The following is a 55,787-nucleotide window of genomic DNA, read 5'->3' as shown; positions in this document are numbered from 1 at the left end:
TAAAGGATCCAATGCAATAATTGATTATCGTATAATACGTACGCGAGTTAATACATTCACTTTTATGAATTGTTAACTAAAATCAGATATCGACTTTAAAATTCCGACCAAGTTCAGAAATAGATTCAATTGATATGTTCATATGATGAAATCGATGATCGATTGATGATTATTTGATGATTGCGAGATTATATTAAGTGATTTCGGTGTCCAATTTCATGTTTTACATAAAGCTTAATTTCAGGTCGGATCTTGTGAACATTTAAAGTTTTCATTCTGAAATTCTGAAACTTTTGTTCAGAACTTCTTAGATTTTTGTACTGAATTTCTTAGTTTTTTATTCGGAAATTTTAAAATTTTGTTATGAACTTATTAGATTTCTATTATGAAATTCCAAGACTTTTGTTCTGAACTTCTTAGAGTTTTGTACTGCATTTTTTAGCTTTTTGTTCTGAACTTTTTAATTCTTGTTTAGAACTTCTTAGATTTTTGTTATGAATTTCTTAGACTTTTGTTCTCAAATTCTTATATTTTCGTACTGATTTTTTAACCTTTTGTTTTGAACTTTTTATGTTTTGTTCAGAACTTCTTAGATTTAATTGTTCTATTCTTCTTAGATTTTTGTTTAGAGCGTTTTAAGTTTTATTCTGAACATTTCAGTGTTGTTCAAAATGTTTAAACATAATATTTTAAACCCCATCAAAGCTCAATTATTGTATTATTATGCAATTTCATAATCAATTGATGACTCTAAAGCTTCCTACACATTAATTCGATTGATTAAATTATCAATTTGAAGATCAAGCGTCTAACTTCTTTTGTTGGTATCTACTCAACAACTGATTGAAACGAATAAAAATTAATGATGGATCAAATTAGTATGATTAGGTTGAAAATTGAAAAACAAATTGCAATTGTTAAAAATTGTATGATTTTGTTTTGAGGTCTTATTTTCATGTAATGAACATTTTTAGGGCTAGATTAGGTAGACATGCAAATTAGGTAGACATGGGTCGACGGTTGAATTAGGTAGACATGGGTCGACGGTTGAATTATATTGATATAGATGGTTGCTCGATGAATTAGTTGATTAATTAGATCGTAGAATTAGATTTTGATTATTTACGATTAAGTCACCGCTTGAAATTGAAATTCTAAAAGCTCGCATACCTAATGTACGATAACTGATTATTGTATAATAGCCCACCCATATATATATATATATATATATACACATACACATATATACACACACATGATGATTTAAGGATTACGTACAATGGACCAAGTGAAGTGAATATTGTTTTGTTAAAATAAAGTTATAGACCTGACAATAAATTTAATATATAACTAAGGGTCTGTTTGGTATAAGATAATAGAATAAAGTAGGGAATGAAACGAAGGAGGTAACGAAATGAACAAGGAATGTAATTGATCAATACCATCCCATTGTCTTGTTTGGTTACCATGTGAGAATAAAATGGAACATTACTTTGTGTTGTTTGGTATGTAGGAAAAGACGAAGGAATAAAATAAAATTGGTGGCGAGTAGTAGCGATGGTGGGGGCGATAACGGTGGGTGTGGCGGATGATGTTTGGCGATGGTCGGTGGCGGTAATAGTGGTCGCAGTGGTGGGTGACGGTGGTGTGCGTCTGGGAGATGGCGGTTGGCGGCTAGTGGCGTGTGGGTGGCGGTGGTGGTGGTTGGCGGTAGTGACGGGGAGCGTGGGCTGTGGTGGTTGGTGGTGGTCGGTGGCGGTGGTCGGTGACGGGCGATGGTGGTGGTTGTAGCAGGGGTAATGGTGGTGTGGATGGTTTTAGAAGCTGTGGAGGTTGGTGACTGAGTGGTAGTGTTGGCGGTGGCTCATGGAGGTGGTGGTGGAAGGGTGGTGAAGGTGATGTAGGGTGGTGGTGGGAGGATGATAAAGGTGATGTAGGGTGAAAGAAGGAATAGAATGAAAAAGAAAAAACAAACAAACATGAGGTGGATGGAATGAACTTAAGGTACTTTAGTGGGAATGAAATGGAGTTGGTAATGGATGATTCCATTTCATTAACCAACCAATCACTCTTTTTTTTATTCCACCGCAATTATCAATTCCATTTCGCTTCTCATTCCAGCAAACCAAATGCTGCCTAAGAGATTATATTCTTTAGAGTGCAAGGACATATATAATGAGACAAAGTTCTTGGGATATTTATTTATATATCTACAATTACGGGTGAAGTTATGCAATATTGTTTGTAAATTCTGCAGTTGAAGGTTGTACCATATCTCCTTCCATTTAGTGAATACATGTGTACACATGCAGCAACGATAGAATATATGGTTACGTCTGATGATGCTTCTTCTTTTCTCATCTTCCTTTCTTTCTTGACCTGCTTTGTCATCCATTTCATCTGTCGGACATGCTTTCTCTCCCTCCATGTGCGATGTGATGTGTACGTCGTTTGTTGTCCCTCTTCGTTCTTCATAGTAGTCATTGCAATTTTGGAACCCTAGGTCGCAGTGGTGTGGCACGGGGGACGGACTTCAATTTCTAACCATTTGGTTTCCCCATGTTGTGAAGGCGTTTTCAGGCTTCTAATATAAAACCCCAAATCGTCTGTGATGGTGGTGGGAATGTTACAGTTGTCTCATGATGGTTAGCGATCATGTATTCATGTTCAACTGTTGCCTTTGCCATCAGGGTCGCCTTTGCCTTCCATGGTGGCTAGCGATCATGTTTGACTGTTGCCAGGTTCCATTTTGGAATGCTAGGTGATGGTGGTTGTTGAAGGTATGATTTTTTCCATTCCTTTCTATCTGTGCCACTTTAAGGGGAACAAGATTTCCCGATGACGGTGGTGGCAATCTTGTGCGTCGGTGGTGCTGGTAGTCTGGTAAAATTGATCGCCAACTGTTACCCGGGTTTGATTTTGAAAACCTAGGTGACGGTTGTGGTGGTCTGATAGGATGTTGTGGATGTTTCAGAATCAACGGTTTTAAGAACTAGAGGCATGAATTATAGAACCCTAATTTGATTGGTTGAATGAATCGAATAGGGTTACTTATATTTAAGTCGTTTGACAGACAATTAAGGCTGCCTTAAAAATTGATCTCGTTGTATTAGGCTACTGAATTGTTGGTTGTGTGTGAGGCTACTGAATCTATCATGTATTGTGTACATGTTACTGATGCCTTTCGAGTGATTAATTGTTTTCTAAATACGATAGGGCTATGATGATGAGTTTTACTTGTTGATATTTCTACATGTCCTGGCGAGGCAACCAAGATGGTCATGTGATTGACATTTCTTTCACATGACAACCGTTAAACGTGAAGCCATGGCGAATGATTTCTCTATCTTTGATTGTTTACATATCCGAGCCTAATTATTCTTTCCACATGATTTTTCGGTTATGTTTGGTCAGTCCGTTCATTTGTTTTACTTGAGGTTACCTTTATCATATTTTACATTTCAAGACAAGGAACCCTTAGCTAATACTGTAGCTGTGGGTGAGAGTTTACATTTATTTTTAGTATTTGCTAATATTTGTTACCATTGGTTAGAATATTCAAATCGTTTAAAGGTAAAAAATGATAAACTTAGCCTGTACATTTAATCATGGTATTGGTTGTGATCAAAATTCACCAAAGGTTAATGGGTTTCAGGATCCATCTTCTTCTTCACTCGAAGATATGGCTTGTTACATTTCTGATTTACATATTTTGTTTATATTGAATCTGATGCGGCACACGGCGACTTAAAGCCTGTTTGAATTTCTGTTTTTGATTTTCACTTAGTTTGTCAAATATTGAGAATGAAGGCCTGGGTACCAATTGCCAAGTGATGGTTTTGGACATGAGACATTTTGATCAAAGATACTACCGCCGCCACTTTCTACAACGATTGGGCGTGACAATGAACTTTACCTTGACAATGAAGGCAGGCAACTCAATCGCCATCACCAACATCACAAAGATGTCTGCCAACGCACATCAATCAAGTTCAGCTTCCGCACCAACATGTATGCCAACAACAACATCAGACCCTACATCCAAGAGGCCAATGCAATAAACATAGGTACCAACTAAACTTTCTAATTTTCTTTAAAACAATGCACACAACCACACAAGACACCTGGTGAAGAAGTTAAAGTAGGAAAATCCAAAAATGGGGTACGGGTCGTCTTGGAAGTGTGGGGTCTGGTGTCAGATGTAGCAGGGGATGTGGGATGTTGAGATGGATTAGTTTAGAGTTGTACAGTTCCTTAATTACAAGGCTATACCGTATGTTATTATATCATAGAATATATTATACACGATGAGTCGGAAAAAGAAATGAAATAGTTTGTGTCGGGCATAGCTTTCAAAATTGGTGTAACCGTGCAGCACTTGGTAAACATGCCTCTACGTGTTGGCCAAATCTGATACGAAGGGCATTTTGTTCAAAATTGGTATGAAAGGCATTTTGGTAAAATTACAGCTTCAAAAGGTTGCTCTAAACTGATAATAGAAGCATACATAATGTATAGCCCTTGATAACAGCTGCAAATTACCTTCTAAAAGTAGTTCAAAGACATGTTCTTTATACTATAACTTTCCAGAATCTGAGTTTCCTAAAACTGGAGTTTAACCAATATGCCCTTATTGTCATATTCAACCCCAATTCGTTTGCTTTTGTTCCTAAGTACTAAATTATTGTCAACTGTGAATCTTTGAGCATGTTTGGGATTGAGTTTGAAAAATGCTTATTGGCTTATTGGCTTTTTCAAAAAGCTATTTTGAAAAGCTAGGATTTGAGGCTTTTAGAAAACTGCTTTTCAACCCTTTTGAAAATCTAAAATAAAAAGTTTTTTGTGATTACCAAACACATTTTAAATTATTGGCTTTTTGAAAACACCAATAAGCCAATAAACATTTTTCAAACTCAATCCCAAATATGCTCTTAAAGTCAATTGTTTCTTTTTTCTTTAGTCTTTTAAGTCAAAGATTCAAAAATTCATGTATCTCACCTACCTAATAAATGACAGATTCATGAGAAAAGAAGCAAAATATGCAATGAAGAACATCGTTAAATAAGCTTTCTTTTTGGAAACAATAGGACCGAAGAGCTCTAACATAAAAGGCATTACTGTTGGCAGGACAAGGTGTTTTTTTTTTTTTTTTTTTTTTTTGTAAAACCTCCTAGCACAAGGTAAACCCAAATCCCCAACTACATGATATAGGGCAACTTGGGTTTTATGCAGGACATACATGCATGCTTTCGGTATTATGTAGCACACAGTTGCATTATAACTCAAATGTATGTGTAAGAACATTATCTATGCAACATATATTAGCAAAACAATATAGACTACACCAAGCATGTTTGCGTTCATCACCAATATACACACAACATCCGATGGGCAACCCAACTACGCTGCAACGCAGCGGGTGAGGCTACTAGTTTTTTCATAAACTAGGAATGAGTTAAAATAAAAGGACATATTTTTTCAGGAAAAGTAAGAATAGATATAGGCCCCTTAGATAAGATCTAGTGGTTGAGATTAATAATTTCCCATAACACCAAATAGTTTCTTAACTAACAACCGCTACATAGTTTCAAGCTTACATAGTTTCCTAACTTTAAATATTATATTCTTTCCTTATCATTCTTACAAAACTATTTATTTTATTTGAACCCTTGTCATATAAAGTATTCAAAAAAAAAAAAAAGAAAAAACAAGTAAATCTTTGTTAATTATAAAAAGCGTAGAGATTAGATAAATTCTATAGCATATTTCACTTTGGAAACAAAAATCAAATCTGTGGTTTTTTTTTTTTTGGCAAATAGACCGATATTAGTTGGTATAAGAGGTTAGATGTTATAAAAGGTATCAAAGTTACTCCTCAGCCGTTCGATATAGTAATTAATCTTTTATAATTAATCTTTCTATTATTGGATTAGAGTAAACAAATCCATTGTTTCTCCGTCTATTATTGGATTAGAGTTTGATTGATTTTATAATTAATCTTTCTTTATATTAGTTTTGATTGCTTAAATAGTTGTTTATCTGGGACTAGGGTTTATCATCAATCGATAGATTGTATTCATCAGCTGCTAGGATTAAGTTCTTATGGTCATTGAACTATTACCATCGATCACTAATTTACCTAAAATCTTATATTAACAAACTGGTAATTACGTAGACCACGTTCAATTGTGCCAATTAATCGGATTAGTTTATGTGTATTAGCACGATCAAACAACTATCTTGTAATTGCTTATCAATCTTAATTGACGATTCATGTCTAGGTGTTTATTCAATTGATAGGATTCATAGTGTTTAGCGATTTGCATAACCTGAAACCTAAAGTGTGTCACTCTTTTCTTGAATTGTTTACAACTAGTAAAAGTAGCCGTGTTTGCATAAAAACAAATCTTTTAAACTGTTTGACATCGTTTGCCCACCGAAATAATTAATTAATTAATAAGTCATGAGTTTAACTTGTACTTTCCACTAATTCCTTGTGGAGACACCTTATTTAACCGTACTAATTATAAATATTTAAGTGATATAAATACTTGTTTTTTTATTATAGCACGACATCTACATCATGTGTTATAACGAGTTACTTCAAAAGTGAATTGTATTATAACTAGGTTTGTACCCGCTGCACGACACATTAACGTGCATTCGGTTGGTAGAAGTTAGTTATGATACTAACACTAAACTGAAAACATTAATTTATCAACGTCGAAAACAGTAGTGGCACTGACATAACTTCTAATATAAAAAATTAGCATATTAAAGAAAAAAACAAATACAACTTATGATCAAAGCGATATGGGTTTGGTTGGTATCGGTTATCTTCGTTATGAAATTGACACTAAACCTAAATAATAAATTCATAAACGTCCAGAATACTCGCATAACTTATTATCGCAAAAAATAACTCAATTAAAACGATGTTTATTAGGCCGATAAAACCTGGGCGTTACAGCGGCAAGTAGACGAGAATTGGTACGATTCCGGTTACGTTCGTTACGACACAAGAACTTAAAACAAAACCAAACATTGGTTCGTACCCGGGCGTTACGACGGCGAGTAGGCGCGAATTGGGTCGGCTTTGGTTACGTTCGTATGATACTAAACTAAAAACTAAACAAAATATTTTACGATGTGTCATAAGCTGGTGTTAGCACATGGACCAACGTTATTTGTTAAGGTTGTAAGAAAAAAGAAAAACAACGGTTGGTAAAACCTGGACGTTACGACAGAGAGTTTTTTCGAGTTGGGTTGGTTTCGGTTAAGTTTGTTAGGATATTTGAACTGAAACTAAAAAAATTGGATGATATGTTAGAAGCTAGTGCCGCCACATGGACCAATTATGGTCTTGTGGCACCAAGCTTCTCAAATCTTACTAAACTATTAAAGCAATACAAGGTTTTCACATGGTATTCAACTAGCATGTCCACATAGACTTCCAACTCATCATTTTCCATTTATATAATTTAGACATGTTAATTTGAACATTAATTTTAAGATGTAACTGTAACTTGAATAAAGTTTCAAAATAAATTGTTATAATCATCATTTATTGAGTAATAAAGACAATTAATTGTTATTTTTTTTTTAAATTTTGAGAGTTTGTTATTTTATTTTATTTTATTTTATTGGATTTTGGGAAATTATTTATGAACGTTTGGACTGGATGTTTAGATTGAAATAGTGGTTTAAATCAGGAGGTTTGAATTATATTGTTGCCTTATTAAACGTGCGGTTTAATAAAAATTATAATTATATCTCATTGTTATATTCATATTTTTAGCATTTTTTTTGTTGTGTACTTAAATGTTTTATAATTTCAATAAAAATAGTTTTTATAACACACAACTTATGTTACAACATCTACATGTTTACGCTTCATAGTTGACAACATGTGACCTCAGTAGATGATGGGAGTTTTAATTAATATATCTTTTTTGTTTCATGGTACAATTTAGAAACATGTGGCATAACTTAGAATTATGTTTTAAATTGTTATTTTTCTCTATTTGTCTTTGTATATTGTGTTCTTTTAATTAAAAAAACAGTATGATACCTTAAAATAATAATAATGCTAGATTATCTGAAGTTTACAATTCGTTAAAATGTATATAACACACATGCGCGCGTGCGTACACACATATATGAAGTTTTATATATCTTCCGTTCGTGTGTAACACAGGATATAACATAATGTTATATATAATAATTACAGCATAAAAACCATATGTGCTCTAAATTAGGACACCTAGTTCAAGAACAAGATTGTGAAATGAAGTTGGTACCGGGTTCAACCACAACATAAAATATGGCATAATATTTAATAATTTAAGTCCAACGTAAGAATTAGCTACGATCAAAATTTACCGAAGTATAACTTTTTATCTAGATGCAATTTGTGCCGGCATAATTTGTCCACAAAAGTTTCCAATTGCACACTTTAGCTTGCGTTGGAATTGATTATTTTTTAACTTTTTAGATCTATTTATTGGATGGCACACGAATGTCAAAAATTAGGACTTGTAAGAAGAAATCTTACCAGGAGAAGTGCCTTTATTTGGGTCATGTTAAGCGGTGTTCCATCTTTTTCGTCCCTGTAGCTTAACAAGACTTGTAGAAAATCTTTCTTTCCTTCATGCCTCACTTCGTCTGCTGACTTCTTTAAGTTGGATTTGATTCGATCTTCAATGATGCTAGTGAAAAGTTGATCCAACTTGTTACGTTGCTTCTTCATGTCCCGTACGACACCTTGTAAATCAAACGGTGCAAGAGCAGGGAAGAAATCGGATAAATTCATCCGTCCAATTATATGAATGATGTTTGAAGCCACGATATCTATCTCAGCTCCAAGATTGCTTTTGTCACTTTCCCATATTGTTCTTGTTACGACATTTGTCTCAGTAGAAAAAGCAATCTCACGAACGTTAACTTTGGTACCAATTTTACCAAAAACATTCTTGACGGCTTTTCTAACTTCGTCCCTTCTAACAAAGCCACTTGCTTCAAGATTCTTGTGGCTTAGCATCTCATGCACAAATATCTTACGAAGCTTACGCCAATGGGGATTGTTGTCGGAAAATCCGATATCTTGGCCACCGTTGGTTAATGTGAAGGCTGCAGCGCTTCGGTCACGGTTAGAAAAGGTCTCATCTTGGTCCCGAACAACCTCCTTTGCTAACTCTGGGGTGTTTATCACAATATAAAGTTTACTTCCCAACTTTAACTTGAAGATGGGACCGTAGGTGTGAGCCATGTTGGTGAACTGTGTATGCAAATTCGGACTAAGAAATGGAATGTACCCAACGATTGGTAAGGAGCGGGGACCTGGTGGCAATGGTGGTGCACCATTCGAGGAGTTTGAAGGTTTGAACGTGTACCATAAAATGGTCAAGATCAATAATGAAGTTGTGACAACTAACATAGTTAGCTGGTTGTCGTTGCTCACTTCCCACCACCCTAACACATGGTTATTTTGTTCGGCCATTTTGCAAATAATGAAACTTAGCTAGTGATCTCTTTCCTCTCATCTATCTCTTCTCTCGTCCATCTCACTTCACAAACTAATTCATGAAACATTCTTTCACAAGAATTTTACTTCACTCTCTGTCCTCCATGTCATAACTTCTCTCTTCCACATCATCTCTTTCTCTTCAAAAACAGCCCAAAAATCTCTTATTGTGGATGCTCTAACAACCGTTTCATTTTTTTCCATTTCACGTTGTGTAACCCTAATTCTTCCTTCTCCACTCCCCGATCCTCTCAATCGATGTTTGCCAGAATAGCCGCTGCATCCTATCACGAAGAACACTCTACACTTTGTTTCTTGGTCTCATTCGATCTCGCTGCTAGGTTATGTTTCTCTATTATCCCAAAACCCCTAAATATTCCCTCAATTCTTGATAAATCTATTTAGTTTATGCAACTATGGACATATCTTTAGTCTCATAACACACATACAAAAGGTTATCAGTTACTCTTGTATTAATCTGAATGAAAATGATGCTAATTCTTTTGTTTTTGTGAAGTCTATACATCTACGTGTGTTATAGAGATCACAAGTTCTTTTATTTGTTGGATTGTAGTTACAAATTCTTCATGTCGAGGTTGCCCTCAGGGGAAGTTATTTTGGATAATAATGATAATAACAAAGAATTGCAGCAAGGATTCTCGATCTATTATTGATAATTGAATTGCATACATAAATCAAAGAACAAGGTCTCTTTAAATAGAGCCTAAGATAACAAACTAAACTATAAAGCATAAATACTTGGTAAACAAAAACAGATTGCACAACGGTTTTATTCTACTAGAAATCAAAGAAAAGTGGAAGACTTGATCTTGTAAACGTTGTAGAGAATCCCACGTGCTGCTGGAGAGTTTGAATTATTTTTCAACACCCTCCCTTGATTCAAACTCCTTGACACCTAGCAAATGTCTAAAATAGACAAATTTTTCTCTTGTTAGTGCCTTTGTTAGAACATCTGCAAGCTGCTGATTAGTGTTGCAATGAATAAGAGTTACCAACTTCTGGTTCACCAAATCTCTAATGAATGATGCTTCAACTCAACGTGTTTAGACTGGTTATGCATGACAGGATTTTTGCTTAAGTTAATAGCTGATAAATTGTCACAGTAGATGTTCGTAGCACTGCACTGCGGCACACCTAAATCTTCCAGCACCCTTCGAAGCCAAATAACCTGACAAGTAGAGGCAGTAGCTGATATGTATTCAGCTTCGGTACTCGAGAGAGCAACTGTGGTTTGTTTTTTTGAACTCCAACTCACCGCTCCACTACTTAAGGAAAATGCATAGGCCGATATGCTTTTCCTATCATCCACACATGAGGCCCAATCACTATCAGTGTATCCAGCTAATTCAACCTTAGCCCCCTTGGCATACCCAATTCCAAATCCAACTATACCAGCTATGTACCTGAGGATTGTTTTAGTAGCTCCCAGATGGAACTTTGATGGAGCCTGCATAAATCTAGAGACTATACCAACAGCATATACTAAGTCTGGCCTAGTATGTGTTAGATATATCAATCCGAGCTCCCACTAAGCTTTGAAACATAAACTCATTTGTTTTATCAACAGCCTCATTTATCATAAGTTTTTCAGTAGAAATCATAGGAGTGTCATCAACATTACATTCCTGCATTCTAAACCTTTCAAGCAGACCTTTAGCATATTTTTCTTGAGAAATAAAGATACCATACCTGGTTTGTCTTACTTCCAATCCCAAGAAGTACTTGAGCATACCCAAGTCAGTCATCTCAAATACTTTCTTCATTCCATCTTTAAATTCAGCAATCAACTTTGAGCAGTGACTAGTGCAGATGATATCATCCACAGAGAGACATACATACATAATTTCCTTCTCATTGTTCTTCACATATAGGGTAGGCTCGTTGTGGCTTCTATTGTACCCATTATTGATAAAGTAACTATCAATTTTGGAGTACCAAGCCCTTAGTGCCTGCTTCAAACCATATAAAGCCTTTCTTAGCCTATACACTTTTCCTTTCTTACCGGTTACTTCATACCCTTTAGGTTGCTCTACATAAATTTCTTTAGTTAAATCACCATTTAGGAAGGCAGATTTAACCTCTAGCTGGTGAACACACCAGCCAAGTTGAGCAGCAACAGAAACACCACCCTTATTGTTTCAAATCTTGCAACCGGTGCAAATGTTTCTTAATAATCAATCCCATGTTGCTGAGAGTACCCTTTAGCAACAAGCCTTGCCTTGTACTTTACAACTTCAGCATTGGCTCCTACTTTAGTTTTGAACAACCATTTTAAACCAACAAGATTCTTACATGGTGGTAAGTCAACAAGTTCCCAAGTGTTATTTGTCTCTATGGCCCTCAATTCTTCATGCATTGCATTCTGCCATTCCTTTTTGGATGTAGCCTCCTTATAGCAAGTGGGATCACATATGTTCAATGCAAACTGATAGGTAGCATACAAGTCATAATCAGGTTCAACCTCATAAGACTGAGCATAGACCTCATTTAAATCTTTGATTGTAGGAGTTGGAGAGTTATTAGCTGTGGAGACTGGTATAGTAGGGTTTACAAGTGTGGCAGGTGTTTGTTGCGCGGAAGCAGGTGAGGTATGAGGATTGAGGGTAGTTGAAGAATTGTGATTAATTGGTGAGTTGTTTTGTGATGATTGGGAATGTTGAGTGAGAGTTGAGCTATTTTGTTGAGAGAGGGATATGAGATAGTTTCATTATTGGTTGTAGGCTCAATAGGGAATGGATCAATGTAGTTAATGTCGTAGGTTTTGTTGTTTGAGATGTTATTTTTCCAGGCCATTTAGTATCTTCATGAAACACTACATCTCTTCGGGTAAATAATTTTTTGGTTGTTGGATTGTATAACTTGTATCCATTGGTTTGTTGAGAATAACCAATGAATACACATTTTTCGAACTTGTTATTAAGTTTCCTCATGTTTTGTACAGGCACTAAACCATAAGCACAACACCTAATCACTTTTACATGTCTAACCAATGGCTTAGTATTGAACCATGCATGCCAAGGGGTCTTGTTTTGCACTAATTTTTTAGGAGCCAAGTTGATCAGGTATACGGCAGTGGCTACACCTTCAGTCCATAAATAGTTAGGAACTTCTTTGTGTTTCAGCATGCATGCTTCTGGTCAGTCCCATTATGGTTCTATTTTTCTCTCCACCACACCATTATGCTCAGGTGTGTATGGAGGTGTGTGCTCTCTTCTAGTCCCATGAGCATCAAAAAAGCATGAAATTCTTTTGAGCAGAACTCTCCACCACGGTCTGATCTAAGAACTTTAATTGAATGCTCACTTTGGTTTTCAACAAGAACCTTGAACAACTTGAATTTAATGAACGCCTCAAATTTGTTAGTGATAAAATACACCTAGCACATACGTGTGAGGTTATCAATGAATAAAACATAATAATAACAAACATAATAATAACTTCCACCCAAACTGGGTACTTGCATAGGCCCACAAACATCGGTATGAATTAATTCAAGTTTTTTTGTGGCTCTCCATGACTTGAATGGAAATGGATTGCGGGTTTGTTTAGCTACCACACAACCATCACATGTTTCAATAGGTTTGATACTTGGTAAACCAAGTACCATACCTTTGTCATGTAATTGTTTTAGCCCATAAGTGTTATAATGCCAATACCTTGCATGCCATAGCTTTGTAGTAGAGTTAACTTCTGATGTCTTGATACTTGCTATGTTGGCAGCCTTAGTTTTAGAAGCATCAACCAGGAACATGTTGTTGTTGGAGATCATAACAGACATCAAAGTGACCCCTGTCTGCTTGTTCTTTATTGTACATCTATCATCATCAAATAATAAAGAATACCACTTCCTCATCAATTGACCGACACTAAGGAGGTTGTATTGAAGTTGAGGGGTATAATAGACATTGTCCAACAATCTATAATTACCATCTGAGGTATCAATTTTAACTGTTCCCTTTCCTTTAACCTCAATTTGTTTTTTATCACCAAGGTGAACAATAAGTTTAAACGATGCATCTAATTATGTGAAACTATGTTTTAACCCTGTCATATGGTTAGAAAAACCTGAGTTTAGAAACCACAGGTAGGACTTGTTACCTTTGGATGCAGGTTGAGTCATTAAAGAGAACTGAGTGTTATGGAAGAAGGCCATGAACAAACGTGGCTCTTCAGTACCAACTTCCTTAGCACTTTCGTCTTTGTCGGTGGCAACATTGACATGTTGATCTTAATTATACCAACAATCATTTTTATGATGACCATACTTGTTGCAGATAGTGCAATGTGGGACTTTACTTCTATCAAAACTTCTCCTACGTCCTCTACCCAGTTTCATGCCACGACCCCTACCCCTATTAGGGTTGTTTCTTGTTTATGAGCGATCCTGCATCACTTGCAGTGCTTGTTCTTCATTCTTTTCAGTCTTTTCAGGTAGCCTGCTATTCATCCTTTCTTCATGAGACTGCAACGAGCCTATTAGTTTCACAGGAGTAAGTAATGAAAGATCATTTGATACCTCAATTGAAGGTACCACATAATCAAATTTGGGGTCAGAATTTGGAGTATCTTTTCAACAATCGTCTGATCTGTCACTGTTGCACCAAAGGACCTTTCCTGGCTAAGAATTGCCATGATCCGAGAGAAATAATCTCCAACAGGTTCACTTTCTTTCATGCAAAGATTTTTGAAATCTCTGTGCAGCCCTTGAAGTTTGATAGCCTTAACCTGAGAATCCCCTTGGAATTCCATTTTAAGAATGTCCCAAGTCTCTTTGGACGAGGAGGCAGCTGCAATTCTAGAGAACAGTTGATCATGAACGGCTTGCTGGATAATAGCCATAGCATGAGCATCTTTCTTCGTAGTCGTCTTGTCTTTGTCATTGAACCGAAATTCCACTAGTTCCCATAGATCTCTTAAACGTAATATAGTCTTTATGCTAATACTCCTATACTCATACCCCTCACCCTTGAAGACAGGGATTGGAGTTGGAGCAGATGGAAGAACACTGGTATGATCAGCCATAAGAACGAATCAAAGAGGGATTAGGTTTTTATCAGGAAAGATGTGGAGTTTGTGAATTAGGGAGAGTACTTGGCTCTGATGCCACAATCTATTGGATAATAATAATAATAACAAAGAATAGCAGCAAGGATTCTCGATCTATTATTGATAATTGAATTGCATACATAAATCAAAGAACAAGGTCTCTTTAAATAGAGCTTAAGATAACAAACTAAACTATAAAGCAGAAATACTTAGTAAACAAAAACAGATTGCACAACGGCTTTATTCTTCAACTAGAAATCAGAGAAAAGCGAAAGACTTGATCTTGTAAACGTTGTAAAGAATCCCACGTGCTGCTGGAGAGTTTGAATTATTTTTCAACAAATTAGACATTTCAATTGGCGAACTAAAGTAAGCTATACTTTGCACGCTCATGTGTTTTTTTTCTTGTTACTCATTGTTTCGGGTTTAATGAATTTTAATTAGTGTTCTTATATTTTGTTTTATGGCCTTGAAACTGCAGGTTAAATTCATTGGTAAACAATGTTAGGATTAAACGCACATACGAAACTAAACACACACACGAAAGCAATAATGAACACGAGGATTTAACGTGGTTCGGTCTAAACTGACCTACGTCCATGGGTGGCAACTAGGTATTCTTTTATTGAATGACAAATAATTACAAATACATAGTGTTGTTTAAATAGAAACTGAACTAGGGTTTGTAAATTATTGAAAAAGAAATCTCAACTGGGCAGGGCTTCGGTCTGGCGACCCTACACCTGTATGCCCTTTGGACTTCAGATAATAAATCGGGCCTAAACAAAAGGCCTACGAACCCAACAATCTCCCACTCGGAGGCCTTGAATACTCTCGTCTGCACTCCTGATTGTACTTCTGTAATCTGAACATTAAACTTCTTCTAGTTTCCACCGCCTTCTCATCTATTAATCTGAAGGCCCGTTGAAGCTCCCCGGAGCTCCAACATATCAGTCATGATTGAAACTGTCCTTGAACCGTTCTCTGTCCCAACCGGCCCCCATGTAATGAACTACTGGATCCTGAGATAACCTGAGAACAAACACTCTCCATATTTAGCAAGTAAGCCACTGAGAGACTTTTACAGTTGGAATACTGGTTTTCTTAATCCACTGTCGACCTAGAACTGTAACTGAAACATAACATGTGCTCCCACTGTCATGATGTCCCCCGACTGATTTAACCTTTCTAGCTCGTTCATCCTGAATCTTCACTTTGGCTCTGGGTTTATTACTTGCAAAACGAACCTTCTTCTGCCCATGAGATTTTGTGAACCGGATTTTGTTTTTCACCAAAACTGGATCCACTCCTTTCGGTGGCATATCAACCATATACAATGAACCCATTTTCTTGCTATAAGCAACCACGATATTTCCTTTGATAACTTTCCACTGCCCATTCCCGAACTTAACATCGTGCCCCTGGTCATCCAACTGCCCAACTGAAATCAAACGTTTCTTCAAACTTGGAATAACCCTTACGTCTTTCAAAGTCCAAGAAGTACCGACTGAAGTTATATCAATATCTCCCATACTCATAACCTCTAAAATATCATTGTTCGCAAGTCGAACTTTTCCAAAATCCCCAAATTTAAGATTTGTAGGAACATGAAATGTTTAGTACTTTGTGTCTTGTGTTGGTTAGGTCTTGATAGCATGTGATGTTATAGATTGTGCACTAAATGTCAAATACACAAGAAACATTTATGGGGTGTATAAGTTACATGGCGCATAAATTATGCGCCGCATAACATATGCGCTGCATAAGTCCCGATGGTTGTCTATAAATAGGTTAGTTGGTCATTTGTGTTAGTTGATGCTCCTTACCAGTTGGTGGAGTGAACCATGTTGTACTTTGTGCTTACAATGTCACATATCTTGTATTACCAATGCTATCAATGATATAGATGAGAGATTAAAGAGGCGTTTTTAAGTATTTTCACTTTGTTATGATTTCCGCTCATAGCGTTGTAAGGTTGATCAGGTCGTGAATGCTATCACATGTCCCTATGAAGACCCATCCTGGACTTTTAATTGGTATCAGAGACTAGTGGCTCGTGATCTACCTAGAAAAACTCAAAAATGTTCTTTTTATACATGTTTTTGATCATTCCAGACAATGTAACCGTTCAAATCTCACCAAAACTTCAAGGATTGTTATATCATTGGTGTTGAATAACATACTCAAGAATCAGATCATTTCTACATCGTTTTCCCAGAGTTTTGTGGCAAAAACCTTCAAAGATACAACTTATGTGTCGCATAAGTTATACAGTGCATAATATATGCGCCGCATAAGTACAATGCTACATATACGGTACACTTTTTCAAGTTAAATTTTCATGTCGTATCCTCTCCGTATCACTTATCCATGAAATGTCAATGTATAAGTATTTACCTGCTTGTAAGATCAGTTGGTTCATACAAGATTATGCAAGGCATACTAGACGTACACGTTGAAATAAAAGCATATTCGTTATTATCGCTTATGAGCTATATTTGCTTGTACCTTGAGGATTCAAGACTTGTTATTTGGAGAGAAGACATGGGAGTGGATGGTTGACTTCTATGTGATTGGATGATTGAAGTTGGTGAATCAAATACAAGTTGCTTAAAAGTGTTTATCAAGATGTATTTGGGGATTCATCATGTTTTGATATGGGAATTGGAATGAGATAGCAATTAGTTTGAATAGTATGTTGTACTCATGAAAGATAGAAGACTTAAATGGTTAAAACCAATGGGAATAGACTTTGATCGTCAAATCTTTTCAAAAATGGACTTAAGCGTAAAATCATTCAAAGAGGATCGGGAAAGCTTAATGTGAAGAGAAGTCTTTTACCTTGATGGTTGAGTAAGTATAATGACCTAAAATCTAAGCAATATCCGAGGGGGAACGTATTGAAGCTTGAAATGTATATTTTCTTGGATGCCACAAGACAAGTACTATCCAAGGGGGTGTCTGTAGAAACATGAAATATCTAGTACTTTGTGTCTTGTGTTGGTTAGGTCTTGATAGCATGTGATGTTATAGATTGTGCACTAAATGTCAAATACACAAGAAACACTTATGGGGTGTATAAGTTACATGGCGCATAAGTTATGTGCCTCATAAGTCCCAATGGTTGCCTATAAATATGTTAGTTGGTCATTTGTGTTAGTTGATGCTCCTGACTAGTTAGTGGAGTGATCCATGTTGTACTTTGTGCTTATAATGTCACATATCTTGTATTACCAATGCTATCAATGATATAGATGAGAGATTAAAGAGGCGTTTTTGAGTATTTTCACTTTGTTATGATTTCCGTTCTTACCGTTGTAAGGTAGATCAGGTCGTTGATGCTATCACACGTCACTCTGAAGATCCATCCTGGACTTTTAAGATTTTTCATCGTTTCACTACAGTAAGTGGCATGAAACGAAGCACCAGAATCCATCACCCAAGAATCAACGTTACTCTCAACACCGCAAGCAAAAACCTCATCAATGGGACCCCATCATCTGTGTCATCTTTTGTAACGTTCACTTCTTTCTTACCATTCGGACATTGATTCATGAGGTGTCCATTCTCTTTACAATTCTAGCATTCAATATCTTTACGAGTCTTAGACTGACTCCTCCAAAAGTTTGCCACAAGCCTACTTCAAGCCCAACAGATATTTCCCTCAAATAACAAAATAAAAAAACAATATAAGAAAACTACATAAAAAAACTCTTAACAAATATTGAATTGAATTGAATTATAGTGACATTATATCTAATATTTCAACACCCCCCCCCCCCCCCCCAACAATTCAATACCCAAAAACGTTAAACAGACCCAACCTAACACAAATATCATTATGAACTTTAGGAAACAAACCTTTAGTAAATATATCAGCCAATTGTTCTTCTGACTTGGTCTTTTTTACTTGAATCATTCCAGATGTTATTTTTTCCCTCAAAGAGAACAAATCAATTTCAAAATGTTTTGTTCTATCATGAAATACTGGATTTTCACAAATGGAAATAGCAACGGAATTGTCACAATACAACTTCATAGGCAACTCAATAGAAACCTTTAACTCTTTCATCAAATTTGTTATCCAAATAACTTCACTAAGAGCAGCACAAATAGCTCGATATTCAGCCTCTGCTGAAAACTGAGAAACTGTACTTTGTTTCTTACTTCTCCATACAACCATGGAGTTACCAACAAAGACACAAAATCCTGACACAGATTTGCTAGTTGTCATACATTTAGCCCAGTCTGAATCAGCAAAAGCTGTTAGATTAGACATATTTTCCTTACTTATCATCACACCTCGACCAGGAGCTAATTTCAAATACCTCAATAGTCTTAAAGCAATGGATAAATGTCCTTGAGTAGGACAATGCATATATTGACTAAGAAATTGTACAGAGTATGAAATATCTGGTCGTGTGTGCGACAAGTAAATTAACTTTCCAACTAGTTTTTGAAATTTTGACACATTTTTAACTCAGAACTATTGTTCTTACATAAATTATTAACGGCATGACTTTGTCCTATTGGCACATTAACTGGTTTTGACCCAGTTAACCCAAATTCAGCCAACAACTCTAGACAATATTTTCTTTATGATAAGCAAACACCTTTGTCAGATCTAAAAACTTCAATTCCCAAAAAATATTTCAACACTCCCAAATCTTTAATCAAAAAACTAGCTTTAAGTAGCCTTTTAACATTTTCAATTTCTACCAGATTATCGCCAGTAATGACCATGTCATCTACATACACAAGTAAAACAATTAACACATTATTATCATTTTTCACAAACACTGAATAGTCACATTTACTTTGTACGAATCCAATATCTAAAAGAACACTAACCAATTTTTCACTCCACATCCTAGGGGCCTGTTTTAGGCCATATAATGATTTTTTTAACCTACACACCTTTGTTTCATCTTTAGAGTAATAACCTTCGGGTAATTTCATATAAACTTCTTCATTTAAACTACCATATAAGAAAGCATTATTTATATCAAGTTGAAAAAGTGGCCGGTCATTATTTATCGCTAAGTTAATTACACATCTTATAGTTACCATTTTAACAACCGGAGAAAAAGTTTCATCAAAATCTATACCTTCTTTCTGATTGAAACCTTTAGCAACTAACCTAGCTTTATATCTATCTATCTCACCTGTGGCTCTATACTTTATTTTATATACCCACTTGCATCCAATGGGTTTCCTACCAGGTGGTAAATCAACTAGATCCCAAGTATTATTTCTATTTAAAGCTTCCATTTCATCATTCATTGCATCTATCCAATGTGTATCTAAAACAGCATCTTTATAAAACCTAGGTTCAACACTTCTATTAAAGAAGACACAAAACATATATTTTCATATGACAGATTAGAGTAATTCACAACATTTTCTAAGCCATACTTAACCTTGCCCTCTATCATATAATCTTGCAATTTTTTTGGTAAACTAGAACTCCTAGTTGACCTCCTAACAGCTGTTTGGACCTCTAATTCATTAGCGTCATTGTTTCCCTCAGATAAGGTATTATTGTCATCAAGAGCAGTACCATGATCTACCCCACTAGTGCTACCTACCACACCCCTAAGTTCATTATTAATTGAGGAACTCAAGTGGTCAGTGGTAACTCTAGGTTGCTGATCAACAGTACCAGTCTGAAAGTGAACCCCCTCTTCATCATTGGGAGTATTAACATTAGTTGAAAATTTTGGCTCAGTATCATCAAATTTGTCAAAAAAATTTAGATTGTTTATAGTAGAATCTATGTTATTATCAATTAATTTTAAAACTGAACTCTCTTTGAAAGGATAGATCGTCTCATAAAACTTTACATCTCTTGAAAAAAGAATTTGTTTTGACTCAAGATTCCACAATTTATAACCCTTTTTATTAAAAGAATAGCCCAAGAAAACACATTTTTTCAGCTCTTTTATCAAATTTATTAGTATTATTTAAGAAAGTACTGTAACATAAACAACCAAAATTTCTTAATGTTTAAGAGAGGGTTTAAATCCAAACAACGGTTCATAAGGAGAATTACCGTTTAACACCGAGGAAGGAGTCCTGTTAATCAAATAGGTTGCAGTCAACACACATTCTGACCAAAAATTTAGAGGCACCCCTCCTTCAAAGAGAAGAGACCTAGCTACATTAAGTAGATGTCGATGCTTTCTCTCAACTATACCATTTTGTTGAGGTGTATGTGTGCATGTGGTTTGATGAATAATGCCAAGTTTTTTAAAAAGATTTTGAACTTGATTATTTATAAACTCGGTTCCATTATCACTTCTAAATACTTTAAAAATAACACCAAACTGATTTTTAATCATGTTTAAAAAAGCTTCAATACAAGTAAACACTTCTATTTTATCTTTCATTAAATACACCCAAACAGCACGAGAGAAATCATCAACAACAGTTAAGAAATATTTATAACTCTCTTTACTTTTGATCCTATATGGACCCCAAGTATCAAGATGAACTAATTCTCCTACCTTGACGAACTTATGATCACTTAAAGAAAATGGTTCCCTATGTTGTTTTGCCTTATGGCATACATCACAAGGCAAATCATCACTAATGTATTTTATATTCAAATAAGTTTTCAACACTTTTAACACCTGATTTGCAGGATGCCCTAACCTAGCATGCCAAATATTAAAATTGTCAACACTATTGAAACACACCTTAAATTTCTTAGATGAGTCACCACAGAAGTATAACCCATCAACTTGACTACCAGTCATCAGGTTTTTCTTTGTGCGCGAATCCTGAAGATAGCAATTATTCTCATTAAATGTAACACTCAACTTATTATCACTAGTAAGCTTATAAACAAATAGCAAGTTGACACAATACTCAGGAACCACAAACACATCTTGTAACACAACCTCATCACTAAGTTTTATCTTGCCAATTTTTGTGACTTTAGCATTAGACCCATTAGGATGTTGAACACTTATATTATATTCACTCACGTCAAATAGGATCAACAACATATTTGTCACTCATTGTCGTGTGTTGATTGGCTCCTGAGTCAATAACCCAATTTGACTCAGTTTTACTAGAACAAAAAATATTTTTTGAAAAACAACAAGCACTATTACCTCCTATGTTTCCACCTTGAGATCCTTCTTCTGTTTTATCATTTAACAATCCTAACAACCTGGTAACTTGTTCAGGAGTAAGATTACAAGAGATAGAGTTAGAAGAAGAACCATTTTTAACAGTATTCACATTATTAGAGGTAGTTGGCTTTTGATATACCCTAGGCCTAGGTCCTTGAGGATATCCAACAATTTCAAAACACCTTTCCACAGTATGTCCTATTTTATTGCAATGAGTACACTTCAAATTTGGGTTTGGCCCACGAGTAAATTTCTTTTTATTATCTAACTGAGTAACTTTAGAAACAAACCCAACATTTTGAACATTATTTTTAGAATTACCATTAGAATTTCTATGTGATTCTTCCCTAGAAACAATAGAGAAAGCTATTTTAACAGTGGGTAATGATTCACGTGTCAACAAATTTGTCCTAACAGGTTGGTAAGCATCATCAAGACCCATTAGAAACTGCATCAATTTTATTAAAGTATTAAAATCATAGAACCCTTTTGAGGCTTGACAGGAACATGAGGGTAACTGTACCATGGAATCAAACTGTTTCCATAGTGTGTTTAGTTTATGGTAATAATCAGAAACAGAATCTCCATTTTGTTTTAACAAATTAATATTTTGAAACATGTTAAAAATAATTGAACCATCAATTTTCTCATAAGTTTCCCTCGGTTCTGTCCAAACCTCAGAAGAAAGTTGAGAATATACTTGACCCACATATAATTCTTCACAAACAGAATTAAGAATCCAAGTTAACACAACAACATTACATCTATTCCACTGATTTTTAAGAACTTCATCATCTGTTGGTCTCTCACAAGTACCATTAACAAAACCAAGTTTATTCTTAACTTGAAGTGTGAGTTTCATAGCATTAGCCCACATAGAATAATTTTCTGTTCCTTTTAGTTTAAAACTAATAATAGTCATGGTACTAGAATCACTAGCATGTAGATATAATGGATTACTAGCATCTAACTTGCTAATTAAAGTCTCACCGGAATCATCAGTGTCACTCATTTTAACCACTAGTAAACAAAGAAAAATTAACGCAACTAAACAATTAGGAATGAATTTTCAAGCAACCACACGCACAAAAAATCTATCAAGGCTAGAGCCAGGTATTCTGAACCACTCTTACTGATGGCAGATCAAGGATTAGCCAAGAAGACTTATGCAAACACATATAAGAATTCAAACAAATGATGCACAAATATTCTTAGAATGCCTAATGCACAAACAAATAGGCATTGATCTTCTGGCATCAACAACAAACATGCCTAATGCAAGTACAATTAAAAAACTGAAGAAATTAAAGAATGAACTCACCAATCAAGTGATCCAATAATACGTCTTCACCAGAATTAAACTTAGCAACAATATTCAGTGGCTTCCTCAAAGAAATCCGAATATAGCAAAAACCCCCAAAATTACGGTTAGGGTTTGTTATGTGAAACCCTAACACAACCAGAACGAGCGGAAGAATGTAGTGATCAGAGCCACGACGGCTCTGATAGCATGTCACAAAACTGAAATCTTCTTTATACAATAAGAAACCCCAGGTATTACAGAACAATTATTCAATCGATTACACAGAGAGAAGAAAAATAACCAGGTACAAGAACAGAATCAAATCATCATTGTAATGATCAGATATAATAGTGATCATGAGAGTTGATTCATTCGATCTGGGTGTCTTGAGTCTATCGAAGATTAGTGGAGGCGTTCGTTTGTGAAAGACGAAGAATAATAATTCCAGAATCATACATAAGCATATGTAATGAAGTTACTTCTAATGGGCCGAACCTGCTAACGGGCCAAACATGCTAACGGGCCGAACCTGCTTCCAAAAGTTTGCCACAAGCCTGTAGGTTCCTGGACGGATCGTACACGGGATATCGCTATCTACGCAGGTGCGGAATCCCTGCGTGGGTAGATACGAGCGTAGAATACTAATAACAAACACACGCGATATAAACGAACACGTTATGTAATATAACCCGAAGCACGTCTATTACAGACTCTCGACACGTTCACTGAACTACTGGATTACACGTGAACAACCAAAACTCTCACTGACCAACTAATCAACCCCTAAACAGTTAACCCGTAAACTGTTTAAATACACGACAACTTCGCCTCAGGCGAAGTTGTCTATAACTTCGCTCGTTGAACAAGTTCGCCTAGGCGAACTTGTCAACAACTTCGCTTGTTCAACAAGTTCGCCTAAGCGAACTTGTTGATAACATCGCTTACATACATAAACATAAACTTAAACATAATTACATTACAGACTCGATTACAAACGCTAGACTATGAACTACTGGCATTTATGTACCAACAGACTCCCCCTTGGCAGTAGCTTCATATCTTGATCTTCAACGCTTGTGTCTTGTAATCTTTCGTCTTCTCTCTTCATCTCTTCAAGCATGCACTCCCTGTCTAACACATACAGAAACCAACTTCTGGTACTTCTTAGCTTCCTCTTTCCAAGCAGGAATGTAGAAAATCTTCTTTGCGTGTAGTACCTGCAAGTCAGCTTGAGACAGATTGACCAAGTGCATAGGATCATACACTCTCATGATCTCTTGCTCATCTTCATCCTCCATGACCGCTTCAGCAGTTTCACAATCCACGTACCACCACTTCAAGTCTTTCAAGACGTTCTTGGGCATCACCTTCATCGGCACTTCTTTTAAATGACGGACTGGTTTATACTTCATAACCATCCATGGTTTGCCGTCTGCCCGCATCCCTCTTTCTTTATCTTCTACTAACTTCCCTTTCTGAGGCTTCAGAAGTTCAAAATTTTTATCTTTAATGGCCTCCTTCCACACAATTTTCCCAATTACTCTTGCCATGTTATCATCGCTTCTGTTTATCAGCCCCAGTCTCGCTAAGTCTTTTACCTCACACTCCGGTAAGGTATTCAGGGATCTCAACATCTTCTTGAAGTACTGAATGCCGTCGTAACGTTTGATCACAAATAGTTTTAACTCTTCATCGTACAACCAGCATATGATTCCCTTCTTCGATTCTGCATATCCCTTTATATTATACGACTTCTTGAACATCATCGGTACTGCTGGCTTCTTTGTCTTTACAAACCACTGAGCGCAGCCTTCCTTCCATTTTGGCTGATCTTCCCACTCAGTGTTGTCAACTGCAGCATCTTCACATATAGTCGACTGTTCAACCACAGGGATCTCATGTTCTACGTTTTCTTCAACAATCTCCCCTTCTTCTATCACATTCTCTACCACAATTTCTGCACCAATCTTTTCAATCTCATCGATTGGCAGAACATCATCTTCATTCACCAACTCATCATCTTCTAACATCTCGTCTATCTCTTTCAGTGCATCAATCATATCATCAACATCTTCAACATCATCATCACCAACCACAACCACATCATCACCAGCTGCAGACTCCCCCTCAGCTGTGGAAGCCCCAAGAGCTATAGTAGTTCTTGGCAACTCACCACCTGCACCTTCCGGTGCATTGGGATCATCGTCTCGGTCATCTCTTCTTTTGGTCCTCAGTTCATCTCCTCTACAGCTCATCTCCCCCTGAGATGCCAAGAACGCTTTCAAGGCATCTATGATTTTCCCGTGCTCAGCCAGGAGGGATGCCTGCAGTTGATTTGCTTCCACTAGGCTTTGTATAGTCTTTGACTGCTCAGCTACAATCCGCTCTAGTGAAGCTATTCGTTCCGTGTCTGAACTGGGCGTGTCCGCAGGTGGTACCGTACCCGATAACCCTGCAGTAGTCGTGACCGTAGACTCGACAAATCGTGCTACTACCACCGATGGAGTACGCGTTTGAGGTGGTAGAGACACAATTGCTGGAGTCGACGTATTGACGGCTGTGATTTGTGGAATGTCAGCCGATGATGTAGCCACTACGGGAACAACCGTAGTGCTTGTACTCGATACCTGCACAGAGGTAGGAACAAAAGACATACCAGATAGGGCAGGTGGAGCAAAACGTACCAACCGTGAAGTTTCTCCAGCTCCTACACCCATACCTGTCGTTTCCCTACGTGATCGTTTTCTTACCAACTGCACAGCTTCTTCTTCATCATCTTCCTCGTCGTCGTCATCAACAATTCTCTTCTGTTTCCCAACCGTTCTCTCATGTGTTACCATCATCTGTCTAGCCTCTTCCATGACATCATCAAAGTCTGCCTGTGGACCCGAGACTTGAATATTCTCATGTGGATCAACTCGGTCCATATCAAACAATCCTTGCCCGCCGAACATGGCGTCAAGATCAATCTCTGCAGCTGTCACAGCAGCAGATACAGCAGGCGCAGCTGATACAGCCTGGTGTGCTGCCGCCTGTTGTGGTCTTGGGTCTCTGAACTCGTCCCCTGCCGCAGGCACATACTCCGGGTTTATAAGATACCCAAAGAGTGGAGTATGCCTGGGACGCAGCTCAGGCTTGCTTCGTGCGCTAGACGTGCGACACTGTGCAAAGATACGTTTTGTCACACTTTCAACGTATCGTATAGGGCTTCGTTGAGGCAGCGTCGGAGCCACATGATTGAAAATCATCTGTAGAAATCGAGGATACATCGTAAACCGCTCACGCGCCACAGCCCTTCGTTGCCTGTCGATCTCGTAAAAGATCATCTGGCTGAACGAATATCTTTTATTATAAGTCAATGCAGTCATAGCAGACTGCATTGTCGCACCCATTCCATCAGTGCCTGCCTTCCGTCCTGACATACATACGATCATGACGTGCATAAGGAAGCGCCACTGATCTAAGAGGAACCCCTTCCTCCGTTGAGTGTCTCCTAGGAGACCTGAATACCCCATCCTGAGGAACGCCCCATCACGGAATGGTGCAACAAACTCCGTTGGGTCATCCCTCGTCTCTTCACCAAACTGCAACGCCACCCGTATATGTTCAGAGGAAAACTGAACAACTTGACCGTTAACGGTGGCTCGCATAACCGGGGGCTCAACCCGGCAATCGTACTCTACCGTCTGCCAAAAGTCTTCAATATTCGGTAGCGAAATAGGCAGGGTAGTTGTTATTGCATGATAAATCCTTGAGCGCAGGAGAAAAGTAATTATCTCCCTATAATCCTCCACGCCCTTTGCATCTGGGTCAAGTGTTATGAACTGGTTATGGGCTGGAAAGAATTGTCTTTGATCATCACCGTCATCACCGTCACCTCCAACAGCAGCCATATCTGCACAAAACGAACCAAGTTAGATAAACGTTTAAGTTGTACACAAGTTCGCTTGATTACCAGTAGCGAAGTTGTGGTCAAACCTGTATAGGCGAAGTTATAGATGAGGCGAAGTTGGGAACAACTTCGCTTCATCTTTAAGTTCGTCTAATTAATTTTAAGTAAAAAGGTCTGGGCGAAGTTAATGATAACTTCGCCTCTTCACAACATCGCCTCAGGCGAAGATAAGAGTTTGGCGAAATTAAGCCTCAGGCGAAGTTGCGGATAACTTCGCCTCAGGCGAAATTAATCGTCAGGCGAAGTTGCGGATAACTTCGCCGAAACCCTAACTTCGCCTGAACTGAATCGGCGACTGTTAAGATTCTAACATCCGTTTCCGATGTTTTGGCAAAGGTTTTGACGATGAAGAACTCAAAAACACTTGGTATTAAGGTTATGTGGACGAACAGTTTGTCCATGAACACGTAATACAAGCTTGTAAATCTCGGTTTTGAAAGGTCACCGGACCGAGGTCACGAAACCGTTCAAAACGACCTATGAAAAGCACCACTGTCTTTGGATATACGGTTAATCGATAACACACACCTTGAATCAAAGAATGAAACTGAGAAAAAGGATCGAAACGGAAACAAATCAAGTTCGCCGGAAACCTATATATCTTCGCCGGAAATTTCGTATAAGTTCGCCTGATAATCTGATGAACAGTTTGACTCTTAAAATCCTTTATATAGAGGCGGAGTTATACAGGCGAAGTTACGGATAACTTCGCCTAGGCGAAGTTATTCACAACTTCGCCTATTCAACAACATCGCCTAAAATTTTCAAGTTTAACCCTTAAGATTTTAACAGTTGTCCTTTAAGAAATAAATAACATGATCAATTCTAAGTAACCAGATAAACAATCATAAAACTATCTAAGTACAAAAACGTAAAAATATAAAGTATAAGGGATCAAATTTCAGTCTCGATAGGGACTACTACGTTTTAGAAAAGATCCGAACAGGAATCATACTAACTACGTGACTGTCACATAGATCCGTGTTTAGCTGTATTATGACATATAGAGACAGGTTGTAAGCAGGTATAACTTAAAGTGGTTTTCATCGTTTCTGTGATACGAGTTAGGTTCAATTAATCCTTAAAATTTAAGTGGGCAACAACTCAGAAATATTGATGCCTCCTATCTATCCTCAAAGCGTATTTGGCTTTCCCCAAGTCACCCCGAATTGACTTCGACCCATAGTGTCTGATTAACTTGTATGTACTCTCCTTCTGGTTCCCTTTTTCTTACTATAAGATAGAGAAGTCTTGATTTTATGATCACTAATATGTTACAATAACTCCAAATATTTTTATTTTTTTTTCATATTTTTATTTTATTTTATTTTATTTTATTTTTTTTTTAACAACATAGACTTCAAAGTAGAAATTAACTGCAAGTCCCGAATCTGGATCACTGCAGTGTCTTGAAACGCTTTCTTCACGGGAATCAGAACACACATGGGCTCGTGTATGACTGGGTAATCGCTTTTCTGCCTATCATTCGAAAAGATATATATGAAGACACGCAAAACTCTTAAGGAGTTTCCACGTAAAATCAAGTAAAATTAGTTTGTATCACATCTACTTTTACGCACCATAAAAAGTTACCATGACATACAATGATTGTCCTAAAGCCTTTTAAGCCTAATAACTTCACTAGTTAAGCACACAAAGTTAGTATATCTATCATTTTCCATGGTTGGATCAATTTTCCGTTTAACATAGCAAAGGTACTTCATACGAAGTAGTAGACTTGAAAAGTAATTTCATTTCCCTAAAAAAATTTTTTGACTTCGATCGCCCCGATCACGTCAAAGTCTTCAGGTAAACGGCAATCCTGAAGATCCAATGGATCAACTGGACCGACCACATACAAGTATGTGTCCTTCTAACTAAGTATGACCGACTAATTTTCAGCGACAGAAAGAAAACACATCATAACCGCCCCGGTCACTTTCAGTCGTCTGGTTAATGGCGACCCTCATTCTCTATAAGTAGAAACGAGGACCAAAACATATCCGAGGATATGTCCATCAAACTGAGGTAACCGACTAATTTTAAGCAATAGTGACGTTTTTTTTTTTTTTTTTAAATAAACACAATAAAAACATGGTTACTCGGGATTGATCATCCCGTTCAGCTCAATTAGGTTTTGAAATCTGGATTTATCAAACGCTTTTGTAAATAAATCAGCGAAATTTTCTAGCGTATCGACCTTTTCGACCTTAATCAGTTTCTTCTCAGCACAATCCCGTATGAAATGATGACGAATGTCAATATGTTTAGTTTTACTGTGTTTCACGGGATTGTTAATTACTGAGATGGCAGCCGTGTTATCAATTAAAATAGGAGTGAGTAAGAAATTCAGACCATAGTCGCGCAATTGTTGCTGAATCCACAAAACCTGAGAGCAGCAGTTGGATGCTGCCATATATTCAGCTTCGCACGTTGAGATTGCGACTGATGTCTGTTTCTTGCACTGCCAGGAAACTAATCTTCCACCGAGAAACTGACATCCTCCTGTTGTCGACTTCCGACTCTGATTGCACCCTCCATAATCAGAATCCGTATAAGCAACCAGTTCCACGTCTCCTCCCTTCGGGTACCACAACCCTAGCTTCGGCTTGCCTTTGAGATACCTCAAAATCCTCTTCACACCCTTCATGTGAGATTCCTTTGGGTTTGCCTGAAAACGAGCACAAAGACAAACAGAAAACATTATATCAGGCCTAGAAGCAGTCAAATACATCAAAGAACCTATTATAGCCCGATACAGAGTTGGGTCCACATCTGCGTCACCGTCTACTTCAGCTCCCAACTTGTGGTTGACGCAAATTGGAGTGTCAAATGGAGAAGAGTCCTCCATCTTGAAGCGCTTGAGGACATCATGAACATATTTTGTTTGATGAATGAACATCCCATCCTTCTTTTGATCAACCTGCAAACCTAAAAAGAACGTTAGTTCACCCATGGCACTCATCTCAAATCTTTTCTTCATGACGGCCTCGAATTCCTGACACATGGAGACTCTTGATGCAGCAAATATGATGTCATCCACGTAGACTTGAACTAGCAGGAAGTCACTTCCATCTCTCTTCACAAACAGTGTGATGTCAATCAAACCCCTTTCAAAACCATTCTCTAGCAAGTAGTCCGATAACGTTGAATACCAGGCACGAGGTGCCTGATGTAATCCATATAGCGCCTTGCTCAACTTGTATACATGATCAGGAAAGTCTGGGTCAGGAAAACCCGGAGGTTGCTCAACATACACAACCTCATCAACTTTCCCATTGAGGAACGCACTCTTCACGTCCAACTGAAACACTTTCATCTTCTTGAAAGCAGCAAACGCCAAAAACAATCGTATCGCTTCCAACCTGGCCACCGGAGCAAACACTTCGTTATAATCTATCCCCTCTTGCTGATTGAAACCTTTAACGACCAGTCTCGCCTTGTTTCTTATTATAATCCCCTTTTCATCTCTCTTGCACTTAAACACCCACTTTGTGCCTATCGCATGCCCATTCCTTGGTTTTTCAACCAAAGTCCATACTTCCATCTTCTTAAATTGAGCCAACTCTTCTTGCATGGCCTCGACCCACGAGCTGTCCTTAAGAGCCATTTGATAATTTTTCGGTTCAATCTGGCTAATAAAGCATGAGTACAAACATTCGTTCATTATACCCGTTTCCTTAATGCTTGTATAAACACAGGTGTGTTGATTCAAGCTACTTCTGGTTTGTACACTGGAGGACACATCACCTGTAACATTCTCCAGAGGGTGATCTTTGTGAATTCTCGTGATCGGAACAGCACCGACATGCAAATTATCTTCTAAATTAGTAGAGAGCTCATCAATGGTTGTTTCTGGCTGAGAGTGAAATGGATTGATAAACTCTTCTTCAGGAGAGACAGCAGTGGAATCGATAGAATTTGATGAGGAAGGTTGACCATCATCAAATAGCTGTCTATGTGCCAAATTTTCCTCCTCATCTAGAATCATCTTCGTAGCAACACGTTCTTCTTCTTCTGTACAAAACAAATCAGGTATGTTAAAAGACTTGAATAGCCTATCATAGTATAAAATCCCAGGAGGTCCGATGCTCGGTCTTGGCGATCTGTAACTCGTAATGTCGGTGTTACACACCACCTCAACCTTGCCGTTCGTTGTATTAAAGACACGCCTGTTGGGAGTCCCAACTTCATAGCCGACCAAGATTCCTTCAGCGGCTGCTTCTCCAAACTTTGAATGTGCCTTTAAAATCGAACACGGGGACCCAAAAGCTTCAAGTCCACACAAATTGGGCTTTCTCCCATGCATAAGCTCGTAGCATGTTTTATTAAGTCTTTTTACCGTTAAAACTCTATTCAGTACATAGCAAGCTGTAGAAACAGCTTCAGCCCAGAACACCACCGGAAGCTTCGAATCAGCCAGCATAGTTCTGGCTCCTTCAATTAAAGTTCTATTCTTCCTTTCAGCCACTCCATTCTGTTGCGGAGTATACGGAGCGCTGAATTGGTGTTCAATCCCTCTTGACAGACAGAAGATCTCCATTTCAAAATTTTTAAACTCGGAACCATTGTCACTTCTGATGAACTTCACTCGTTTATCCATAATGTTCTCAACTTTGGTGATCAGATTCTTCACCATTTGAGCCGTTTCGTCCTTTGATTTCAGGAAGTATACCCACGAGTATCGTGAGTAGTCATCAGTGATCACCAAGCAATAAGTTGTAACACCTAGACTTCTTACATTCACAGGACCGAAGAGATCCATGTGAAGCAGCTCTAGTGTACTGGCAATTGAGTTTACTTTCTTGGTGAGATGGGACTTCTTGTGCTGCTTTCCCTTTTTGCACGCAAGACATTTGTCTTCAAAATTGAAACTTTTTAAGGGAACACCCAACACAAGCCCATGTCTGACAATATGGTTCATCTTCCGAAGATGAATGTGCCCCATTCTCCTGTGCCACAGTTCAGATTCCGATTCGCTTACTTTCGTCAAAAGGCACGATTCTTCCGTTGACATTTCAGTTGAACTTAAATCCATCATATACGTATTTCGATCACGTGGGGCCTTCATTACTATCCACTCCTCTGGTATTTGAAAACCAGGCTTCAACACAATCGCATCAGTCTTCGTTAAGTGTACGGTATAATCTTTATCACAAATCTGCGACACACTCAGCAGATTGTGCTTCAGCTCTTCAACAAAGTTCACATTTTCTAACGTCATTTTCCCGTTAGTTACCGTACCCCTTCCAGTTATTTTGCCTCCACTCTCACCAGCAAAACTGACTCTTGCCCCTTGAACAGGTTTTAAATCTTGTAACAAATCCTTGTTACCAGTCATGTGCCGGGAACAGCCGCTGTCCACAACCCAAAGATTCTTGGACGCCCTATTCAACTGTTCCTGCACAAACAAAAAGATTATTAAAATTTGGGGACCCAAGACCTCTTGGTCTTGGGTCGACTAACCTTCTTAACAGAACTCACACTCCTTGGCTGACCAAAGTTAGCATTTGAAAAATTTCCACAAGTCCTAACAGGATACCTCCTTGGAGACTGATAGTGAGGCCAACCAAACCGACGAACATTAATAGAATCAAAAGAATTATAGCATTTGGTTTGGTTATAAGTGGTATAAAAACGAGATGTGTTTCTTTGAAAACCTGTATTATATTTCAAATTTGAATGGTTTTCATTTTTAACATTTAAACGATTACCAGAAACCTTAGTCTCAGTTTTCGAGGGCCTCACCTCTCTGAAACGCTGCTTCAGAGGGCAATCAGCAACAAGGTGCCCTGTTTGATTACATCTAAAACAACACCTATATTCAGCTTTCTTTTCAGCAGATGTTTTAGATGTGGAGGCAGTATTACCAACCGTACATCTCACATAAGGTGGGACATATGGGTTGAGTGGAGTACTCCTTTTAGTTGAATTAACTTTTTCTCCACTAGTGGGTAATACTTCCTTCTCTTTTGTCTTACCCGACTCGGATGACTTATCCGAATCAGATGAGACAGGACTTGAAATAGAAATTTTAACTTTTGAGACAGGCGAACATGTTTCGCCTTTACTAACTTCCGGTACTTTACCAGTTTCCTTAGCAGGACCTGTCTGATCAGCTACAAAATTAACAGATTCATGAACACTAGGATTGAAAGTATAATTATGGTTATAAGGTGGTGGAACCTCATGGTAACCAATTCCTCCCCTTTTAGGTGAGGAACCTTGATCACTGACGAGGTGATCAAGAATAGCAGAGGAATTCCGGAATTGCTCCAGTTTCCTATTTAGTTCCACCACTTTTACCTGGTGGTCAGCAATCTGTTTTTCTTTTTCAGCGATTAATTTGGTTTTCTCTTCTAAAACCTCGTAGCTTAGATCGATCACATCAATTTTTTCAGCTAATTTTGTTTTTAAACTTTTAACGTCTTTTTCACAAGCTTTAATCTTTATTTTATAATTATTTTCTCTTGTCTTTGTGAAGTGATGATCTTCTTTCAAAGTTTTAAATTCGGCATCCAATTTAACATACTGATCAGTAATTGTAGCAAGCTGTTCAGACAAGTTCTCACATTTAGTACAGATAGGTTTAGTACATACCTCGGAGTTCCGGTCATCAGCCATGAAAGCCTTTTCATTCTCAGCAGCTTTCATACATTCTTCAGCTGCAACCTTTGCCATGTGTGCCTGCTCAAAGAGTTCTCCAGAGAACATGTTCCAATTGTATTCACCAGCATCAGACATCATGGCATTATTCCCATTGTTACTCCCACTTTGCTGGGTAGTCCTCCCCTGACTACGTTCAACCCGTGCATTAGTGCACTCCTTTGCAAAGTGTCCATTTTGTTGACAATTGTAACACCTCACCCTTGACTTATCAAATCCTGGCTTTCCACCTACGAACTTTCTGCCAGTCTTCTTCATGAAACGCTTCACTCTTCTGACTATCATCGCCATCTGCCACTGCAGATCCATCTCCTCCAGATCATCAGGATCGATCTGGTCATAGTCTTCTTCCAAAGCAGCAGGGTCCACAATCTTCCCTTGTATGTAGTTCTCGTAAGAAGCAATAAAAGATGCATAGAGTGCAAACTGCTCTTCAGCAGATTTGACACTCATTGGCATCTTAGTGTAGTTATTGCTTGAAGCACTGGGAGAGAAACTACTCTTGGATGCTTGAGGTTTCGCAGCACTTGATCCTCCAGTAACAAAGCAAACATCACCGTTCATGTTCACTGATACATTTCCTTCATGAGAAGAGTTAGAACCTGACTCTCCTTTGGAGTAGTAAGCAGCAGATTCAGACTTCGAACTTGAGCCTGAGTTAACTTTGGCACCATACATACCAGGGTCTTGAACCTGATCCGTTGGTGTTTCTTTCCGAACCATATTAAGCTCAAAGGTTCTGAGCTTGTTTACTGCTATCTCCAAGTCAAAATTAGGAAAGTCTTTGTCTTCCCTCATTAGAACAGTGTACATTTCCCACTTCGGTGGGAGAGCATCGAGAAGTTTCTCAACTATTTCCTCCTCTCTGTAAGCAATAGAATAGTTGTTCAGCTCTGTCATCAGATGATAATATCGGGTGATAATATCATCGAGCGATTCGTTCTTCAAATACTTGAAGACAGAGAACTGGGTCTTTAACAGCTTAATCTTCGAGGCACGAATACCCACGTTCCCTTCGAATCTATTCTCAAGAGCATCCCAAAGCTCTCGTGCAGAAGTGTACTTCCGGAATGTATGGAGAATCTCTTGAGGAAGAGCCATTGTAATTGCGGCATGGGCCTTGCTCTCGGCCTCATACATCTTCTTCTCTTCTTCCTCCATCTTGCTGTACTTCTTTATCACATCCCGACCTTCGTATTCCATTGTCGGTGGAATATATCCATCCTGGATGCACACCCACATCTTTGCATCCTGGTATTTAATATACTGAATGAATCTATCTTTCCATGCTACGAAGTCTGTTCCTTTCATCAACCTTGGGGCCTTAGTAGCCGACCCCGCTTCAACTTCCATTTTGACTAACTCTGAGATGTTAATCGGCGACATCTTCTCGAAAACACGAAAAACCCGAAAAATCAAAAAATTCTTCCAAACAGTACTATAGGCGAAGTTAAGGATAACTTCGCTTAATTGTTAACTTCGCTGGAAAAACCTTAAATTCGCGTGACTTGGCGAAGTTGAGAATAACTTCGCTTAAGATAAGCGAACTTAGGAGGTAAGCGAAGTTGAGGATAATTTCGCTTAGGCGAACTTATGAGGTAGGCGAAGTTGTGGATAACTTCGCTCAACCTTATATCTTCGCCGAAACCCTACTTCCAGTGACGGCAACTTCGCCTGAAGAACAACAACTTTGCCTGAAGAACACTGAAAATATTCAGATCTGTTTTCGACGATTTAGCAGTTTCCGGTCGGTGTAACAGCTTGAATATGACTGTATAAGGTGAGTATAACACAATATCAACGAAAACGCGTCCCGCGAATAGGTCAAACGAGACGTTTTCTACACCCGCGTGAAATCCCGAACCACACAATCGAGCCAATGGCTCTGATACCAATTGTAGGTTCCTGGACGGATCGTACACGGGATATCGCTATCTACGCAGGTGCGGAATCCCTGCGTGGGTAGATACGAGCGTAGAATACTAATAACAAACACACGCGATATAAACGAACACGTTATGTAATATAACCCGAAGCACGTCTATTACAGACTCTCGACACGTTCACTGAACTACTGGATTACACGTGAACAACCAAAACTCTCACTGACCAACTAATCAACCCCTAAACAGTTAACCCGTAAACTGTTTAAATACACGACAACTTCGCCTCAGGCGAAGTTGTCTATAACTTCGCTCGTTGAACAAGTTCGCCTAGGCGAACTTGTCAACAACTTCGCTTGTTCAACAAGTTCGCCTAAGCGAACTTGTTGATAACATCGCTTACATACATAAACATAAACTTAAACATAATTACATTACAGACTCGATTACAAACGCTAGACTATGAACTACTGACATTTATGTACCAACAAAGCCTACTTCAAGCCTAGCAGATATTTCCCTCAAATAACAAAATAAAAAAACAATATAAGAAAACTATATATAAAAAACTCTTAACAAATATTGAATTGAATTGAATTGAATTGTAGTGACATTATATCTAATATTTCAACATATGGATTAAGTTCAAAGGTGATCTTAATACAAGAACTGCGATATTCTAGGGTATATTAATAAAAAGTTCAGGATTGCTTTTAGATAATTAATGCAAATTAAGTTATAGGATGATTGTACTTCTATTTTTTTATCTTTTTTTATTGTATGTACATATAGGCTTACTTTTATATGCATATTGTTTTTTAGTTTCAACTTTAGCTCAAATATGTCTAATTACCTATAATATGTCTTTAACCAATTTATCTCATACTATAATTTGATCTTTTCCTTATAACTTGATGTGTGGGGTGAAAAAACGTGCTTCAAGTTTTATATATCGTGTGTTTTACTTGTTTATACGTATCAAACACGAGTACTTTGATTGGTTTTATGACTGTAGGTGATCGGAACTTAAAGAAACTAATTTGGAGCATTTAGGATGGAGTGGAAATGAAAGTAATAATATATGATATGTTAGAGAGTTGAAATACAAAGACGTGGCCGCAAACAAAGAGAAAAACAAAGTTGGAATGAAGATTTCATGAAGAAAATGAAGTTGTGGTACTGTAGCCACTGTAGGCTACTGTAACACCCCGACCAAAGGCGGATTATACATCGGGGCGCCACATATTGCTCCATTACTCGCGACACTATTGGTGTCAATATTTATTAATACACATTTTATCGCGCACGCACAGCGGGGAAAATATAGAACATAAATCAAACATAAATCAATATATTTTAAATTATAACATTCAAACAACATTAACTTGTCTTGATACATTTTAATCTAGGTCCAAAAGTAAAAACGTCCTATGTGTCCACAAGCTCCAAAACAGCTACTGCAAACCTGAACATGTGTTAAAATAAACGTCAAACACTTGCGTGTTGGTGAGAAATCAAGTTTAATACAATACATAGATAACAATAAATCTGCGCGCAACATGTGTATGTCTGGTTTTCAACAAGGGTGTAATCTGATCGGGACCAACTCTAAGAGACAAGACTGCCAGTGCTCACAATTGAGCTCACAAACAAGACTAACTGTGCATGTGTAAACAAAAGAGAAAATCATAAACGAATGTTCTCCCGTGTTCATCTAATGGTACCATGCAAACTGCGGAATAGACCGTCCATACGGTTAATGATCCACACATACAGATAAACAGCCAAGTCTACGTCCTCAACACATGGGATACTGCGCGACTAAAGTTCATAAACAGTTTAAGACTCAAGTTTTGTATGAACACATGAACATCCCAAAGCATTTAAAATAAAAAGGGATTAGATACGAGATAACTCACTTGATAAACGATGCGGTGAAAGATATGCAAGAATCAACTCTTAAACAAGCAAAGTTAACCTATAATTAAGATTATTGTTTTAACGATCTGTTTTAAGTCTTGATAATAAGTTAGCATAATTAATAAGTAAATTATTATATAATATATATATATTACCGGAAAAGCAGGGCAGAACAGGGAGGAAGACGGAGGCAGGAGAGGAAGACGGCAGAGAGAGCAAGAAGCAAGAGAACAGGAGAGATTAAGTGTTTGTGTGATGTGCTATGAAAATATTATTATTATATATAGGAAAACCCTAGGAGACACAAACCCTAGAAAAAGGGGAAAAGATCTCAAAAAGTAAAAGAAAAGATATCAACGGTAAAAAGTTCTGAAAAGTAAAGATATCAAAAGATATGGCAGCTGCAGGGGGCAAGATAAAGCTGACAGGGAACAGTAAAAAGCATGGGCGGATCAGATAAAGGTACTGGTCAAGCATGGCAAAAGCAGATCTCAAAAGATTATGTCAGTCACTTTATCTGTCAACCAATGGGGTTGGTGCGCATGCTGCGCCGAAAGTAACTATTCAGACATTAGATGGGTTAGGTCAACGGCTCAAAAGATAAGACAACACAAAAGCAAACGGCTAGATTTAAACAGAAGATACAAGGGTTAAGCGCGGGAAGGCTGAGTGCGCGAGCGCGAAGGCTGGCACAACAACCCTTAGCGCACTGCGGGAAGAATCGCATCCTTAGCGTGCTGCGTGAACTAGAATTCTAAGCGCATCGCGGGAAGAACATACATTCTTAGCGCATTGCGGGAAGAACATGCATTCTTAGCGCGCTGCGAGAAGAGTTCTCTTCACGCATCGCAGGAACAAGATGTCTTCACGCAGGCTTCCATGTAAGGAGTCTGGCGCGTGGAGCTGCAGACATCCTTAGGCGGGAAGAACCAAAGGACAAGCAAAGAGTTAGAAGAAAAAGAGGGAATCAAGGCGTAAGGGCGGGACAGCGACAAGAGGGAAAAGAAGGCGGAAAGAGAGAAGGAGAGGGACGGGACGGCGGAAAGAAAGAGAGAGAAAGAGGCGGGAAGGAAAATATATTATTATTATTATTATTAAAAGTAAAATATAAGTATAAATATTAAATCATAAAAGAAAGGGATCGGGTCAGAGAAACGGGTACCTGGGTCGGGTCGGATCGGGTCAGATGTCACAGTCTCCCCTACTTTAAGAAATTTCGTCCCGAAATTTATCTCGAAGTAGGCTGCGCAGAGAACAGGTGCGGGTACTTGATCTTCATTTGATCTTCCCTTTCCCATGTAAACTCGGCTCCGCGCTTGGACTCCCAGCGAACTTTCACGATAGGGATACGACTGCGCTTGGTTTGCTTAACCTCGCGATCCATAATCTCAACAGGCTTCTCAACGAAATGCATAGATTCATCAACTTGAACTTCATCGAGTGAAATGTGAAGGTTCTCGTCAGCTAAACACTTCTTGAGATTGGATACATGGAACGTTGGATGCACATTACTGAGCGCGGGCGGCAGGTCAAGTCTGTAGGCAACTTTTCCCACACGCGCGAGAATCTTGAATGGACCAACATAACGAGGAGCAAGCTTACCCTTCTTCCCAAAGCGGACAACACCTTTCCAAGGCGACACTTTGAGGAGAACAAGATCACCAACTTGAAATTCGAGAGGCTTTCGCCTACGATCTGCGTAACTCTTCTGTCGGCTTCTGGCAGTCAGCAAATGATCACGGATCTTGGCGATTTTATCGGTTGTCTCTTGAACAAGTTCGGGTCCTGTGATTTGAGTTTCACCCACTTCGCTCCAACAAATCGGGGAGCGGCACTTACGACCGTAAAGTGCTTCAAATGGGGCCATACCGATGCTGGAATGATAGCTGTTATTATAAGAGAACTCGATCAAAGGCAGATGTGAATCCCAATTACCTCCAAAATCAAGAACACAAGATCGGAGCATATCCTCAAGAGTCTGAATAGTTCGCTCAGACTGACCGTCAGTCTGAGGATGATATGCCGTACTCATGTCCAAGCGAGTTCCTAGCGCAGATTGGAGAGATTTCCAAAAGCGAGATATAAAACGGCCATCGCGATCAGATATGATGCTCAAAGGAGTACCATGGCGGCAGACAATTTCCTTGACATAAAGCTGCGCGAGTTGCTCAACACGGTAGTTTTCACGAATGGGCAGAAAGTGAGCAGACTTAGTCAATCGATCCACTATTACCCAAATGCTATCATGTTTGCTTGCTGTCAAAGGTAACTTGGTAATAAAGTCCATTGCTACACATTCCCATTTCCACGTAGGAATTTCTGGTTGTTCGAGCAAACCAGATGGGCGTTGGTGTTCAGCTTTCACTTTAGAACAAGTCAGGCATTTAGCTACGAACACAGCAATATCCTTTTTCATACCGGGCCACCAATAAGTTATGCGCAAATCCTTGTACATCTTATCAGCGCCAGGATGAATAGAATACCGAGATTTGTGCGCTTCACTCAGGATATCAGCGCGAAGATTCTCATCAAAGGGAATCCAGATGCGATTAAGATAGCAGAGAATTCCACTCAGATTGGGCACAAAAGGCGCTTCCGCGCCACACGCTAACTCGGCGCGAAGGTTACCATTACTGATGGATGCGCGCTGCGCGTCACGAATACGCGATTCAAGGTTGCTTTGAATCGGCGCGAAGTGAAGCTGCGTGCGCGGCAAAATACAGTTAAGCTGGCAGGGTTTTCGGCTGAGCGCATCGGCTACCACATTAGCCTTACCAGGATGATACCGGATCTCACAATCGTAATCGCTGATGAGTTCGTTCCATCGGCGTTGCCTCATGTTAAGTTCCTTTTGATCAAAGATATGCTGAAGGCTTTTATGGTCAGTGTAAAGGATACACTTAGTACCATAAAGGTAGTGTCTCCAGATCTTCAAGGCAAAAACAACTGCACCAAGCTCGAGGTCGTGAGTTGTATAATTCTTTTCATGAACCTTAAGTTGCCTCGATGCGTAAGCGATAACCTTGCCTCGTTGCATAAGAACACAACCGAGACCTTGGTTGGATGCATCGCAATACACGACAAAATCATCATTACCCTCAGGTAGTGCAAGAACAGGAGCTTCACACAACAAACGCTTGAGCGTCAGAAAGGCTTCTTCTTGCTTCGAGCCCCAAATATATGGTTTACCTTTGTGCGTCAGAGCTGTTAAAGGCAAAGCGATCTTCGAGAAGTTCGAAATAAAGCGCCGGTAATAACCAGCTAAGCCCAGAAAGGAACGGATCTCGGTAGGAGAGGATGGCGTAATCCAGTTCTTGATTGCTTCAATTTTGGATGGGTCGACATGGATACCCATCTTGTTCACAACATGGCCAAGAAACTGTACTTCATCAGACCAGAATTCACACTTGGAAAGCTTAGCATAGAGTTGTTCAGCTCTAAGCTTCTGCAACACCAACCGAAGATGTTGCTCATGCTCGGCCTTGGTCTTAGAATACACCAGAACATCATCGATAAACACGATCACGAATTTATCCAAGAAAGGCCTACACACCCGATTCATTAGATCCATGAAAACGGCGGGTGCGTTGGTTAGACCGAAGGACATGACCAAGAATTCAAAATGGCCATAACGAGTTCGAAAAGCAGTCTTCGGAACATCATCATCGCGGATGCGCAACTGGTGATAGCCAGAGCGGAGATCAATCTTCGAGAAACAAGAGGCACCTTGGAGTTGATCAAAGAGGTCGTCAATACGCGGTAAGGGATACCGGTTTTTAATGGTGAGTTTGTTCAACTCGCGGTAATCAATACACATGCGAAACGATCCATCTTTCTTTTTAACGAACAACACCGGAGCACCCCAGGGCGAAGAGCTAGGGCGAATGAATCCTTTAGCAGTCAACTCTTGAAGTTGGCTGGCCAATTCTTGCATCTCAGCGGGTGCAAGACGATAAGGAGATTTAGCTACGGGGGAAGCACCAGGGACAAGATCAATACGGAACTCGACTTCACGAGCGGGAGGGATACCAGGAAGATCATCAGGAAAAACTTCAGGGAAATCACGCACAACAGGGATATCGCGAAGCTTCTTCTCTTCAGCAGGTTTAACCACATGGGCTAAGAAGGCAACACACTTCTTCCGCATGAGTCTTTGGGCTTCGGCGCAAGACATAAGTTTAAGACCACTGGAGGGTTTCTCGCCGTAGATATGAAGATCACCATTTTCTCGAGGTATGCGTATCAACTTCTTGGCGCAAATAACTTCGGCGCGATTCTTCGAGAGCCAGTCCATACCAATAATAACATCAAAGCTTCCAAGAGGCATAGGGATGAGGTCGATCAGAAAATCGTTTTCGTTAAGATTAAGCGTACAATCTTTAATCACTGAGTTAATTAAAATAATTTCACCATTAGCCAATTCAACTGAAAAATCTTCTTTTAAATCGTTGCGCGGTCGCGCAAGCTTCTGCTCGAAGGCGCGAGAGATAAAGCTTCGATCGGCGCCAGTATCAAAAAGTACAGAAGCATAAAATCCGTTAAGTAAAAATGTACCATTAACTACGTCATTATTCGCTTGCGCTTGGTGCGCGGTTATGTTAAAAGCTCGTCCACGCGTCACTTGGTTCGAAATCTGGTTCACCGGATTCGCTTGCGTAATCTGAACTTGTAGTCTTGGGCACGCGTTCCGGAAATGACTGGGATCACCGCAGTTAAAGCACGATCTGGGTCGTGGGTTTTGGTAGATTGATTGTGGGTTCTGCGGGTAGACTGGTGGTGTTGGCGCAATTGGATTGGCGGGAAGGACTCTACAGTTTTCAGCAGTGTGACCAGTACGGCCACATCGGTTACAAAGTCGACACGGGGTTTGGGTTGGGTGGTGAAATCTACAGGTTGGGCAAAAGGGATGGTTTCCTGTGTAAGGTTTCTTAGTTGGCGGGGCAGGGAGTGCTGGATTGGTTAAGGCATAGTTATGGACTACAGGAGGTGCTGGGTAGGTTGACAGTGGGTTAGGCGCGTAAACTGGGGGTTGGTAAACGGGTTGCTGGACAATGGGCGGGTTGGTAAGCGCATAGGCCTTGCGCCTGCGCTTGAGGTTGTTACGGTTTGAGGGTTCTGGTTTGGTTTCTGGCCCATACAGAATCTTGAATTTCCATGGGGAGACCCCCAAGGAATTTCTCTATGGCTCGGCGTGAAGGGGTAACAAGGTGAGGGACCAGTAAGCTTAGCTCGTGGAAGCGCGTCGCGTACTCGCGCGCTTCACCGCTGTATTGCTTCAAGTTCCAGAATTCTTCCTCCAGGCGCTTAACTTCGTTGGGAGGGCAGAATTCTCGCGTAAGAATTTCCTTGAATTCCTCCCATGTCATGCTAGAAGCAGCCTCTGCGCCACGCGCATGGGCTACTCCATTCCACCATGTAAGCGCTCTGGATTCCAGGACACTGGAAGCATATAGGGTTCGTCTGTCTGAGGGGCATTGGGTGTGAAGGAAAGTGTTTTCTATCTTCTCGAGCCACTGGAGCATCACGGTGGCTCCTTCAAGACCTGTGAACTTTGGAGGGTTACCCGCGTTAAAGGACTTAATGTTATAACTCGAGGTGTTGGTATTGTTTTGGCTCAAAGCTTGGGCTATTGCGGCGGCCATTTCCTGGGAACGTTGCTGTCTACGCATGCGCGAGGCTTCTCTTCTCTGAAATCGGCGAGATAGCGGAGGCATTCTATAAAAGTTTTAATTTTAGTTAATATCTTGGTTTTAGCGCAAAGTTTTAATCTTATAAAGCTTGGTTTCGCAGGGTTAGATACTATCAAAAGTTAAAGTAGAATAAATGATCCTAAATGCAGACTTAATAAAGGTAACAAATTCGAATCAAGAATCGACAATTCATGTATCACCATGACTTTCCGAATTCCCAATTTAAAATATACGAGCAAACGAGTATTGGAGATTGACGATTCATGTATCACCATGACTTTTCAATCCTCAATATAAAACATACAAGAAAATGAGTATTGGAGGTTGACAATTCATGTATCACCATGACTTTTCAAGTCTCCAACCTCAGAACATAATCGTAAATGGAAATTGAAAATCAACTATTCATGTATCACCATGACTTTTCGGATTTTCAAATCCCACAAACGAATATGTAAGTAAAATCAATAAAAATCGAAATTCAACCAAAATCGAAATATCGCGAAATAGAACATAAAATCATATACTGCGCAAGTGCGAGCATATTCATAAATAACGAGTAATTAACAATAAGCGCGCAAACATGAGATTTCTCTCATGCGCGAGAAGGGACTCTTAGGTATTCTAGGCCGTTACGTCTAACCACCTATCCTAAAGTCAACGAGCTCTGATACCAATCTGTAACACCCCGACCAAAGGCGGATTATACATCGGGGCGCCACATATTGCTCCATTACTCGCGACACTATTGGTGTCAATATTTATTAATACACATTTTATCGCGCACGCGCAGCGGGGAAAATATAGAACATAAATCAAACATAAATCAATATATTTTAAATTATAACATTCAAACAACATTAACTTGTCTTGATACATTTTAATCTAGGTCCAAAAGTAAAAACGTCCTATGTGTCCACAAGCTCCAAAACAGCTACTGCAAACCTGAACATGTGTTAAAATAAACGTCAAACACTTGCGTGTTGGTGAGAAATCAAGTTTAATACAATACATAGATAACAATAAATCTGCGCGCAACATGTGTATGTCTGGTTTTCAACAAGGGTGTAATCTGATCGGGACCAACTCTAAGAGACAAGACTGCCAGTGCTCACAATTGAGCTCACAAACAAGACTAACTGTGCATGTGTAAACAAAAGAGAAAATCATAAACGAATGTTCTCCCGTGTTCATCTAATGGTACCATGAAAACTGCGGAATAGACCGTCCATACGGTTAATGATCCACACATACAGATAAACAGCCAAGTCTACGTCATCAACACATGGGATACTGCGCGACTAAAGTTCATAAACAGTTTAAGACTCAAGTTTTGTATGAACACATGAACATCCCAAAGCATTTAAAATAAAAAGGGATTAGATACGAGATAACTCACTTGATAAACGATGCGGTGAAAGATATGCAAGAATCAACTCTTAAACAAGCAAAGTTAACCTATAATTAAGATTATTGTTTTAACGATCTGTTTTAAGTCTTGATAATAAGTTAGCATAATTAATAAGTAAATTATTATATAATATATATATATTACCGGAAAAGCAGGGCAGAACAGGGAGGAAGACGGAGGCAGGAGAGGAAGACGGCAGAGAGAGCAAGGAGCAAGAGAACAGGAGAGATTAAGTGTTTGTGTGATGTGCTATGAAAATATTATTATTATATATAGGAAAACCCTAGGAGACACAAACCCTAGAAAAAGGGGAAAAGATCTCAAAAAGTAAAAGAAAAGATATCAACGGTAAAAAGTTCTGAAAAGTAAAGATATCAAAAGATATGGCAGCTGCAGGGGGCAAGATAAAGCTGACAGGGAACAGTAAAAAGCATGGGCGGATCAGATAAAGGTACTGGTCAAGCATGGCAAAAGCAGATCTCAAAAGATTATGTCAGTCACTTTATCTGTCAACCAATGGGGTTGGTGCGCATGCTGCGCCGAAAGTAACTATTCAGACATTAGATGGGTTAGGTCAACGGCTCAAAACATAAGACAACACAAAAGCAAACGGCTAGATTTAAACAGAAGATACAAGGGTTAAGCGCGGGAAGGCTGAGTGCGCGAGCGCGAAGGCTGGCACAACAACCCTTAGCGCACTGCGGGAAGAATCGCATCCTTAGCGTGCTGCGTGAACTAGAATTCTAAGCGCATCGCGGGAAGAACATACATTCTTAGCGCATTGCGGGAAGAACATGCATTCTTAGCGCGCTGCGAGAAGAGTTCTCTTCACGCATCGCAGGAACAAGATGTCTTCACGCAGGCTTCCATGTAAGGAGTCTGGCGCGTGGAGCTGCAGACATCCTTAGGCGGGAAGAACCAAAGGACAAGCAAAGAGTTAGAAGAAAAAGAGGGAATCAAGGCGTAAGGGCGGGACAGCGACAAGAGGGAAAAGAAGGCGGAAAGAGAGAAGGAGAGGGACGGGACGGCGGAAAGAAAGAGAGAGAAAGAGGCGGGAAGGAAAATATATTATTATTATTATTATTATTAAAAGTAAAATATAAGTATAAATATTAAATCATAAAAGAAAGGGATCGGGTCAGAGAAACGGGTACCTGGGTCGGGTCGGATCGGGTCAGATGTCACAGCTACGGTGGAGCTGTCACCGTAAGGTAGAGGAACACAGCCGTAGCCTACGGCCCCATCGTAGGCTACGGTGGCTGACCGTAGGTTACAGTCAGCCTTGACGGCAAAATCGTTTTTATTGGTTTTTCTTCCATATTTAAGCGGGGTTAAACCCTAAATCGATTATCATTCATACCATAGCCACCAAGGACGATTTCGGAGAAATTATTCATCATATTAACACCTCTCAATAACCAAATCATCCATGGTTTCCTCCTTCCAATCCATACTCGAGTCAATCGTAATGTTGAGGCTAGGCTATATCATTTGTGGCTGCTTTAGGTGTTGGGTTTGCATATAAACTAAGTATTTATGATTGTTCTAATATTGGGATTTAATTTTGATTAATTTTTTGGTCGATTAAATCTCTATGTTTGTTTGAATTGGTTAAAAGTTGTGTTTATGAGATTTACATTTATCATCAATTATTTGGTTTGTATTTATCAACAATTAGGATTAAGTGCTTATCTTCAGTGAACCGTTTACCATTAATCATTGATAGATGCTAGGTTTTATATAACAAACTGATAAGTAGGTAGACCACATTCGGTTGTGTCAATTCATCGGATTAGGTTATGTGAATTATCATAACCAAACTAATGTGTCTAGTAATTACTTACCTATTACAGCGAGCAAATCATGTCTATGTAATTCCCCAATTGGTATAAGTTTTGTTTTGTTAGTTCATTGCATTACCTGAACCTGAAGTGTCACGAATGATTTATCCTTGCCTCTGCATCACGATTGACTCGAGTATGGTCAGGTATAAATCATGAGGGTGACTTCTACCATTATGATGAATACCTTCAACCGACATACGAAGAAGTCTCTCACTATTATAATCAAGTTAAGTACAATCAGAGTAATTTAGAGGGCTTCAACACAAGGTATTAAAATAACAACCAACAAAGTCAAGGTGACTCTAAAGATTCTGAGGTGTTGACACTGCTGAAGGACCTCATTCGGAGGATGGAAGTTCACGAAAAGGCTAATGATACTCAAGATGAATTGATAAGCCAACTAATTGATGATTTGCCCAAATTAAACGAGACAGTCAAATGGCAGCCGATGATAAAGAAGATGGCCTAGAAGAATAGGCTCCTTGTCTTTCAGAGAATGAATTTGAGTGAGAGGTTGTTGAGAATAATACCACACCAACTCTGTTAGTTACTGATGAGCCAATGAATGTTGTGGTTATGATTACTGATGAGGATGTGGAGGGACTGTTTGAAGTATATAATTGAAAGTGTAGACCCAACTGAAGATAAAACACCTTTCGAGAAATTGGAGACAGAAACAGTTCCAGGTTATCGTGACCATCCCCCATTAGATATTACAAAAATTCACAAAGTTGGGGATGATGGTTTAAAATCGAGGAAGAAAAAGGTAACGGCGAAGGATGTTGGGCAAACAGTAAAAACTTGGCTCATATTGGTTGTACTGGCGTGTTAACCACGAGGAACAAAGTGTGGGCACAACACCTCGACTACCGAGCATACACAGGAAACTCGGTAGGTAAATGTTCCATTCGACCACCATAACCATCAAATCAGGTAACGGTCTAGCTGAAGACCTTATAAAAAACTTAGCGCTGATCGGGAAGCAACCTAGGTTTTGGTTTATGTGTACATTTTACTTTTTTATCTTTGTATATTACTAATTTTTTATTTCAACCGTATCATTGTAGCAAAAGGTAAGTGTGGGAATGCCACACTGAAAATCTAAGAGTTCGTGGTGTTTAGTGAAGAAGCTATCATTGCTTGCCTTGCTAGGTCTGTTTGGCTTGCTAGATTTGCTTGACTTGCCAGGTTTGTTTGGCTTGCTAGGGTTTCTTGGCTTGCTACGTTTGTTTGGCTTGCTAGGTTTGTTTGGCTTGCTAGGTGTGTTTGGCTTGCTAGATCTGCTTGGCTTGCTAGATCTGCTTGGCTTGCTAGGTTTCTTTGGCTTGCTTGTAAGGGGTGGCTAAACTCTCAATATTTTTATGTGGCTCGTGCTATGAGACGGGTGAACCTTTAACCGTTCATGACGCTTGACTACCTAACTTTTTTTCTTTTTTCATAATGGTCCCCCGACCCATGAACCACTTTGAGTGCCTTAATGATTTGCTACAGTTAATCTAGATACGTGTATATTTTGTTGAAATTAAAAGTTTATGGGTGTAGTTTTCTATAAACCCTCACGAGACCTTACTCGTCCACTCGGGCTACCGGGGGTTTAAAGGGCTTGTTGCATATACTAAATGCAACCGTGATTTCAACAAAAGTGAGTTAGGTCTTTTAACATGTTTACTCATTTAACAAATTTAATTATGAAATTTACTTAACTTGGTGTGGTAATTAAAAATGACAGTTTTGCAAACCGTTTAAAAGACCTTATCTACTAATTTTGTGATATCCCACATCGGTTAGGGAAGAGAACTAAGCCTTCTTTATAAGAAGGTGGACGTCTTCCCCATCATAACGCGTTTTGGACGTTTAATGGTAGTGGATGAGAAGAGAACTCCACAGTTAAGCGTGCTCCGGTGGAAGTAGTATTAGGGTGGGTGACCTCCTGGGAAGTCTTCACCTAGGTAACCAAAAGCAAATCCGTGAGGCGATGGTGGTACGTCCCGGCCAAAGCGGATAATATTATGGTGCGGTGGTAGCTGAGCTGTTACAAATTTTGAGAAGCGTGCTTCTACATTTTTGAGAGTTTGCAGATAGAGTTTAGTGGTTTGAGGAGATGTATTTGTCTAGGCCAGCACGAGTTACCTATATCTGGTGATAAATTTTTCATAATTTTCTTTGTTTTGCTAGTTAATAAGTTAAGAGTGTAATTGTAGAGTTTTGTTATGACCATCACATTGTAAAGTGTTAATTGTTGTTATTAACGTTAAGTTAGAGGTCTTTGGTCATGGTCAGTTTCTAAGCTTCTCGAAAGCTTTCTCATCAAATGTATTTTAAAAAGGGAAATTAAAAAGGATCATTTAAATGTGGATAACGAGTCAAGGGGAGAGGTACACATATTTCATATCGGTAGCCTATTTCCTCCTGTGCGCGTGTAAGTTAGCCCTATATATATATATACACATGTCATATGAGTGATTGAGAGTGTAACCAGTATGTTCATGATATCTAGAACTTGTTTGCCATATGCATGCCGAGATCTTAATATCATCACATGTTTGGAGAATTAGAACTGTAAAAACCCACATATATTGGCCTTTACATAAATAATACTCCCTAACCTACATTATCTCCTAAGAGCCAAGTTTGTGCCTTTTCCCTTTCGTTTCCTTAACCCTACATTACAAGTCGTGTTAGCCTTAGCCTTAACCTTTTATTTTAACCCTGTGTGATGAAACTCGGTATATTAGAGTGGTATATAATCAGCTTGTGGAGCATAGTACACAATGCACGTATGTCTCGAGTCAGTTGTTTGAATATATTAATGTTTGTTAAAAAAAAAGTGAAAAATCAGAAAAACTCAAAAAGAGTCAATGTTTAAAGTTAATATTGGTTGTAAATAACAGTTTATTAGTTGATTGCTTGTTTAGTTTGAATAAATTGGGTTTCATCCACCATAAATCACTAAATAATTCATATTCCATACCCAAGCCTAAGCCACAGCAAAACCCTTAGTCTTAATCTTTATGCAACCGGTGGTTAATGGGTGGAGATATGACTGGCTTGCAAGGTTATTACTCTGGTTTCATTCTTGGTATAGAGGACAGAGAGATGCTAGCACACTTTTTGCTGGTCCAGATATTAAACCGAGATGAGAGATATATATTTGTGAGGGGTGTGATCATGTGTGCCTTAACCAGAAGCAAAGTACACTTGTTTGGGAAGTTCCATTGTTTTTAAATGCATTATTAAATTGTTTGGTGGGTTATCAATCTTGAAAGTGTCAGTCTTGAAAATTATGTATGACTTTATACCATATGAGTATTAATGATGATAATTGATGAATCATCGATTGAGGGGTATGCGTTACATAAGAGTTTGCTTGAGAGCAAGCAAATGGTAAATGTGGTGATATGATGGTCGGGTATAAATCATGTGTATATATGTGTTATTTTATGTATTTTAATTGTTTATGTATGGCAAACACGATTACTTTGAGTTTTTTAATGATTACAGGTGTTCGTAGCTTAAACGGGCTAATTCAGAGCCATCCAGATGAAGATTAAGCGAGTCTCTAGAAGACGGAAGCATAGTGAAGCATATATGGATGGCTAAGAAGGATTCAAGAAAGCTGTGGATGGGAAACCCGAAGCCGAAGTGAAAACTGAACAAGATAGGTTAACAAGAAAGTGCGTTTAAGTAAAATGGGCGTATCTCGGGCTAGAAAATGAGTTACTTTGAGTTCTTTTATGATTACAGGTGTTTGCGAGACAAAAAAACGGGGGGGGGGGGGTCGCGAAGGGTCTAAAAAACGAAAAAAAAAACTGGTTGAGAAAATAATCAGGTTTTAGCCTCCATTAGAGAGATGCTTCATACCCTAGCCACTTTGGATGATTTTGGGGCTTTGATTCATCATCTTAAAACCTTCTAATCACCAATTCTTCCATGATTTCATCCTTCTAATCCATGCTCGAGTTAATCATGATGCAGAGGCAAGGCTAAATCCCTCATGATCACTTCAGGTGTAGGGTTTTGTGTAAACTTGTTATGATCGAATTCTATGTTCTTAATTGTTTCAAAGCTTGATTGATTGTCTTATTTTATCTTGTTTTGCTTTATTGATTGATTGTTTAAACAGTTTGTGTTTTGTTTATCAATCGGTTGTGTTCATCCACATTTAGGATTATATTCTTATGTCATTGTCCGATAACCGTTAGTCATTGCTTAATAATTGGTTTTCATAATATAAAACTGGTAATTTGGTAGATCGCGTTCAGTTGTGTCAGCAGTTCGGATAGGGTTACGTTTGTCATCACAACCAAACTTCTAGGTCTAGTGATTACTGCCAATCAACTTAAAAGAATCCTTGACTAATTTGTTATCATATTACCTGAACCTGAAGTGAATCACTCGTTTCTTAAATTGTTTACAAACCATAAAAGTAATCGTTTCATATTCAAAGCAATCGTGTCATATTCAAAACATCTTTTTAACCGCTTGACATTGTCTGCCCGCTTAGTTAATTAGTTTAAATCCGTTAGTCAAACTTGCATTTGAGACGACCTTACTTACCCGTACTAGTTATAGGTATTTAAGTTTTATAAACACTAGTTTTTTATTAGAGCACGACATCTATTCATAACTTTCATTCATTAACATAAAAATAAATAAAAACAAATTGTAGGATCATAAAGAGCTAAAGGCTACTAAAAATCAGTAATAATGAAGATCGGATCGAGCAAAAAATATGAGTTTTGATGTTGACAAGGACACTCCCAGTGACGCTAGGAGTGTCGCCCAAAGAAATTGCAACACTAATTTCTAGTGTCACTTAAAACTAATGAAGATATATAATTTTAGTAGTGATAGTCGAAGAGTCACCCCGAAAAATTGTGACACTTCGAAGTGTCATAGCTAGCTAGCCGGCCAGCGACACTTGCTCTGCCGATATATAATGCCCAATTTTGCGCATTTTGGGGAGCTCTTTAATCTGATTGTGTTAGGAATTGTGTTGGATTGATTCTCGTTTGTAATGAGGACTAAATCGATTGTATCTTTTGTTTTAAATATATCTTAATCTGATCGTGTTTGTTGATTGAATCTTGTGTGCCTTTTCACTTTTCTTCAGCATACTCTCACTTTTCGATCTTATTGATCACACTAATTGATATTACAATGATTCAAATAAACGCACCTACACAAATTCAATACACGACCGCCTTCTATTTTTTCTCGATATTCCGGTATAAATTTTGTTAAAAACAAAGTTGTTGAACCGTAATACCAACCGGACATTCATTGATATGGATATTAACTGCATTTTGATGTAATTTTATTCAAAACTGAATTATCGCACCACACAAAAAATTCTCACTAGTTATTCAACAAAATTGAGTTGATGAAAATTATATCTTTTAGAGTGACATTGGCATAATATATTTCCGACTTGGTACCAAAAAGAATCAACATTTTTAAAAACATTTCCGACTGACTTTTTGTGCACGAGCCAACAAAAATGATAATTATGCTACCGGAATTTCTTTTGCAAACAAAATTGAAATTTAAGATTATCATTCATTGCCTCATTGATTGATCAAAGTGTAAGCATAAATTATATTATCTACCAATAGCTTATAAGAGTTGCGTTTTTTCTAAATTATACTTGAAGAAAATACAAAGCATCAAAAAATTTAAAAAAAAATGCCCATGGATCTTCTATATCCTCAATGAACCCCTTTAATGTTTAAAAACCCTTAATACATTTTGAAAACACAAACTAAGAGAAGATACAATCCTTTTTAACAATATCATCAACTACAACTGTCAACTGCGAACAGAACTTCTCTTTCAACCAACACGAACATCTCCCGAACCTGATCACCAAACTTTACAACAATGTTTCGAGCTATTCGTTTCTCAAAGTTACAACTTTTGAGCCACACAACCCTGATGAAAACATCACACATGCAGCGCCCTGGTCTACTATCAGCCATTTCATACTTGACCCGAACCTGCATTTTCCAATTGAACATAAGACCATCTTAACCATATACAGAAACTATAAAGCCACTACAGCAGATATCGCCCATTTGCAACCGTCACAAAAACAAACGTATGTTGTTACTATTTTCATAGAGACTAGAGAAAATTAAATTTCGTTGATAAAAATAGTTGACATTTAGTGAGACTCACATAAAAATGATCACCAAATGGCACGTCATGGAGAGACATAGTCTCGTTCACGGTCCACCCTTTCCTGTCAATGATTGGTAACTTCTGCTGCGTGCACGTGACATCACCGCCAAAACTCGACTCCCCTTTGTTAAACTTCCAACATAACCGTCTTTCAAGCGTATCAGAACGACCTGTAACAGGTTCCCAGTCGGTTGTGCTATAATTCAAACGGCACAATTTTCCCATAACTTTGTGCTCAAAGTCTCCTCCTTTAAATATTTCCATAATTGACTCCACCTGTAAGCCAAGTCAAGTCAAAGTCAACGCCGGCATGCTTGCAAATGTTTTTCAAGTACTCACATTGAACGGAAGCTCTTCCAAATAGATCTTGGACATTTTTGCATCTTCAACGACCGTATGGGAAGTAACGTCTTCACATAAACACTTCTCATCATTTTCTAGTTGGTCCTGAAGTGTGATGGTTTTATCCTCAACGTGGTCGATTCTCTGATCTGGGCTTGATGATCTTGTTCTCCATAACGCCATAATTGTCCTAATATTCACAAAAGATAATTAAATATTATTATTAAAAAATAAATAAATGCAAAAGTCGTTTCAGTTATATTTACCGTCTAGCCGAACTAAATGACAGGAACGAATGAAAGTAAAAACACAGTCGGCCCTCTTCGTCTTGAGACTTGGCACCATGCCTTGCGTCTACACCTCGACCTTTAAGTAAGACCATCACAAGTATCGGGCTCCCAACTGATGCAAGTGTTGGGGGAAGGATGTGAATGTCTTCAACGTCTTCCCACAAGAATGAAAATTTTGTTTTGTGTCCAAATAAGTTCGCGTAAAACCCGACAATTCTTGAAGATACATACAATCGGCCCTATATGTAAGAGAACATAAACCAATAATATGTTATGATAAAAGACGACTTATATTGGGGTGTTTTCATAATGTACCAACTGAGTGTACCCGAAGTGGCAATTTTCTTTTGAGAGAACACGAGAAATCACTGACGAGAAATTCCTCAGGTGGCAAGCTAAACAGCTTCTGAAATGTCGAGTTCCTATGAGGCGATCTCACATTAAGCTGTCAAGTAATTAATATAATCAGATCTACACATTTTAGATGGAAAATGGGCGGGTCAGAAGGTTTTGGTATCAGATTATTTGATCTACACATTTTAGGTGGAAAATGGCCGGATCAGAAGGTTTTGATATCAGATTAAAACTGATAACCTTTTTTTGGTATGGTTCAGGTCAACCCGAAAGCCAAAACACCTTATGTCAAAATTTATAGACTTCTAGCTTGAATATGATCAAGAAAACTATAATATTTTAATGTCATTACCACATTTATCAAACTCAGAAATATGCTAAACACAGAGACATGTATTGTTTTGAATTTATCTTGAATTTATCGTACCTTTTTCCCAGCTTCTTTCTCAACTTTTGTTAAGTATTCTTTGATTGTTTCGACTCCATTGTTATTATCCAAGAAAATTCTCAAATGCAACTTTGACTGTAACGACTGTGCAAGTCTTCCTTCGAGCGGGACCCACATGTCCGCTAGTTCCTCATACGTGTGTCTCAAGAATCTAATCTCCGAGTGCCCAAGTGAAGCTGCTTGACCAAACGGACCATCAAAGTCGAAAACCTCAACATCTAATAGGGATGGGGGTTCTTCTGCAGCATCAAACTCAAGAATCTCTACAAGATTTACCAAATGACCGATATCAAGTTACATTAATGATAAAAGAAGAAGCATATTAAAATCAAAGAAAAACGTAAAATGAATAGTGTCACCGTTCCACTGAGGATCGAGTGATTGAAGCTTGACAGAACTTGTTCTCCTCTTTCCATTGCATGTCAACACTACATATGGATCTGAGAAACCCGAAGAATCCAGTGGGGCTAAATTGGTTCCCTCGATTATTGCAACAGTAAGCACCCACCCATCACCTTGAGCTTTGACACCATGATCATTTCCTGCCAAATCATGCAATTCTTTCTGTCATGCGTTTTAATCATGAAAGTATATGCATCATGTGCTTACTTGTCTATGTGCATATACAACGTATATGCATGTGTTTGGGTATATATCGTTCTAATAATGCAAGTCTATGTATGTACTTACGTGTCTATGTGCTTATACACATGAATGTATATGCATGTGTTTGGGTATAGATCATTCTAATCATGAAATTCTATGTATGTACGTGTCTATGTGCTTATACACATGAATGCCTATGAATGTGTTTTAGTATAGATCGTTTTAATCATGCAATTCTATGTATGTACTTGTGTGTGTATGTGCGTATGCTGATATACACATGAATGTATATACATGTGTTTGGGTATGGATCGTTTTAATTCGAACATGCGTTTTGTTAGTGATAAGTTTCAAAACATAAATCCAAATAGTCTGGCGAAGTGTACCTCTACGCAACCTAGCTTGGATAAAATGTGAAGCCATGATATAAACGCATTGCAAGTTGAATAAGATTATCCCACATGTGACAAATTCACCAAAACTATCCGGCAATTCAAGACCATTAAACTCTAAACCTTGAATTCGATTTGGCCCACACAATAAGATATGCACAAAAGCATAAATAACCATAAAAACAGTTGAAACCACAGTGAAGTTACAGAAATACCCCACCGCTAAATCCCAATCTGATTCGTGCTCATTTTGCAATGTTGCCAATGTTTGACTTTTGTCCGATACGGTCAAATGGTTGGCTGATTTGAATGATTGACTAAGCAATTCCGAAAACTGGTCAACTCTCCTTCATTCCTTGCTTAGCTCCGTGTTCAATCATACTCTTCATCATTGTACTTTGCTGAAAATCAATTCCCCAAGAAACTACAATCCGTGAAGTTTCATCTTCTCCTATTTCGGGCCCATGCATTATCTTGTACAATAACTTAACTCGGAAGGTACTCCCGTAAGGAACATCAGGCGTGTCCACTCTTACAAAAACTGCAAATTCTTTCCCGTTTGCTTTAATATAAGTTTGGTCTTCGGTAACTTTAGAAGCTTTGACCAATTTTGTTGCACCTTTTGTATAAGTGACGGTACGAGTCAAAGATGACACTTGACCGGATTCCCATGTCCACGGGCTCTCGTGAACGTCCGTTGTACCTTGAATTGCTGCCAACTCTTTCATAAACTGTGAATCCGGTGCAAACAATAAATGATTGAGATCTTTAGGAGGG

The 55,787-nt window shown here is 38.5% G+C and overlaps 2 protein-coding genes and 1 pseudogene across 3 annotated transcripts; all 3 read right to left on the bottom strand.

The window, feature by feature from the left end:
• Positions 1 to 8,554: 8,554 nt before the first annotated feature.
• Positions 8,555 to 9,499, bottom strand: LOC143553692 (flavonoid 3',5'-hydroxylase-like; the record flags this gene model as incomplete). The annotated part of the gene is made up of 1 exon (XM_077043629.1): positions 8,555 to 9,499. A coding segment is annotated over exon 1 (945 nt), but the record flags the coding sequence as incomplete, so codon positions are not given.
• Positions 9,500 to 21,609: 12,110 nt separating this feature from the next.
• On the bottom strand, positions 21,610 to 22,741 carry LOC143553691 (uncharacterized). The gene is made up of 3 exons (XM_077043628.1): positions 22,253 to 22,741; positions 21,709 to 22,177; positions 21,610 to 21,665 (listed from the first exon to the last, which is right to left on the bottom strand). The coding sequence occupies exons 1-3, from the start codon at positions 22,739 to 22,741 to the stop codon at positions 21,610 to 21,612; spliced, it is 1,014 nt and encodes a 337-aa protein (XP_076899743.1).
• Positions 22,742 to 52,193: 29,452 nt separating this feature from the next.
• Positions 52,194 to 55,783, bottom strand: LOC143553690 (C2 and GRAM domain-containing protein At5g50170-like; annotated as a pseudogene). Its single transcript, XR_013138875.1, has 8 exons — positions 55,005 to 55,783; positions 54,372 to 54,554; positions 53,992 to 54,275; positions 53,539 to 53,655; positions 53,187 to 53,449; positions 52,918 to 53,110; positions 52,576 to 52,854; positions 52,194 to 52,394 (listed from the first exon to the last, which is right to left on the bottom strand). The product of XR_013138875.1 is annotated as a C2 and GRAM domain-containing protein At5g50170-like (transcript).
• Positions 55,784 to 55,787: the final 4 nt, after the last annotated feature.

The sequence above is a fragment of the Bidens hawaiensis genome, unplaced genomic scaffold, assembly GCF_021521415.1.
Source record: "Bidens hawaiensis isolate Kalapana, Puna unplaced genomic scaffold, B.hawaiensis_p1.1 tig00017351_1, whole genome shotgun sequence".
Lineage (NCBI taxonomy): Eukaryota > Viridiplantae > Streptophyta > Magnoliopsida > Asterales > Asteraceae > Bidens > Bidens hawaiensis.
This window is presented reverse-complemented; position numbering and strand designations above follow the sequence as displayed.

Coding starts and splice junctions, on each gene's coding strand:
- LOC143553691 (XM_077043628.1), bottom strand. CDS start 22,741: ATGAGTGACACTGATGATTCCGGTGAGACTTTAATTAGCAAGTTAGAT. Junction 22,178..22,252: donor GGAAACAGTTTGATTCCATG/GTACAGTTACCC, acceptor AAATTGATGCAG/TTTCTAATGGGTCTTGATGA. Junction 21,666..21,708: donor TCAAGGTGGAAACATAGGAG/GTAATAGTGCTT, acceptor TTTTTGTTCTAG/TAAAACTGAGTCAAATTGGG.